Source organism: Oratosquilla oratoria, chromosome 38 (genome assembly GCF_046742065.1).
Source record: "Oratosquilla oratoria isolate Oo_2021 chromosome 38, ASM4674206v1, whole genome shotgun sequence".
Classification (NCBI taxonomy): Eukaryota; Metazoa; Arthropoda; class Malacostraca; order Stomatopoda; family Squillidae; genus Oratosquilla; species Oratosquilla oratoria.
In genome coordinates, this window is record NC_134814.1 from 39,286,096 (window position 1) to 39,347,240 (window position 61,145).

Genomic DNA, 61,145 nt, shown 5'->3' on the forward strand with positions numbered 1-61,145 from the left:
TTAGGAAAGGAGAGGGGTGTGTAGGTCAAATTCTTATTGTAAAATGGATAAGTGTGATTTTAGTAAAGGATAAGGAAGTCTTTTGGGGTTTTATGGATTTAGAGAAGCCACATGACAGGGTTGACAGGTGTTATAGGTTTTACAGATAGGGGATGGTCTGTTGACAGCAGTCAAAAGCTTTTATATGAGCATGGAATGGAAAGAGTGAGTAATCTGGAGTTTGCAAGTATGTGAGAGGAAGCTGAAAGTAAATGTTGGCAAAAGCAAGGTGAGGAGATGCACATGGGGAATAGAGAATTGGAAGCAAGTTTAAGGGGTGAATGGCTGGAGGAAATGCACAAATTCAACTACAGTACAGTTAAATCATATTACATGAGTTTTACTTACATGTTTTAATTCAACATAAGCTAAGATTAAAGGCTATTTATTTCAAATACAAGTTTATTAACTTAATGTGATTTAGGCTGGTGACATGTATATAGCAATGATTTCCACACCTGCATCATACTACAGTTAGTGAGCTGACCTTTACTGGCTGTTTAATGTGGCAACTGCTGACAGTTTTGGCAAATTAAACCCTAATTGAATGTACAATATTTCATTCCTTGGAACTTTATTGAAGTACGAAGACAAGGAATAGGAAATCTAAGTATATGCCTAAAAAGGAGCTGGGACAGGGCTGCTAACCGATGTATATGTATACGTGTGTGTGTATATATATACATATATATATATATATATGTATATATATATGTGTGTGTATTTACCTAATTGTATTTACCTAACTGTATTATATGGGAAGGGTAATAGGTGGTGTGTCTCTTCGCCCAGTGCAACGCTGCTTCTCCCACCATCCTTGAAACATAACCAGCATTGCACTGAGCGCACTGTAACTCCTGTATTTTCAGATTTCCTTCACAGAATGCCCTGCCTTAAACAGGACCACTATAGCAGTAATCTTTTCACTTTCAATTTCACGTCCACTACCCAAAGCCAGCAACACAGACGCCAAACCAGTGAGAATTTACGTAAAAGCGAAAGGAGAGCACAGAGCTCCAGAAAAGTAATCCTCCCCTGTCAAATCTCAAACAACACTGAGCTGGGAAACACTGCATACCCTGGTGGCAGTCAACTTTGGTCTCACTAGCAGGTATATGAAAAAATATCTCACTCGGGATATTGAGGGGAAGAAACTTCCAATTTCAGGCATACGTATTGACATCAGCATTATCGCATCCAAACTTATGGTGGCTATGGTGTATATATAAAAAAAAAGGATACTGAACATTTTTGTCTATTTAAATATAAATATAATTATAAATATATATATATATATATATATATATATATATATATATATATATATATAATTATATATATATATATATATATATATATATATATATATATATATATCATATAAGCAACTACTAAAACTTCCGCTTTCAAGTCTTCACTGTTACTAAATATAAAAGGTGAGTACCATCCTATGAATTGAACACCGAAATATAACATATATATATATATATATATATATATATATATATATATATATACATACATACATGTCAGTGAGAGAAGTATAATCTTTTCTGTGAGGAATGATGGAAAGTATACCTATTACAGAATTAGAATACTTCAATACATTATTTTGGTCAGTGAGAAAATTCTCATGTGATCCTTCATGTGGTAGCTGTGCTAATGCACAAAAATAGAGAAGTAGTGGTCACTGACCACATATGTAAAATAACAAGTTATATAGCTTACACATCAATAAACAACAAGACTTAAACCAACATTTATAAGAGATATATAATTCAACAGATAACAGCTGAAGCAACATCAGTGGTAATATATAATTCAAAAGACAACAATTATAAGATATATATGTAATTTAAGAGACAATATACAAATCCATTTGTGCTAAGCAAATGGTTACACAGAGGAATATAGGTCAACTCTGAACTATTCATTAAACCCTAAATCTCATGAAGAAAATTTAAGAATATATGAACAGTATGAACTGAAAATAAAATGGACTTAAACTTCATAATCAGACAATGAACAAAGAAGATCGTTCTAACCAAACTTAGAAGGTAACCAAAAAGCTAGAGCATGCATACAAATCTTGTATACATATGCACCAATTTACATAATACATGTATATAAATGTTTATACACACATGCATATATATGAGCTATAAATCCTACTGTCTGAGAAAAATACTGTAGAATGGTGATCCATATATTATGGCCATGGTCAGAGAAGGACCAGACTGTAGTTGTAATATACTGTAAAGATCACCATTTTACAGCCTTTTATTTCTCCGACACTGATTCAGAAAATTCATTATATGAATGTGTTGCAAAATATAATCTATTCTATATATATGTGTATATATATATATACATATATACCAAAGGTCAGTGGTCCCCAAACTGCTTAACTTGGATGGCTACAAAGAAATCTATCTCAAAAGCAGCCAGACTTGACCTCACCATCAGTCAACCTTTGCCCCAACCTCAACAAGTACATATAACCTGAGTCCCCCCTTTTCCCTGTCCTCCAAATGTACCCCTCTTAGCTATATTTATTCTCACACTCCACACTATGTATCATTCTGCTGAAGTGGACCACAGATAGTGGTCGAAATATACAGATCTTCTGTCCATCTTATCTCATTCTCCAACAATATGTGTGTGTGTATATTTATATATATATATATGCAAAATTGAAATGTGGTACAGCTAAGAACTTGAACCTGCGCTAGCATGTGACAAGTGATAGTGACTCAACTGATTGCGCCATGAAGATATTTGAGTCCTTATGTGTACCATGTTTCAGTTTCGGCATATATGCCTCCTCGAGGTTCTTGGTGTTGATGACTTAGAATTAAAGTGAATTGTGATTGATAAATATAAATCTGTTCACTGGGACCCATTCAGTGTTGCTGGTTGTAAGATCTCCTTATGTAAGAAGGTGAAGGATGTACAGTTGAAGGTGGATATATCTTGGGCCTAGTCAAGGGACAAAGTCCCAACCCCTTGGAGCTGCACCTCTAGCTGAAGGTGTGGGGATGAAGAGTTCTGAAAATGGGCAACGGGGAGACAATTCTCTCTGCCATCTATCTTGCAGGATCACCACTTGTAACCTGTCATTGGTTCCTTTCCCAAATATCCTACATAACCTGGGCTATAATCTCCTATGCTATTTCAAGATTTCAAAGATCTTTACTGAAAACTTTCTCAATATCCTTCAGACATGAGGTCTTCTTCAATTTGTTTCAATTATCCCAAGCCTTATTTATCATAATTAGATTTGAATACATGTATTGTTCCAGCTTGAGCTGTATCTACAGCAGTCCATATCTCTCCTACAATCTTAGTGACATGTCTACCAGGTCACAGATTATCTTTTATCAATATTCCCAAGAAATAGTTTTATCAATATTCCCAAGGAATAGTTTAATCAATATTCCCAAGAAATAGTTTAATCAATATTCCCAAGAAATAGTTCAAAGATGGTCTTTTACAGCTATTGACCATTATACTTTGCATTTTTTTATATTGAAATTCATTTTCCATTTTTGGCTTCATGCAAAGATAGTGTAGATTATTTTTTGCAACATCCTACAGTCCTCCTTGTTTCTCATTCTTCTCGTGATTTTTGCATCATCTGCAAACATGTTAGCACAGATTGACTTCTCATTATCGGACATTAATTAGCTGTGTTTACGGTGTTTTCACTGTGTTTTCAGTGTTTTTGGTGCTGTTGTTTAGTGCGTGCAATCACTATGCCACCAAAAAACCACTCCAAATCAATGGATTATTCACATCAACGGACACCGTTACCTCCCTTTTAGTCCGTTAATGAGAGGTAGTACTGCATAAATTGTACCTTCCATCGTATCATTCACACAGATAAGAAACACTATAGGTGCTAGCACATGCATGAACAGACACCACTCGGTGGCACAGTTGATAGAGTCCCCGACTGTTACTACGGCAGTCCAGGTTCGAATCCTGCCCAGGGCTGAAATAATTTCAGTATTGCTGCGCTTCGAGTCGTTACTCCAACTCTCGTGGGTGGGGAGTTAGGGGTATGTGTGCGTGTAAGGTCACAGCATTACCCATAGATCAGTCATATGAGCTCTCTTCCAGGAGGGAAATAGCTGTCAATCACGAGTCCAGCAAGTGATCCAAAGACCAAGGTGAATACACACTTCATCTCACACCCCTGAACACACACAGAGTTCATCTTCAAAACCCATCAACCTCATCTCTATCTGGAAGTGCAGCTTCTAGACTGGGTTCAACATCTCTTCTCAACTCTGATTACTTTCCCTCCACTTTTTCACATAAGGAGAACTGACACCTTGTGACTGGTCCCTTTTTCCTCTCCCTCCAACTAGCCAGTAACACACTAGTAGAACTCTGACACTACAGTTTTGTCCCACAAAAAGCTATGGAAAGGCAAGTTTTTAGTAAATGAAACTTGCTGCAACAACTGTCATATATACTTGGTTATTGCCTAGCATCTACTTTCTTGCCTATTTGCCTAGCATCTACTTTCTTGCCTATTTCCCCTTGTGCTCCCAACTTTTTTTTGCCACTTTACTTCAATTCCCATTATCTCATCTTTTTCAATTTGTCAAATTTCTTTACAACATTGTTTACTTCACTCTGCTACTCCATTCCACATTACTCTTTCCACCACTTTTTTTTTCTCTAGAGAGTGGTCTTAATTCCTTTCACCCAATCTCCTAAACATGAGTACCATTCTTTTAATGATAAGGGTGACCAACCTGTTCTTATTTGAGATAGGAAAATGAAGAATGCTTATTTTGGGAAATAAAGCCCGAATTGTTTCCCCTTTCTCATAAATTCATGGGAACAAGATAGCCACTTTATGTAATGGGGACACCACTGACCACAAATTTTTTATGCAGTCAGTATGTTAGGGATTTCAGTAATATCCCTAAGGAATAGAGTTATGCAGCATATTTTTCTGATTAGACCACTACTCAAATAAAGAATACTGATTAATTTTATTTCTAATATCCCTCCTTTCTCCTACCTTCCTTAAATTTTCCCCTTACCACATCTATGCGTTTACCTCAAGCATAATATTGTCTCCAAGGATAGAAGCACTGATGCTGGGCTTGTACTACCACCAAGTAATATATTGTACTTTTTTCTACCACAATTTACCTGCGCCACTATCTTTATGGACAATATTGCACCATCATCAAGAACTGTTCGAGTTCATGATAATAAGGTGTATGTATTTACCTATTTACCTAGTTGTATCTTACAGGCACGGGAGCTACACACGTGGTGTCCCGTCTCTGTATCTTGCCACATCTAATTTGCTCTTAAATTCTTGTATTGTTTTTGCACACACTAAATTTATTATTAGTGGCAAAGAAAGCTTTGACAAAATTGACTGATAGCAATGTTGAAAAAAAAGTTTCAGTGACACCTACTGTAATCTTTTGTAGTCAATTACTACATCAGCTAAATTGGATGGGGAGAAAGTGAGGATGCATATTGTTGGGCTGGTCTATAGTGCTAAGTACCATGGCATCAACACTTAAAAAGACAAATATATTCCCTCTTGAGTGTTAAGGTATGCAACCATCTGCTCAGTATCTGTATTGCTTTCTTGTATTGGTCAGGGTGGTAATACAGCTATATTAAATTGTTGCTTTGAGTTCCATTGACTGGAAACCCACAGCTGCTGGCAATTGTCCTTGGTGCTTCCCACTGATCTCTCTGGGAGGTAATGTTGGACTGGTGTCTGTATTGTGTTAGTGTGGGGATATTTCTATGTCATCAGCTTACAATAGTAAGAAAAGGGTGCGACTGCCAATTATCATCTCTGCTCATGTGAAAACAGGAGAAAATACAGTTGAAATGGATCGAGAGAGGCCATATGAGGGAGCTAAAACTGATCAGCGTTCTTCATTGAGTGGAGATTAGTCTCCAATTATATAAGAATGCTGCATAACTCTGCTCCTTACAAATGTCACTAAAATCCTTAAAATATCAACTCCATAAAGTTTATGCAGTTCCTAAAAAAGGTTATTTAGCTGAGGGAAGCCTCCCACTCTAAGGGTTTATATATTTTGATATTTTCTGGCTAAGATTCAACCAACATTACTTGAAATAGCCATGACTGAATATGTATATACATATATGTATCCATGTATTTGTGCACATAAATATACAAGAAATATGTATCCATATAATGATGGTACACATGCAAAGGTTTCCTGACATGTGTAATTTAACAACAAATATACAGAATTTGCAGTAAATCCACATTCAATAAAAAAAAGGCTGACAAATTACTGCTATTCTTTTTCCCATGGAAGGCTATTGCTATGCATAAACTACCTGCCTTGGTGGCAGTCACGCACTTCCACACAGAAACAAGAAAGCAGTAATAACAATCCTGTATCAAAGAAGACCAGCAGGTAATGTTCAACAGAGCTGGGCGCATTACCGCTAGACAGGTAGTGCATTACCATCAATGCGTTACTGAATAATCTGGGGTGCATTACCATTTTGATTTCCTTTTAGACTGATTTTGATGGGGAAAAAAAAGAAATGAAATGGAGAAATATTTACTTCTTACGAATATTCTCAATAAAATAATACCTAAACTATAACATTAATATTCCCTAATCTTAAACATAAAATAACCAGAGCTGGACACTAGCATTACTACGTCACTAACGCACTACCTGTCCGGCAGTAACACGTCCAGCTCTAATGTTTAATGTATACCTGGAGCTGGCATGCTGGTATCAAATGAAGCAAAATGGTGTTGTGGGTGAACATTGTAAATGAATAGCAGGTCAACTGCTATTCCTGTCTGGTAGGATGATCACTGTTGCTCCACTTGATAAATAACAGTTCCTGGACGGTACAAAGGAAAGACTGTGTGTATGCGTGCATGTATGCATATCCCTTTCACTTGACTTTCACAAGAAAGGTACTTGGTCATCCTCTGTTATGGGTCCCTAGTTGTTGTTGTTACATTTGTTCATGGCCTCACTGAGTTTTTTTCTGCTTGTTTATAGGACCAAACTTCAAAATATAGAACCCTTCTTATTTCCACTTCAAAAGCAATCATCCAACACATTTGTCTTTAATCTTAGAAATTCAAAATGAAAAGCAATACATTTCATACACACATAAAATCAGAAGGACCAACAATGAGTACCTGCATGCAGTGGTCCTACATGATTATCGGTGGAAAGAATTACCTCTCTCCTGCTCATCTACAAATCTTAGCAACACCCTTACCCTGGAGCATCAACCACAAGCAGCTGGCATTTGGCCTTCAGATCAGGCCCAACATATCACATGAATTTCAATTGTCTTCCATTTTTCACACAAGGAAAATAGACAATTGACAACAATCCCTTCCTCTTCCTTCAGCTGCTGACTACTGTGGCCTGCACATTTCCAGTAGAACTTGAGACAGCAATTACTACTATTGCCACAATAAAATCAGAATAATATATTTAGATATATGAAAATATTAACAGATTCTATGGCTAACACAAGACAATTTCACTCAAGAGAAAGGAAGCTCTCAGACTGAAATGTTAAATTAAATTACATCAGTTACACCCTTCAGTCTGATTTTGTTTATTTTTAAGTGCTAGGATTTTAGTCAGTTATGAGGGAACTTTCACAATGAAGTGGTTGCAGTTCACCTACAAATATGATGGAATGTAAGTTCACCAAAAAGTCTTGTGCACCAAGCCATCTCAAATATCTAGGCCACAAGATCCCATACTAATCTTTTCCATTAATGTGCCAAATCAGGCATAAGTATGTATCTGTAACTGTCAAACCAAATTTTGCAAAGTATATGTAAAAAGTAAATCTGAAAATTATATTAACCCTTTCATTGCTATTCCCAACATTATATTTGTTCTTCCACAAAATTCTCTTCAGGTAAAAGAAACTCGATATACAATGAATGGGTTGACAAAAGGATAAGCAATTTTAACATAAAGCTTATATGTCCTGTAACCTCTTCCCAGTGATATTTAATAGTATCTGCAGACCAGCTACAGACTAATTGTACTCAACTCAAGGATCAAATTGTTTTTACATGTATAACTACAATATCACAAGAAACAATAAAGAGTTTATGAACATTCCTAAATCCCTGCAACATAAGGAAAGATAAGAACTCCTACACCAGTATTTACTGTCACAAGTGACATGTTCACACTTCTATACAAACCCCAAATACAGGTGATTATCTTTAAAATTCAAACACTGTCAAGGGTATCCATTTTCAAAACCAATGTATAATCATTTGTGGTTTGTAACTAATGAAAGAACTTGTTAAACGATATGAAAGTTTTGCCTGCACAATAGGCACTTTCTGCCATCTAAATAAAAAGTGAATTCAATCATTCCTATCAGCACTGTTAACATCTATCAGTGAGAATCAACAGTACGGTAATTCACTTTCATGCAGGGCATTATCAATATGCTTTACTTTTCACAATAAAAAACTAAGGTGGTAATATATCTCTCTTGTGTAGCCTTATGACATTTTATGGTAACTATCAATCAATCTATTGCCCCAGAATTATCATGGTAACTATATGGTTGAATAGTTAAGATCTTCTGTATGAATACTATGGTAAATTTGAATATATCTTATGATCTATAATCAAGTTAAATAATATATCATGATACTAAAACTAACTTGCTCATGACCAACATTTACAAACATATTGAAATGCATATGAATATATACAAACTACATACAGTAGACATACTGTACATTAACACACCTTAACTTCTAAAATGCTGGTATTAGCCCTTGGGTGCTAATGCTAGATGGTTTCATACACTTCAGAGAAACCCCTCTGTACTTTTTTGTTAGTTAATACATAAGTTCATAAGTGTATAAAGTACACACACACACACACATCAAATGAATTATTTTTACATAATATTGGTGTTTTTAATGCATTATTTCTACATAATATTGGTGTTTTTTCTTTAATATATTAATGTAATAAGAATTGAAGACATGACTCAACTAGCATTGCTCTTTTCATGTATACTACAAATAAGTAAATAAATATCTATGTGAACATATTGATATAATGCATTCTTAAGTACATATACATATATAAATATATGTATATGTAAGGTGATGAGATGTACAAGGGGAGAATGTGGCAGCAAACTGGAAGTGAGTATTAGGGGAGAGAGACTGGAGAAAGTGGATAGCTTTAGATACTTGGATGTGAATGTGGCAGGAAAGGGAGAAGTTGGGGTGGAGGTGGAATGTAGATTGAGAGAAGCAAATAAATGCCTTGAGGGATTGAAAAGTGCAATGAGAAATAGACATTTGGGAATGGATACTAAAAGGAGATTGTATGAAGGGGTGAGTGTGCCTACAGCACTGTATGGGGCAGAAACATGGAACATAAGAGAAGAAGAGTTTAAATGCATTTGAGATGAAAAGCCCAAGAAGTGTGGTAGGGGTTACAAGGTTGGATAGAGTGAGAAATGAGGAGGTGAAGAGGAGAGCAGGGATAGAAAGGGAGTTGGGAGATATGTTTGACGAAAGAGTATTGGGATGGTTTAGACACATGGAAAGAATGATTAAAGAAAGATTAGTAAAAGATGTGTGGAAGGCGGAGGTGGAAGGCATAAACATGAGGGGACTACCAAGAATGAGACGGATAGATGGGGTAAAAGGGAAATTGGGAAAGAGTAATATTTGTTGAGGAAGAGAGAAGATGGAGGATAGGGGTGAGTGGAGAATGGTTGTGAATGGATGATGCTGTGATGCATGGGACTGGGTGGGGGTTGGGGAGGTGAGGGAGTATGTGTGAATGATATTTTGATGCAGCCCAATGGGATTTCTCCCCGTCTTCTCTTTTTCTGTATGAGGGGATGAAGAAGGGGGGTTGGGGGTTGGAGCACCTATTAAATAAAGTGGCCTTGCTGTGGATGTGCTGTGTCTTGCTACATTGCTTCTGACCCAGGGCAATGGGCAAGATGCTGGGATCACCTGTCATCCAGGAGGAGCCAAGATGAAAGGGAGGGAGGGGGGTAAATGGGAGTGGAGTATGTGGGGATGGAATGGATGGGAGTTTATTTATTGTCTGTTTTCGGCTACCTCCCTTGTAAGGGGGAAAAAAGCCATTGGTATATGTGTGTGTGTGTATATATATATATACTTGGTGACACAACAGCATAAGAACATTTTGCATCTGACTTCCCAGGCATTGACTTTGACCTTGTGCCAATCAAGGGCTTGGGTCATGACCTGTCTATGTACATAAAGATCAGACAAATGCTGAAGATCCAGAGTTCCTTGGAGCATCATGCATAGAGCCTGCTTTGCTATCTCCTTGCTTTTTTACCTCCTCCCCCCTCCCCCACAAGCAGACCAAGTTGGGACACAACTTGAAATGTACAGTCATCACCTCCTTCACCATCTCTTACCCTCCACCCCTTTTTCTCACACTTAGAGCAAGCCCTATCAAACCTAAATAAACAATTTCTCTCCATCAAAGTTTGCCTTCAAACCAGCCTAACAGAATGTCTGTTGAGCAGGGAAGGGAGAAGGCAGGAGATAGGGGTGTGTGGAGAATGACTGTGTATAGATGATACCATGATGCAAGGAAGGAAGGGAATGAGGCTCGGGGGGCAGGTTGTGGTTATGTATGATATTTTGATGCAGTCTGAAGGGATTTCTCCCTGTCCTCTCTTTTTCTGCATAAGGGGACTGAAAGGGGAGGTGTCACTGATTAAATGAAGCAGCCTTGCTGTGGATGTGCTGTGTCTTTCTGCATTGCTTCTGACCCAGGGCAGTGAGTGGGATACAGGGATGACCTATTATCCATGAGGAACTGAGACGAGTGGGAAAAGTGGCGGATGAGAAATGGGTCAGTGTGAGATGGGTGCAATTGGTTACTTGTCTTTTGACTTGGCTACCTCCCTCATAAAGGGGAAAAATCCCTTGGTATATAGAATAGATAGATAAGTAAGTAAAATTAGGCAAGGACACACACAAAACATGCTACACTACATATATAAACATACATGATGTCAAAATACAAGACTTCTGTTCCCATGTGTCAACTCATGGAATAGCCTGAAGTCAGTCCAGTCTAACATCATCAAGGTATAGCTCTTTTCCTGTCTATTACAACTAGGTATATAAACTAATCTGATGTCCCAGTTCTCTCATATAAGACACCTGCAGTCCCAAAGGAACCAGCCAAAAGCCACCAGTTCAGTGAGGAGATTTTATGCAATTGCCTGGGGGAGTGTAGGTCAGTGTAGTACAAGGTTTGGTGGTTGCATCTAGGGTAAATGTGTCTATTACCAGGCTGATTTCATCCAATGTAGGACGGTGACCTGAGCCTTGACATGTCAGTGTAATTCTTGCTCATCTTGCAACTGATTTCCCACTAGGTTGATTTGAGAAAGTTTGGTGAAATACAAAACTTGGAAGTCTGAAGTACTTGTTTTGTGATCAGAGTGTGCGTGTTCTTATATAGACACATTATGGAATGCTGGGGGTGGGTTAATGTAGAAGACTGAGCAGAATACTGTTGGGGCTGTTTTTATGTTGTACTTAATGGGATGTTTTAGTATAAAAGGATATGAAGGGTGGGTGGGTTTGAGGGCTCTTGCATAGAACTGTGTACTTATTAGGTAAAAGAGTGTCAACAAAGATGAATCTAAACTGTTCTATAGATTTCTGGACCAAATACTAAAATGAATAACAGAGAAGGAGTCTACAAGTTCAATGTAATTAAGAGAATGGGAGGAAGTGAAGGATAGAGTACAACTAGGAGTGGAGGAGGAATGGGGGAAAGGTAGTTGCAGTGGGAAGCACTAAGAAAATGACAGTGATGAGTGAGGAAAAAGGAGGCGAAATAAAAAAAAGATGAGGTGAATGCAGTTATCAAAGTGATGAAAGAAGGTAAGGCAGCTGGGTTAGATGGGTATCATGTGGAGCATCTAAAAAAGGGAGGTACAGTGATGGTGGACTGGCTGGTGAGGTTGTTTAGTGTTTGTCTAAAAGAGGGTAGTCCCAGAGGGCTGCATGTATAGTTTTGCTTTACAAGAGAAAAGGGGACAAGGTGAGTGGAGTAGTTTCAATGGGATCACTTTATTGTCTGTAGTTTGGAAGGCTTATGGGAGGGTTCTGATTGAGCAATTAGGAGAGGAACAGGGGGAGTAATTGGGGAGGAACAGTGTGGGTTTAGGACAGGTAGGGGTTGCATGGACCAGATTTTTGTGGTAAGACAGATATGTGAGAAAGCTTTTGAAAATGTTAAGGATGATTTTTGGGCCTTTATGGATTTGGAAAGGGCTTATGACAGGGTAAACAGAAGGGCACTGTGGGAGGTATTGCAGATATATGAAATAGGAGGGAAGCTGTTATGAGCAGTCAAGAGTTTTTACAAGAGTAGTAGAGCCTCTGTTAGAATTAGAAATGGAAAGAGTGAGTGGTTTGAAGTAAAGGTGGGGCTTCGCCAGGGATGTGTCACGTCACCATGTCTATTCAATTTATACATGGATGGGGTGGTGCAAGAGGTAAATGAAAGGGTAATGGGCCATGGATTGGAGATAGTTAAAGAAAAGGGAGAAAAATGGAAAAGAAGCCAGTTGTTGTTTGCTGATGACACTGCACTTGTAGCAGGACAAGAGAAGGGATTAAGGAAGTTGGTGACAGAGTTTGGAAGGGTGTGTGAAAGAAGGAAATTGAATATAAATGTGGGTAAAAGTAAGGTGATGTGATGTACAAGGGGAGAGGATGGCAGGGAATTGGGAGGGAGTATTAAGGGAGAAAGACTGGGGAAAATGGATAGCTTTAAATACTTGGCAAATGTGGCAGGAAAGGGAGGAGTGGTGGTAGAGGTAAAATGTAGATTGAGAAAAGCAAGGAAATACCTTGGGGAATTAAAAAGTGTAATGAGATATGGACATTTGGGAATGGATGCTAAGAGGAGATTGTATGAAGGGGTGATTGTGCCAACAGCACTGTATGGGGCAGAAACATGGAACATAAGAGAGGAAATGTTTAAATCTGTTTGAGAAGAAATGCCTGAGAAGTATGGTAGGGGTTACTAGGCTGAATAGAGTGAGAAATAAAGAGTTGAGGAGGGGAAAGGAAGAAAGACTCAGGGAAGTGGATAGCTTTAAATACTTGGTGGCAAATGTGGCAGGAAAAGGAGTGGAGGTGGAATGTACACTAAGAGAAGCAAATAAATGCCTTAGGGGATTAAAAAGTGGAATGAGAAAGACATTTGGGAATGGATGCTAAGAGGAGAGTGTATGAAGGGGTGATTGTGCCAACAGCACTGTATGGGGTAGAAACATGGAAAATAAGAGAGAAAGTGTTTAAATGTGTTTGAGATAACATACCTGAGAGGTATGGTAGGGGTTACTAGGCTGGATAGAGTGAGAAACGAGGAGGTGAGGAGGAGAAGGGATGGAAAGGGAGTTGGGAGATAGGGTTGATGAAAGAATATTGGGATGGTTTGGATACAGGGAAACAATGAGTGAAGAAAGATTAGTAAAAGATATGTGGAAGGCAGAGGTGGAGGAAATGAACATGAGGGGGTGACCAAGGATGAGATGGATGGATGGGGTAAAAGGGGTATTTGAAAAGAGGGGAATGTCAGTTGAGGAGGGAAGGGAGAAGACAGAAGATAAGGATGAGTGGAGAATGGTTGTGTATGCATGAGTTGTGATGCATGGAAGGGAGTGGGTTGGGGATGGGTCGCCAATTAAATGAAGCGACCTTGCTGTAGATATGCTGTCTTGCTACATTGCTTATGACCCAGGGCAGTGGGCAAGGTGCAGGGATGACCCATCATCCATGAGGAGCCAAGAAAAGAGGGAGGGATGGAGGGAAAGAGGGAGGGATGGAGGGATGGAGGGAGGGGAGGGAAGGAGGGAGGGAAGGAGGGAGGGAGGGAGGGAGGGAGGGAGGGAGGGATGGCGCATGGGAGTGGAGTATGTGAGGATGAAATAAGTGGGAGTGGATTTATGCCTATGACTTTGGCTACCTCCCTTGTAAGCGGGAAAAAGCCCTTGGTGTGTGTGTGTGTGTGTGTGTATATATATATATATATATATATACACAAGGGAGGTAGCCAAATTAAAAGGCAAGTAGCCACTCCTACCCATTCCACTCCCATTGACCACCCTTTCTTCCTTTTCATCTTAGCTCCTCATGGATGATGGGTCATCCCTATATCTTGCCCACTGCCCTGGGTCAGAAGCAATGCAGCAAGACACAGCTTAGGAGGATAGTGTATGATAAAACTAAAAGGCAAGAAACTTTTCAATCAGTATTCATCAAAGAAAGGACTTCAAGGAGGAGAAAGGAATAACTTGAGTTATATCTAACAATGTTAAAGTGGAAGTGTGAAAAGTACATAAGTTACTCAAGAACTTTCCGATGGTAAACTAAAAAAATGCCAAGAACAACTAGTTGGCAAAACACATAAAACTGCATGTTTTCTGGAAATAGGAAAAGTACCCCAAGACTAGAAAAGCGACATTTGGTCCCAATTTATACTGAGGTATGGAGGAACCTCCATAGCCTCATGTACTATCAAACCCATCCAAATGTCCCACTGGCATTAATCAATTTAACTAAACAGAAATGATATCCGAGAAAATACTGTGTTGATAACATGTAGTCAAGCCTTTATGCTACAATAAGGGTCTATGTCTATGGTGATGTCTGTGGCCTAAGCTACACTATAGTGAGATTCAAACAGCTCTGCATTTCAAATCCATGTCAACCAGCAAAAAAATTCCATCCTAACGCATTCCATCTTCAGGGAAAGGAGTGATATGATGCTTGCTTATCTAACATTCAGGCACTAGAAACTGAGTAGCTCACCATATCAACATTCAAATGAATATGATAATGGCAATCACTCCACATTCCCAAATCACTTATTACAAGTTAGTAGCATCACAATATTTTACTTATTTCTGTTCTTCCTGCTTTTGATATTTGTTAATATTTACAAACAAATGATGACTCATGCACTCATTTATTCAATAAAATTGTATCAAAAATTTTCTTTACAATATTTGATTGCTATCTATTAAAGACTAGAATAGATAAATGGCTATTTTCAACTGGAAAGGTAGAACCAGTATTGGAAAGGAATGTAGCAGATATCACTTCATACATGACGACAAATGCAATATTCCATTGCAAATTTATGATGTATGTGAAGTTTGTTTTGTCTTTTGTATGCCTGAAAATGTCTAAAAGTTGCAGCACTATATATCATAAATCTATCATATGAACAACTTTTTGCATCCTTGTTGTCATGCAAATATGAAAGAAATGTCAGTGATAGAAATGTAGTTACTATGAAAAATTAAAGCTAATCAGGTCATCAAAAACTTTGGTCACCTGTTTGGCTTCTATCCCCAACAGGTTTTCCCTATTTTCTGGTTTGTAACTAAGTTACTTATATGTGGCTACCTTCACTGCCACTCCTGCCTGCCACTGTACATCCTGTCAATGTTATCTCGCAGTAACTTGACTTGATCCTGTCGTAAGCTGGCAATTGTTACTTGCTTTCTCAAAAATTCTACACACATTTCTTTGCTCAGCCCAAATGCATGCATATTACAGGTGAAAGTTCTGTGGAGGAAAAAATACAGAACTACTTACTCAAACAATTGTAACTGCTTCATACTTCTAATAGTGAGGAAAGAAAAGAATATTGCAGGTTAATATCAACAGTATGCTAAACTTTACATAGGATATGTATACTAGAGCATGAAAAAAAAAATAGAAACAATTACAAGTACCCAAACTCTTGAGCTGAGCACTACAACATGGACCCACTAATACATACCCCAGCTGACCAAATGTAATATTCTCCTGATAATGCAGTTCGTCTGTCAAGGCCTGAAGCCTGTTGTTTTCTACTTCCTCACGTGTCACAACTGGCCGCATGGATCGTTCACACTGAAGAGCATCAAAGAAGGCAGCATTCCAGAAGCGCATTGATCTCCATATGGGCTGCTGCCGCAGGTAGATGTAAAGGAACTCCTTACCTCGTCTCTGTCCTTCAGGACTCAAGACTATTGAATGAATAGGAAAGAAAAAAACATATTTATTGGATCTAAGGGAGACAGAAATGAGAAATTTAAATAGGTCTGAGATGAAGTGCATCACTGAAAACTGCCCTGGGGTGGCACTTAGGCATGTAAGGGCTCTGTTGAGGAGTTAATACATAAAGCAGTGGGGGTAAACAATTATCTAGTGATGAACACAAAGATAAATGTACATACATATACCAAAGGCTTTTCCCCCCATACAAGAGAGGTAGCAAAAAAACAAAGGCATAAAAAAACACTCCCACCCATTCCATCCCCACATTCCACTCCCATCTACCCCCTTCCTTCCATCTTATCTTCGCTCTTCCTGGTTGATGGGCCACCCTTGCATCTCGCCCACTGCCCTGGGTCAGAAGCAGTATCGCAAGACCATTCACAGCAAGGTCACTTCATTAAATTGGCAAACCCCCCCCCACACACACACACACCCTCTCCATCCCCTTGTAAGAAAATGGAGAAGACAAGGAGAAATTCCTTCGGGCTGCATCAATTTATTTTTCACACATACTCTCACACCCCATCTTCCACCCACTCCCCTCATGCATCATAGCATCATCCATATACAATCATTCTCCACTCACCTTATCTTCTGTCTTCTCCTGTCCTTCTTCAACAGACATTCCCCTCTTTCCCAATGCCCCTTTTACCCCATCCATTCATCTCATCCTTGGTTGCCCCCTCATGTTCACTTCCTCCACCTCTGCCTTCCACATCTCTTTTACTAATCTTTCTTCACTCATTCTTTCCATGTGTCCAAACCATCCTAATACTCTTTTATCAACCCTATCTCCCAACTCTCTTTCCACCCCTGCTCTCCTCTTCACCTCTTGTTTCTCACTATCCAGCCTAGTAACCTCTACCATACTTCTCAGGCATCTCATTTCAAATACATTCAAACTCCTCTCTTCATCTCTTATGTTCCATGTTTCTGCCCTGTACAGTGCTGTCGGCACAATCACTCCTTTATACAATCTCCTCTTAGTATCCATTACCATATGTCTATTTCTCATTACAGTTTTTAATCCTCCAAGGCATTTACTTTCTTCTCTTAATCTACGTTCTACCTCCACCCCCACTCCCTTTCTCACCACATTTGCACCCAAGTATCTGAACCTATCCACATCCTCCAGTCTCTCTCCCTTAATCTCACCTCCAGTCTGCTGCCACTTTCTCCCCTTGTACATCTCATCACCTTACTTTTACCCACATTTATCTTCAACTTCCTTCTTTCACACACCTTCCCAAACTCTGTCACTATCTTTCTCAATCTCTCCTCTGATCCTGCTACAAGCGCAGTGTCGTCGGCAAACAACAAATGGCTTATCTCCCACTTTTCTCCATCTTCCTTTACCATCTCCCATCCCTGACCCATTACCCCTGCATTTACCTCTCACAGAGCCCCATCCACATATAAACTGAACGGCCATGGTGACATGACACATCCCTGACAAAGTCCTACCTTTACCTCAAACCACCCACTCTCTTCATTTCTGATTCTAACACAAGCTCTACTACTCTCGTAAAAACTCTTGACTGCTCTTAAAAGCCTTCCTCCTATTCCATATATCTGCAATACCTCCCACAATGCCTTCCTGTCAAAAGCCTTTTCCAAATCCATAAAAGTCCAAAAAAACATCTTTACCTTTTCCTAAAGCTTTCTCACATATCTGTCTTACCACAAAAATCTGACCAACAATCTTACCACAAAAAATTTGACCAACACAACCCCTACCTGTTCTAAACCCACAGTTCCTCACTCTGTTCCTCTCCTAATCCTCTCAATCAAAACCCTCCCATAAGCCTTCCCAACTACACTTACTACTACAATCACACTTGTCCCCATTTCCTTTATAAAGTGTAACTATACAGGCATTCCTCCAGTCCTTAAACATACATTGAATAACCTCACCAGCTAGTCCACCATCACTGTACCTACTTTTTTTTAGACATTCTGTATGACATCCATCCAACCCAGGTGCCTTAATTGCTCTCCTCATCTTAACAACTGCTTTCACCTCATCTTTTCTTATTTCTCCATTTTCCTCACTCATCACTGCCATTTTCTTAGCACTTCCCACTGCAACTACCTTTCCCTTCCTAGCCTCCTTCACATTTAATAATTCACTAAAATACTCTTCCCATCTTTCTCTTACTGCCTTCTCTTCCATTATCATTTCTCCATCTGCACCTTTTACCTTTTCCACTCTACTTGATTTGCCCCCTCTTCCTCTCTTAATTTCCTTCCAAAACATCTTTTTATTACTTTCAAAATTTTCTGTCATACTCTTACCCCATTTCACATCTGCTCTCCACTTTGCCTCCTTTATCTTATGCTTCACTTCTCTTTTCTTTGTACCTGTCATATGATTCTCTCATCCTATTTCGTAACCAATTTGTGAAAGCTCATTTCTTCTTTTCTACAACCTTCTTTGCTTCCTCATCCCACCATTCATTACCCTTCATTCTATTTCCTCCCATCCTCCTTGTTCCACACACAATCTTTGCACATCTTGTGACTCCCTCCTTGAACCATCCCCATTCCTCCTCCACTCCTAGTTCTACTCTATCCTTCACTCCCTCCCACTCCTCTCTCAGCTTCTTGTACTACTCCTTTGCTTTCTCATTTAAGCAGTTCACATTAAGCATCTCCCTACCTTCAGTCCTTTTCCTCTTTCTCCATCTATCCTCCACTCTCAACTTACCTTCCACCAAAAAATTATCTGATATTCCCCCACTCTCTCCCCTTAGAACATGTACATCATAAACTATTCCTATTATACTCCTGGTTACCACTACATAGTCCATTAATGCTCTACCACCCTTCCATCCACCATCCTCTCCCATGTATACTTATGCTTGACTTTCTTCCTAAACACTGTATTTGCTATGATCAACTCTCTAGACACATCTCCATCATCTCTCCACTATGATTTTTTCCCAGATAAATGTACAACTAATTAATTGTGCCCAATGGCACTATGGAGGAGAGATTTGGAATTTGGAGGCAAAAAGGAATAACCTAAATGTGTGTGGCTTGAAGTCTTCAAGAAGTATGGTAAGGGTTACAAGAATGGACAGAGAAATGTAGAGAGGCAGAGAGCAAAGGTGAAACAAGAGTTTACATATAGGGTTGAATAAATAATGGAGATGGTTTCAGCATATGGAAACAAATGAAGATTAGAAAAAAATGGAAAGATGGAAAGCAGAAGTGAATGGAAAGAATTTGTGGTAATGACCAAGTATGACATGGATGGACAGGGTAATGTGGGTCTTGGATGCAATAACATTGTCTTAAGCAAGGAAGAGGGAGTGCAAAAGATAGGGATGAATGAAGATTGGTTATAAATACATACATACATACATATACCAAGGCTTTTTCCCCCTTACAAGGGGGGTAGCCAAAAAGAAAAAGGCGTAAAATCATTCCCACCCATTCCATCCCTGAATACACTCCACACCCCTCCACCCTCCCTCTTATCTTAGCACCTCCTGAATGACGGGTCATCCCTGCACCTTGTCCACTGCCCTGGGTCAGAAGCAGTGTCGCAAGACACAGCAAGGCCGCTTCATTAAATCGGCGACCCCCCCCCCCTCTCTGTCCCCCCATTGCATAAAATGAGAGGACGGGGAGAAATCCCTTCGGGCTGCGTCAAATTTTGCTCACACATACTACCTCACCCCCCATCCACCCGCCCATTCCACCTCATGCAATCACATCATCATCCATATACAACCATTCTCCATTCACCCGTCTTCTGTCCTCTCCCATCCTTCCTCAACAGACATTCCCCTCTTCCCCAAAGCCCCCTTCACCCCATCCATCCACCTCATCCTAGGACGTCCCCTCATGTTCACTCCCTCCACATCTGCCTTCCACACCTCTTTTACTAGTCTTTCTTCATTCATTCTTTCCATGTGTCCAAACCATCCTAATATTCTTTCATCAACCCTATCTCCCAGCTCCTTTTCCACCCCTGTTCTCCTCCTCATTTCTCACTCTATCTAGCCTAGTAACCCCCATCATACTTCTCAGACACCTCATCTCAAACACATTCAAACTGCATAAGGAAATATTGTAGCCCAATTTTTTTTTTTTGTAGTCTGCTACATAAATTTCTTGAGTAGATGAGGGAGGCTACCATATAATTAACTGGAAGTAAACCAGCTCTGGCATTTTGTACCACTGCTTCTAATCCAAGTAGTGTGACAGAAAAGAGGGACCCTTCATCTATGAGAGCTAAGATGGGAAGGATTGAGAATGGGTTTTTCAATCGGTGCATGGGTCTAGTGTGGGTGTCATGCCCACCATCCTTATAAGGGGAAAAGGCTTTTATGTATATTCACATATATAAATAAAGATTACATCTAGGTCTATCTATGACACTTGCCAAGCACCATTTGTGAAGATGTTCAGGCCCAGGACATACACCCACTTCGGGAACTGATGGTGTTTTATGTCCTGAGCCAATTCCCAAAGTGGGTTTATGTCCTGGACCCAAATGTCCTCACAAGTGGCCTAGGTGTAACTCACACCAACCTTCATGATAAAATGTGAAGCACATGTTCATCAAGCTCTTAGCAGGAGAAAAGTCATCTGCCTCAGCACATTCAAAGAGCATAACAGAGAAGTGTTGGATGAGGGAGAAGAAAGTTGCTTCACTAACACATTTACAGCAACGTTTTGCATTTATGCAGCGAGCAAACCATAGACGACCTTGTTCTGTCTGAAAGGAGTGAAAATACAAAAGAATAATAAAATAGAAATATTGAAAACAAATACTAAATATCAACTGACAATCATACATACATATACCAAGGCTTTTTCCCCCTTACAAGGGGGGTAGCCAAAAAGAAAAAGGCATAAAATCATTCCCACCCATTCCATCCCTGAATACACTCCACACCCCTCCACCCTCCCTCTTATCTTAGCACCTCCTGAATGACGGTCATCCCTGCACCTTGTCCACTGCCCTGGGTCAGAAGCAGTGTCGCAACTGACATAATCAGCCACTGATAATTCATAATGAATACCATCCCCCTGACACACACACACACAAGATATTTCTTGATTTTCCTGTTCTTGTTTCCATTGATTTTTTATTTCAATGAGGTCTGTTTCTTTGACTGACTCTGCCACTTTTCCAGTAGTGACCAGAAAAGTGGCAGTCAATCAAAGAAACAGACCTCATTAAGATAAAAAATCAATGGAAACAAGAACAGGAAAATCAAGAAATATCTTTTAGAGAAATGTTAAAAAGGCAGATGGAGGAAAATACAAAAGAAACAATTATGAAAGTACATACATACATATACCAAGGCTTTTTCCCCCTTACAAGGGAGGTAACCAAAAAGGAAAAAGCATAAAATCATTCACACCCATTCCATCCCTGAATACACTCCAAAGCCCTCCACCCTCCCTCTCATCTTAGCACCTCCTGGATGATGGGTCATCGCTGCACCTTGTCCGCTGCCCTGGGTCAGAAGTAGTGTTGCAAGACACAGCACATCCACAGCAAGGTCGCTTCATTAAATCGGTGACCCCCCCCCTCTCCGTCCCCCCATGCATAAAAGGAGATGGGTAATTAAAGAAAAGGAAAATTGGGTGAGAGGTACAGTTGACAAAGGTAAGTGCATTGTGGTCCGTGGTATCCAGGAAAAGCATGATATGATATATATATATATATATATATATATATATATATATATATATATATATATTTATAGATACCAGAGAGAAAAGGAGGAGAAGGAATTAGCATAGGAAATTCTGAAAGAAATACAGGATGAAGGACAAAATCTCTATAAAGAAATCGACAGAATCCATAGAATAGGCAAATATTCAAAAGAAAAACAACATAGACCTCTGAAAATAAAACTAAGAATGCAAATGATAGCAGAGGAGGTATTATTAAAAGCGGTTAAACTGGCAAACAGCGAGAAATTCAAACATATAAGGATACAAAAGGAAATGAGTGATGAGGAAAAAGAGAAAGACAAAGCTCTCAGAATTGAAGCCAATGATCAAAATGAGAAGAAAACAGAGACAGAAAAAAAACGAGTTTTTTTGGAGAGTGCTGGACTTCAGACTGAAAAAATGGTACATCAAAAAAATGGAAACTTAAACCAAAAAAGAAAAGAAAATATGAAAATAAAAGTGGCATACACAAATATTGATGGTATGATCTCTGGAATCAATTCACTAAATGACTATCTAGAAACAGAAAAACCTGATATCATGGGAATAGTAGGGACAAAATTGAAAGGACCTCTATCAACAAGCATAGCAAAACATGGTCTATACAACCACTGGGTGAAAATAGAACAGACAAGAAAGGAGGAGGTGTCATAATATTGACCAAAAATGGTCTCAATGTGACAAAGATTATTGAAGGCCAAGGCAATGTAGAAGTAATTATGATTAAAATTGCAAACAAAGAGATGAAAAGCAGAAAATTTGTAGCAGTGTATGTACCACCAAAGACACATGCATGGTCGGACAGCATTCTAATTTACTGGAAGAAACAATGAATATGCTAAACGAGTTACTGAAAGAGGGTGGAAACATAGTAATCATGGGCAATTTCAATGCAAAAGACATAATCTGAGAAGAAATGATAGTTAAAGGGGAAGATGAACTTTGGAGCAATATTCTACTGGATATGACCATCAAATACACCCTAACACAATGGATTAAGGAAAATACAAATATAGAAACAATGAGGAACCATCGAAACTAGACTTAATATCAACTTTTGAACCAGATATTGTGAACAAAATGGTGTATAAAACACCAATTGGAAAGAGTGACCATATACTAATAGAGTTTGAATTAAAAGAACAGAACAATGTAGATAGGAATGATAAACATAGAGAAGGAAGATTTATGTACAACAAAACGGATTTTGTAAAACTAAGAAAAATTGTCCAAAACACAAATTGGGATAAATTCTCTAAAGAGGAAACAAAGATGGAAGACAAATGGAACATATTCAAAGAAAAGTACAAAGAAGGAATTAACAAATATGTACCAAAAAAGAAACAAAAAGAGATTTACATAAAATGTTGGTTTAACAAAAGGTGTAGTGAGGCTAGAGACAGGAGAGACAAAGCCTGGAAAAAATGGAAAAAAGATAGAAAAACATCCAAATGGCAAACATATATAAAACTTAGGAACGAATATGTGAATATACACAGGAAAGAAAAGAGAGATTATGAAAGGGATATTATAGACAAATGTAAGGATCAACCTAAACTCTTTTACAGATATATAAATGACAAACTAAAGGATAAGCATGAAATAGTGAAATTGCATGAAGGAGATAAAGAATATATAGATGACACAGAGATGGCAGTTACAGAAGAGACCTGAAAAAACAAAGCTTCCCACATAGAGTAATCGCTGTCAGGAACAAACTGAACAGAGAAAGAGTGAATACCAGAACTATACACGATTTTAAGAATAAACTGGATGTGGAGAGATACGAAAACAGGTCACTACGAGCATAGCTCTCGTGAGATATAAGAAAAACAAGAGGACACGAAAAGAAACTTTAAAAGGATAGTTATAGAAGAGATCTGAAAAAGAATAGTTTCTGACACAGAGTGGTGGATATCTGGAATAAATTGGATGAGGAAACAGTGAGCGCAAAAACTATACAAGAATTTAAGAACAAACTTGATGCTGAGAATTACCAAGATGGGTCACTACAAGCATACTCTCTTCCCGTAAAATATAACTAGGTAAATACACATACACACACACACACACACACAGAGAGAAGGAGAGAAGGAGAAGGGGGAGGAACAGGCAGAAGGACATGGAGAGGGACAGGGAGAGGAGGAGGGGGAGAGGAGGAGGGGAGAGAGAAATACATAGTAGACAAGAAAAGAATATCCCTTCAAGCTGTTTCATTCCCTCATCTATTAATACCTGTTCTCCATTCACTCGTACCTTTTGCACTTATTCTTCCTTACTTGACAGAAATTCCTCTTAATACCCCCTTTACCCTGTACATCATTTCATTCTTGATCTTTACCCAAAGTTCCTTACATCTATTATTTTTTCATTAGTTTTTCTTCACTAATTCTTTACATGTGACTAAACAATCCCAGTATTCTTTGATCAATCCTATGTGCCAGGTCCTTCCAACCCCACTCTCCACTTATTTTGAGAGAAATCTAAATACAGAACACACTTTCTATTGGCCTTACCTGAGCAAGCTCTCCAAATCGAGCTTTTCTGTCCACATCAATAAGAGGAGGATTTTTGAAAACATCATCCACAAATTTCCATGTGAATTCCCGAGTTTCATTGACTTCTTCTGCTTGACTGTCATAAGACAGGCTTGAGGCCCATGACTGAAGGGAATTTTGTGATCCTGCCAATTCACAAAAACAATGTATAAACCACTGTACATAGGCTGTTTACATTATACTATCAAGATGAATTTAACATATACTTCCTAACCTGCTTTTTCATTTTTTCTACCATTTTCAATGCAGTTATAGGCTAAATCTTACTATTTATATTTCACTTTTGGTACACTGCAACTACTCCAAACTATAAAAAAAAATATCTTTATCTTGTAGGGCCTATTCTCAACTGCTAATTCAATGATCCTTGTTCGAGTCCTGCCTGTGGTGAAAAAATTTCAGCATTGTTACACTACAAGCAGGCACTCCAACTCTGGTGGGGGAGATGTGTGTGTGTATGTATGTATTTACTGAACTGTTGTATTCTGGAATGGAGCAACACTTCTTGGGTCCTGTCTCCTATTCTCTAATTTTCTAACATACCTAGAATCAAATTCATGTATGGTTCCAACTCTATATCTTTGATTTCCAATTACCATTTCTAGATTTTAACTCGTGTATTACTTGAGCTTGGGTTATATCACCTAAGCTATTCCACATATTTATATGGAATTTACTTCCATAGCCTCTTAAAACCCTCCCATCTTTAATCAGTGCATTTGTGTGTGTATTTATCTAGTGTGTGTGTGTGTGTGTGTGCATTTACCTAGTTGTATCTTACAGGATGGGGAGCTATGCTCGTGGTGTCCCGTCTTTGCATCTCAGTGTCTAGTTTGCTCTTAAATTCATGTATAGTTTTTGCACACACTATTGTTTTGTCCAGTTTGTTCTAGATATCCACCACTCTGTGTGGAAAACTTTTTTTTCAGGTCTCTTCCATAAATGTCCTTTTTGAGTTTCTTTTCATGTCCCCTTGTATTTATCTTATCCCAATTTAGTAAGTCCTCTCTATTAAGGACTTCTGTGTCTTTCATGATTCTGTAGATGGGCAGCAGGTCACCTCTTTCTCTTCTTTGTTCCAAAGTTGGTAATTTCAATTTAGACAGTCTGTCCTTACATGACAGGTTTGAAAGTGCCGAGGCCATTTTTATGGTTACTCTCCGGATTCTTTCAATTTTCTTTATATTCTTTTTGGTACTGGGTGACCATAGTGTCACAGCATACTTCAGTCTTGGTCAAAGCCACCTTTATTGATCTTAACAAGTTGTAAGATTCTCCAACAATTTTGTTTATCTTTTTATCAGGGGACATGTCATTTGTGATAATTACTCCCAGGTCTTTTTCAGATCCCACTTTCTTTACTTCCTCTGTTCCAATTTTATATTGTCCTGATATATATATATATATATATATATATATATATATATGTATATATATATATATATATATATTTTCCAATTTTATATTGTCCTGATATATATATATATATATATATATATATATATATATATACATATATATATATATATATATATATATATATATATATATATATATATATTGTTTTTTTTTTTTTTTTTTTTTTTACTTTTTCTGAACTCCATTATGCTACATTTCTTAAGTCTACTTCCCACTTCTGACTCCATTTACAAACCTTGTTCAGGTTTCTCTGTAGTGGTTCACAATCCATTTCAGTATTCACTTTCCTCAGTAATTTAGCATCATCCTCAAAGAAGCTCATGTAACATCTCACATTTTCATCCAGGTCATTCACATAAATAGCAAACATTATTGGAGCCAATACAGATCCCTCTGGAACTCCACTAATCACCTCCTCCTAGGATGAACTCTTTTCTCTGAGCACTACTCTTTATTTTTCTGCCATACAAGAAATCCTCCATCCAGTTTAGTAATTCACCTTGTATCTCTATGTTTTCTAATATTTTTAAATAATTTTTTGTGTGGTACTTTATTGAAGGCTTTTTGTAAGTCTAGGAAAGCACAATCAGCCCATCCATCCCTTTCTTGTATCATATCTATTAGTTGAGTAGAAACAGATTAAGTTTGTGGCACATGATCTTCCCTGTCTGAATCCAAATTGTCTTGGCTTTATTATGTTTTCTTCCAGGTGTTTTATCCATTTACACTCAACCCTCGATTTAGTGGACCTTGAATTTGCGGACTTTCGATTTAGTGGACAAAAACTGTGTCCTTTAGCAACAGTGATACTACGGATGAAATCCGTAAAATAAAAATTTGTCCAATAGGCATCTGGTAGTAACAGTCAAATACCAGACAAATTCCGCAAAATGAAAATTTGTCTGATGGGTGTCCCGTAGTAATGGCCAAATAGTACCGGACAAAGTCCGTAAAATGAAAATTTGTCCGATAGGTGTCCAATGGAGATCCTGTACTGTACATATGTAAATAGCAGCAACTAGATTTAAGGTAAGAAATGGTTCAATTTCTTCTTTATATGTAATGTACATCATTATACATATGTACTGTAGCTTTTTATTACATATCTAATATGTATGCGCAAGCCAAAACCTAACGGATAATTTTCTATGTAACGGACTTATGTCTGGTATCCAGTATTGGTAACGGACGGACCTATTTTCAAATAACAAACTTTTGCAAATAACGGACAAGGGTCTGCACACATTTGTCCATTAAATCGAGGGTTAAGTGTATTTTTAATCAGTTTTTCACAAATTTTGGCTACAGTGCTTGTAAAGGAGACCAGTCTGTAATCTGTTGGTTCTTATTTCCTCCTTTATATATTTGTACAGTCCTACAGTATTTTTCCTTCTCTGAGTGAGCAACTTATGCTATATATTTTGTCCATTAATTCTTTAGATTCTTTTAGTATCCAATTTGCAATTACGTCTGGATCATGTGATTTCCTGACATCAAGGTTTGTTAATTGATCCATTATTTCTTTTTGTGTTATTGTTATTTCCCTCATGGGGGGGGGGGCTCGCACTTCATTTCCTTCGTCCCAATGCTGTACTTTTTCTCTAGTGAAAACAGACTTCAAATGATTTTTCATGACTTCAGCCATTTCTAAATCTTCTGTATATTCTATATTTCCATGGGGTAGCTACACCATTTCCTGTTTATTTTAAGTTTACCATTCACATATCTATAGAATAGTTTGAGTTGATTTTTACATTTCTATGATGTCTCTCATAGTTTCTTTTTTTCTCTCTGTGCATTTTTACATATTCATTTCTAGGGTTGATATATATTTGCCACTTTCCAGTTTTTTTTTGTTTTTTTTTTCATTTTTCCATCTTTTCCAAGCTTTATCTCTTCTGTCTTTTGCCTCACTGTATCTTCTGTTGAACTAGCACAACTAGCCATTTCTTTATCCAAGTAAAAGCCACCTTTATTGATCTTAGCCAGTTGTAGGTTTCTCCGACAATTTTGTTTATCTATCAGGGGACATGTCCTTTGTGATGATTACTCCCAGGTCTTTTTCAGATCCCACTTTCTTTGTTTCCTTTGCACCATTATGCTACATTTCTTAATGTTAAATTCCACTTCCAACTTCTGACTCCATTCCCAGACCCTGTTCAAAGCTCTCTGCAGCAAATCACAATCCGTTTCAGTACTCATTTTCTTCAATAGTTTTGCATCATCTACAAAGAAGCTCATGTAACATTCCACACCTTCATCCATGTCATTCACATAAATAACAAACATTATTGGAGCCAATACTGATCCTTGTGGAACTCCACTAATCGCCTCTTCTCAAGCAGAACTCTTATCTCTGAGCACTACTCTCATTTTTCTTCCATGCAAGAAGTTTTCTATCAATTTCAGTAGTTTACCTTATATTCATCCTAAGGTTTCCAGTTTTCTTATATCCTTCACTCTGTGTAAGGACCATACTACTGACATATTCCAGTCTTAGATGTATCACAGTTTTGATGAGTTTTTTTTGTCATGTCTTCATCTATATAGTGGTACACCATTTCAATCTTCTGCAGTAGTCCATATGTCTCTCCCACAACCCTGCTGATATGTCTGTCAGGTGACACACTGTCTTCTATTTTGTTTTTTGTCACATTTTTGCTTGATTATAAAAATAATACAATTTGTATAGATTTATGTGAATAAGATAAATTAACATTATAAACTAAATCTAAATACATAATTATAAGTAGTGTAGATACAAATGTACTGAATATAGAGAAGTAAGATTTGAAGTCTCGCATGCCCGCAAGTGTGATAGAAAAGTATGTTTTGTACATATGGCAAGAAAGCCCACGAGTCATATAGTGGAGATGTGACAGCGGAAAAAGCAGGAGTGACATTCTGAATGAACCTTGATTTGAATGTGTATCTACTTGATTGTAATATACAGGAAAGGAGCAACGCTTGCTGGGTCCCCTCTTCTATTCTCTAATTTTCTAACAAAGACTTAAATTCATGTACGGTTCCAACTTAGATATATCTTTGATTTCCAATTATCATATTTAGATTTGAACTCATGTATTGTTTGAGCTTGGGCTATATCACCTTCTAAGCTATTCCACATATTCATACATCTATATGGAAAACTGTATTTCTTCACATCTTTTTGACATGTGATCTTAATTTACTTCCATGACCTCTTAAAGCCCTCCCATCTTTAATCAGATCTCTTCTATCAATGCAATCTATCCCCTTTAGTGACCTGAATACTGTAATCATGTCACCTCTTTCTCTTTGATCTTTCAAAGTTGGCAGACCCAGTACCTTTAGTCCTTCCCCATATGGTATCTGCCAGGCTGGGGACCAGTTTGGTTACTGCCCTTTGTATTCTCTCAATCTTGCTTATATAAGCAAGGGAAGGGCTAGAACGACCCTAACATATTCCTTAATTGACATCATGCCCACACAAATATATAAGCACACCCTGAGGGGTACATGGTAGCTAAGAAGTTGAGGGGTTGAGAAAAGTGTAAAGATAGAAAGAGCAGAGGCCCCAATTACTTGGAGCCATACCTCCAGACAGAGGTGAGTTTGTTGACAGGTTTTGAAGATGAGCACAACGGAGATTATTCTGATTTTCATTTTGCATGAATGGGATGGAAGGTTGTCACTGTCTTATGTCGATTCCTTGTTGACCACCTATATCGGCTCTTAGCCAATCATGAACATGACAGAAAGTCCCATCACAATCTTTTGTCAATTCTTCTGCCAACCCTCTATATCAGCTCTTAGTCAATCGTGAATGTGATGGTAGGACACATCATGTCTTGAAGTTGGTTCATCATTGTCCTTACCCAACAATGCCCCAGCCTGAATCAAATCGTCAAACTTTTATATCATCTCTTAGCCAATTGTTCTACACTATTGTCAAAATACTCTTGGAAGTGATTGTTATACAAAATCACCATCATAACTAGGTAGTATACCTTCTCCAATATATATTTTTTTTTACAGATAATAACTTAAAGTGAAAATTGTAAAAGAAAATATGCAATAAACAAGTAAAGTGAATTATTATATGAAGTGTTAGTCTCTGTTGCTCACTTCCTACCTAGATAATAATGTGTTTTGTTTGTAAATGCTTTTTCATACTTAATTGTCCCATTTAAGAATAAGTAAGATTTTATAAAAAAAAAAAAAAAAAATGTAAAATGGTAGATGTTCAGTATATTTTCTTCTCCCATCTGATTTGAAAAACCTATTGTTTACTTTACCACAACACTCATTAATTAGGGCAAACTTTACTAAGGTAATTAAGCTTAAGAGTGTCATGACACTATAACAAGTTCACTTCCCAAGGAATAGTTTAAGGATGACCTTTTGCCTTTTGTCACTATTGCCCATTTCCTGTACTTTGCATTTTTTTATATTGAACTTCATTTCCCATTCTTGGCTCCATGCAAAAATAATGTCTAGATCTTTTTGCAAGTCTACCACCCCCCATGTTTTTAACTTTTCACATGATTTTTGTGTCATCTGCAAACATGTTGGTATAGCTTGCTGTTCCTTCCATCATGTCATTGGCATAGATGAGAAATATTATTGGTGCAAGCACTGAACCTTGTGAAACTCCACTCATTACTGTTCTCCATCTTGACATCTTATCCTTTACTACTGTCTCCACATATCCTTCCTTCAAAAAGTCTTTCATCCATTAAAGTAGTTTGTCACTCAGTCCTCCAATGTGGTCAAGTTTCCACACAAGTTGATTGTGAGGTACTTTACCAAATACCTTCTCTAGACTGAGGTACATACTGTCCACCAACCCCTCTCTTGCAGTGCATCAATCGCTCTCAAGTAAAAGCTTAACCTCTTCACTCTGGGGCACACTGCACGTCTGGCAGCATTAGCTACCCGACGTGCGATGTTGCATCATAATAATCACATTATAAAAAATTAAGTCAGGGCTCAATCATTCGTTCTCTTTCACCCGTGAGTTTGGATAACCATAGAAAATATGATGAAGCCAGTTTAGAGAGACTGGAGGTTACGTAGGTACGACTACAATAAATATAATCAAGACGCCAATGTCGGCATCATAGTGTACCCACTTGCTCCTCATGACGCCTATGTAGGCGTCACCGTATGGAAGTGGTTAAAAGGATCGACACACATGACCCTCTAAATCTGAAACCAAACTGACTGTTTGTCAGAATGTTCATCTCTTTAAACACATGGTCCATAGATCTTTCACAATCCTTTCACATGAATTCACTATTGTGCTGGTTTGTGATACTGGCTTATAAAGAGTTTTGGATGTCCATGTTCCTTGGAGAGATAGTGGGGGAATATCATATAATTCTTTGGTGAAGGGTAAGTTGAGGATGGAGAAAGAGGAAAAGGAGAGAAGGTAAGATGCTTAGAATAAAATGTTGAAATGAGAAATGGAGCAAAAAGTACAAGAAGCTGAGAGAAGTGTGGGAGATGGTGAAGGATTGAGTAGGAATTGAGGAATGGAGATGTTTCAAAGAGGGAGTAACAAGATGTGCAAAGACAGTGTGTGGAACAAGGAGGATGGGAGGGAATAAAAGGAAGGGTATTGGGTGGTGGGATGATGAAGTGAAGAAGATTGTTGAAGAAAAGAAACAAGCATTCACAGACTGGTTGCAAAGTAGGATTAGAGAAACATATGAGAGGTACAAAGAAAAAAGAAGACAAGCAAAACATAAGAAAAAGGAGGCAAAAAGGAGGGAAGAGGTAAAATGGGGGATGAGTATGACAAGTTTTTGAAAGTAATAAAAAGATGTTTTGGTAGGAGGTTGAGAGAGGAAGGGGAGGTGAATCAAGTAGATAAGAAAAGGTAAAAGGTGCAGATGGAGAGATGACAATGGAAGACAAGGCAGTGAGGGGAAGATGGGCAGAATATTTTAGGGAGCTGCTAATAAGGGTCATAACCCACATTAGCAGCTCCCACATTAGCACCAGGAGGTGCCAAGATAGAAGGGAGGGAGGAGGGTGGAGGGGAGTGGAATATATGGGAAATGAAATGGGTGGGATTGATTTCTTTGCCTTTTTCTTTTTGGCTACCCCCCCCTGTGTAAGGGGGAAAAAGCCTTTGGTATATGTATGTATGCTAATGTGGAGGATAGGGAGTGGTGATAGCAGTGGGAGGCACTAAGAAAATGACAGTGACGGGTGAGGAAAATGGAGGAGAAATAAGAAAAGACGAGGTCTAAGTAGTTATCAAAATGATGAGAGCAGGTTAGGCACCTGGGTTAGATGGGTGTCATGTGGGGTGTCAGAAGAAGGGAGGTAAAGTAATATTGGACTGGCTAGTGAAGTTGCTTAATGTGTGTCTAAGGGACAAATGTGAGAATAGTAGTTTCAAAGGGATGAGTTTGTTGAGTGTAGTTGGGAAGGCTTATGGGAGGGTTTTAATTGAGTGGATTAGGAAAGGAACAGAGGGAGTAATTGGTGAGGAACAGTGTGGGCTTAGGACAGGTAGGTGCTGTATGGATAAGAGTTTTGTGGTAAGACAGATATGTAAGCAAGCTTTAGGAAAAGGTAAGGATATTTTCTGGGCCTTTATGAATTTGGAAAAGGCTTATGATAGGGTGGACAGAAAGGCACTGTGGAAAGTTTTGCATATAGATGGCAATTAGGGGAAAGATGTTAAAGGCAGTCAAGAGTTTTTACAAAAGTATTAGAGCTTGTGTTGGAATAGGAAATGGAGAGAGCAAGTGGTGTGAGGTCAAGGTGGGACTGCATCAGGGATGTGTCATGTTGCCATGGCTGTTCAATGTGCACATAGATAGGGTGATGCAAGAGGTAAATATGAGGGTAATGGGCAGGGGGTTAGAGATGATTAAAGAAAATGGAGAAAAGTGGGAGGTGAGCCAGTTGTTGTTTGCTGACAACAATGCACTTGTGGCAGGGCTAGGGGGGATTAACCACTTCGGTATGATAACACCTATGTAGGCATCATGAGGTGCAAGTGGGTACACGAGGATGTCAGCATCGGTGTCTTGAGTGTGTGTGTGTATAAATATATGTGTATATATATATATATATATATATATATATACATATATATATTATATATATATATATATATATATATATATATATATATATATACACACACACACACATAGATATATATATATATATATATATATATATTTTTTTTTTTGTACACGAGTTACCCCTGGATTCTGTGAACTGGTTTGATCACGTTTTCTGTGTTTATTATTAATCACAATAAAAGAGAATGAGTAATACAGCAGTGAGTTTATATGTTATAATACAAGTAGTGTAATACAGTGTACATATAGCAGCTGATACTGCACGCAAGAATTTGACCTATACTGATGTGGTTAAGGGAGTTTGTGCTGGAGTTTTGTAAGGGTATGCAATAGAAGAGAGTTAAAAGTAAATGTGGGTAAAAGATGAGATGTACAAAGGGAGAGGATGGCAATAATTTGGTGGTAAGTCTCAAAGGAAAGAGACTGGAGGAAGTGGATAGCTTTAGGTATTTGGGGTCATATGGCAGGAAATTGGACTGCTGTCAGTGCTGCATCGGTGTGGGACTGTTTCTATATCTCCAGCTCATGGTAGCATGGTGTGGGGAGCAGTCACTAATTGTCAACTTTCATGTGACAGGGTGAAGGAAATACAGCTGATACTGACACAGAGATCTTGGGCCTAGTCTGGAGACAGAGTGTCAATTACTTGGGGTCACATCTCCAGACAGAAGTGAGGACGTGTATGTTAAAGACAGATTGAAAATTTTTAGAAGCTCTGCCATGGGATTCAAACCCTGACCCGTGCATCCATAATCATGAAGTCAAGACGCTAGCAACCAAGCTACGTGTCCTTTTGAACCCTCACACGTAGCTCGGTTGCTAGCTTCTTGACTTCATGATTATGGACGCACGGGTCAGGGTTCGAATCCCATGGCAGAGCTTCTAAAAATGTTCAGAAGTGAGGATGTTGACTGGTTTTGAAGATGAACACCAAAGAGATTATTCCGATTTTCATTTTGCAGGACCACTACTTGCAGGTACCAGTCTCTGGTCCCAGGCAAAGCTGAACAGTGTAGTAAATATTATTGAGACCCCATCTCTGAAACACTGAAAACTAAAAACCAGTGTCTCCCTAATAATTAAGAGCTGGTTTCTATACCAAACTAAAGTGATTGATGATGATGATTTAGTTTAATGTCACGAGCTCCCCTATCAGAAAGCTAGGATGATGCCTCATACAGAGGACTTTGTAGGATGGACTTTAATAAACCATGGCTTTACTTAAATTTGCTCCAAACAGGGTTTGATGGTCCACCATCATCATCACAACCTTAGCTGCAAGTAACAACGCCCTAACCCACTAAGCCAGCGAGCATTCATAAGTGTCAAACTAAAGTATGAAGAACAAATCTAATGCAGTCCCATAAGTAACAATTCTGAACAATATCAAGCATGTGACAAGGCATAAGTTATTGAATTTGACATATGTAATAAGAAATCAAAGATGTCACTGATACCAGTTAATTTCATTACAAATGGTAAGTGACAATCAGTGAAGCCATGAAAAAAACAAGCTAGGGAGCAAGTCTTTTATCAGGAAGTAATAATTCTTTTCATTCTATGCATACCAACATCTTGAAATATGTTCAGTTGTTTTGTACAGAAAAGTAATGCAGAATCAAACTCTAAAATCTTTCTAAAGAAAACATGAAAATCTCATAATATTAAAGAGAAAATAATGCATATAGGAAAACATGTTTTTTACGTTACAATCCAGAGAAAAAAAGTCCTTGTGTGATGTGACATGACAGAACATAATGGAAAGAAGGCAGTGGTTATTCAGGCACACATCATGTAAGGAATACTGATGTCATAATTCCCAGTATTTCATGAATACAGAAATGTTGAACCTCAATGGACCACTCAGTCACCACCAAGAAAAAATGGGCAAGACATAACAAACTGAGTCAGAGTGTAGGAGGGCTATCTAGTTATATAAAAGACAAGGGAAGAGGTATAGATAATTCTTGCCACTAGCCTATGTTGGTCTAGGGCCTAAGGCCTATGACTAGGGCAAGGCTAGCTTTGCTCCAGCCTAAGTCCAGGGGCTAGGCAAAGCTTTTTCAAGATAAAAACTTGGAGGAAAACTTGTCTAACCTGCATTAGGTCAATGCATCTTACCTGTAAGTCCTTCTATTGTTGGGAAAAATAAAAACATCCAATACAATGCTCCTTAAAAGCTAATCTAATCCTATAATATATTTTCTCTCCCGTCAACCATATCACTCATGTGAAACAATAATACTACACTATAATCATTTTTTTACACTAAAATTCATCAACTTCCATAACATGAGATACATCCTTCTAATAACATAGAATCTTGAGTAGTAATAAAAATGAAGCAAATACACTAAGTTTCATAAATGCACATTCATTAACATGAAACACTAACAAGAATAACATTATTGCTCACACTCAAAGGCTATACCTGATCTGATCCAGAGCTTCTTGTGAGGATCTGAATCACTAGAGTCCAGACTAGTGCTGTGGCCAAGACCATCCCCATCACTCGGAGACCCGCTACTTGTTGCCTCTGGACCAAAATGAGAGTTCAGGATTACTCTTGTTAATCTTTTCTACATTCATTAGCAGCAATATAACAAAGAAAAGATCTCCTACTTTTAAAGAAACTTGTCTTGCCACTAGTAATACTCTTAAAGTATTATATTATTGCAGAACTACATAACCATATGGGATGTCTGTCAATCAAAAACAAGAGAGTGCAAAAGATAGGAATGAATGCAAGCAGATTGTGAATAGATAAGGGATAGCACAGCATGAGGGGGTGTTATTCTCATCTGTATCTTAAAATTTTGAGTCACTGAGGAGGGGAGTCACAATGCAATGATGATCAATCAATCTATCTGTGTCTCCAGGTTTTTCTTGTAAGAGACTCTTGACTCCCAGGTAGCCAGTAATGACTACTGGGCAGGCCCATAAGTCACTCAGGGAAGAAATAACATCATGTTGCCTGGAAATTTCAGTGTGAGGCAGTGTAGTATAAGGCTCAGTATCTTCTGTGTGTTGGTTGCATCTAGGACAGTCTGATTCTGTAGCCAGGCCTGTTCTTTGTTGGTACTGCTTTAAAGTTGGGTGATGGCCTGAACCTAGTTATGCTAGTGTCAGTCTTGCTTGATGTAGGACTGATGTATGAGAAAATATGATGTAGGGAATTTGGTGGATTGTCTTGGAGTACCTTTCTGTAGCTTACCAGGGACAGGTGTGTAGGACAGAACAATGTTTGGCGGGAGCCCATGACCTGCTGCAAGAAGGTGCATGAGTGTACTTTTGCTTTTGCCAGAGGAAGAACAAGTTTCCTTTGTGGAGACATTCTCCTGCCTCCAGGCCATGATATGAGCCTTTTCTTCATTCAGAAATGAAGAACCAACTAGATCAACACTTTGAGAGAGAGAAAAAAAAAAATAATAATAAATAAATAAATAAAATAAATGAATAAAAAATATTAATAACAATAATGAGTCTCAACAAAACAACATGCACTTTTATGCACTTGAGGTCGGAGCAACACCATTTAGTGTCATTCTTGATGTATTTACCTACAATTAAGTAAATACATCAAGAATGACACTGAATGGTTTACCTACAACAACAGTGATGGAAAGATCCCACCAAGAGGAACAAAATGTGCTGGTGCGAGATAATTTCTGGGCCCCCTTTCCAACACTAGTCATATCTAGATGATTGTGTTGCACCATATTATATGTTCTGAGATTAGAAATCGTGTATGTTGGCTGTCGCTAAAATATTTGGCATGTGGAAATCCCTATCAGATTCAAAGCAACAATAAAAATTCATGCATAATTGCCAATTTCAATTTTCAATTTTGATATTCATGGGCCACTAGACTCTTATGGGCCATGGTGCAGTGCACCGGCTGCACCCCCCTCTTGAAGGGCCTGGATGCCAGACAAGTTGCCAGATGCAAATGGCTAGAAAAATCTTACCACATAGAGGGAGATATGCAAAATAACCTGGTACACTTTTTCCATGCTAATAACTTGGCTAGGTCCCAAGAATTTTTGTGGTGGCTGTATATGAACATACTTATGGGCGGACACATGTGGATGAATTGATCAAGTGTATTAAAGTTTGTGAGAATGTATGAACACACTTTATTGTAAATGCTGGTACACTGTATTCATTTTAATAAATGACAAAAGTAGTTGGCAAGGGAGGAACTAGGCACACCCCAGCAGTGCAGTTCCTAACACTATCCCAGTTGCAGCTGTGGGCAATAAAATGAACCTCCTTCATTGAGTCTGGTGTTTACGTTTCTCCTACAATATATATATGTAAGCTGTCTCACACAAAAAATAAAAGTATTTTACTCACCCACTGTCAGACATCCTTCTTTCCTTCACATTGGTGTGGCCACTCATACTCCTATCAAGTATCTCCTACATTACCTACGCCCAAAACGCCTCATCTCACATATTCTGTACATCCATCCATCACATTCACACCACACCCCACCCTTGATCCCAAGATCATCCTATTCTTCATCTCCCCTATCTCCCATGTCATAGTCCTTTAACCTCTTCACTCCGGGGCACATCGCACGTCTGGCAGCATTAGCTGCCCGACGTGCGATGTTGCGTCATAATAATCGCATTATAAAAAATAAAGTCAGTGCTCAATCGTTCGTTCTCTTTCACCTGTGAATTTTGATAACCATAGAAAATATGATGAAGCCAGTTTAGAGAGAATGGAGGTTACGTAGGTACGACTACAATAAATATAATCAAGACGCCGATGTCGGCATCATCGCGTACCCACTTGCTCCTCATGACGCCTACGTAAGCGTCACCGTATGGAAGTGGTTAACCATCCTGGAAGACATCTGTTTTGCTGCTGTTGCCTTAGCATCACATCTTCTACTGCTATGTTAACGCTCTTTGTATTGCTTTCTCTGCCATCAACTACCCGATGTAGGTCCAAGATATGCAGCAGCAGCAGCATTCCATTTACAGAAACATTGCTCTGTGAATTCACGTCTGTACAACACAATGGAGTTAAAAGTGAGAGGTGAACTTTAACATCAAGAAATGTAGTATAGTGGAGTTTGGAAAAAGTAAAACTAGAATATCAAGGAAATACAAAATTGGTGAAGAAGTCAAAAAAGTGAGCTTAGAAAGGGACCTAGGAGTAATTATCAGCAAAGACATGTCACCAGACAAGCATATCAACAAAATAGTCAGAGAAACCTTCCATTTACTAAGGTCCATGAAAGTGGCTTTTGACTATTTGGATGAGGAAATGGTAAAGAAATATTAGCTACACTGGTAAGACCAAGATTGGAGTTTGCTGCAACACTATGGACACCCAGTACTAAAAAGAAATATAAAGAATTTAGAAAGAATACAAAGAGCAATGACAAAGATGGCACCAACACCCTCCAAATTGATATAAAAACAAAGATTGTCCAAACTGGAACTACCCAACCCTGGAATAAAGAAGAGAAAGAGGATATCTACTATTTACAGAATTATGAAAGGAATGGAAGCTCTAGATAGAGATGATTTATCAAAGTGGGACAAGTGAAAAACAAGAGGACATGAAAAGAAACTCAAAAAGGATAGTTATAGACCTGAAAAAGAATAGCTTCCCACAGAGTGGAGGATATATGGAATAAATTAGATGAGGCAACAGTGTGTGCAAATACTATTCAAGAATTTAAGAACAAACTTGATGCTGAAGAATACAAAGACTGGTCATAGCTCCCTCCCCGTATAATACAACTAGGTAAATACACACACACATACACACATTATATATATATATACACATACATGTACAGTACATCCACAGCATGGTCACTTCATTTACACACTGACTCTTCTCATCCCCTCATGTAGAAAATAGAGAAGATGGAAAAATCCTTTCAGACTACATCAAATAATCAAACACAACCATTCTCCACTCACACCTATCCTCTGCCTTTTCCCTTCCCTGTCGAATAGACATTACCCTATTGCTCAAAGCTCCATCTATATATCTCATTCTCAGTCCCATCAAGTTCACCCCTTCCTCCTTTGCTTTCCACACTCTTTTTGTTAATTTTTCTTCCCACATGCCCAAACCATCCCAATGATCTTTCATCAGTCCCATCTGCCAGCTCCCTTTCTACTTCCACTCTCATTCTCATCTCTTCATTTCTCACTGAATTCATCTCGGACACATTTAAACTTCTCCTTTCTGCCTCTCTTAAATTCCAAGTCACTGCCTCTTACAGTATCATAGGCACAATCACCCATTCATATACAAATAGTCTTCTCTTTGCATCTATTCCTAGATGCCTATCCCTCATGACATTTTTCAATCTTCCAAGACATTTACTTGCTTCCTCACTTAACAGTTCATCTCAACTCCCACTCCTTTTCCTGCCACGTGCAACTCCAAACACTTAAAACTATCCACTTCCCCCCTCTTCTCTACTCTAAGACTCCCAACTCTCTCCCATCCTCTTCCTTTGTGCACCTCATCACTGTTTTTATCCACATTCACTTTTGACTTACTAGCACCCTTCCCTTTCAACTTAATTTCCCTTATTGCTAACACATCTATCTTGATTCTCACAAACATACTGGCTATCTCTTTCCTTTTATTCCCATCTGTACCACCAAATGAAAGAGGACAATGATACATTTGCACTTAATAAATTAATATTCTATGTATATGGTGGCTTTAAAATCTCTACCTCTTCCATCACATCAGGTAATAAGACATTATCGAAGTGCCAGACATGTAATCATGCAATTTGAATAATATGAACGTTATTCATAAGTGTGAACTTGAATATTCATGGCTGATACTACAACATGTGTTCATGCACATGCATGAATGGCTGCTGAGGTGGATGAGAATGGATGAGGTTTTGTCCATGAATTATTAAAATTGTCCTATTGTACCGATTATCAGAACTTAACATAAACCTTTAATAAACTGGAAACCTATATGAACCAGCATGCTTCAAGAACTAAGAATGTTGGATAATCAAATGTGGACCTGTACTTGTATGTTTGACATGCTACATCGTGCTATCATCAGCTCTAAAAACATGCAATTATTTGGTACATTCCCATTTCACTGACCTGTTTTGTACCTCAATTTATCATATGGATCAGGCCCTGTGGCCTGAAGGGAGAAGAGAGACTGGTTCGACCTGCTCGAGACACAAACACTTCCTCGGTCCACAACATCCTTAGCCTCTGGGTCTTCTGTTGTCCCTATTACATTATTGTTTACCCTTTAGCTTAATCTGTTAATAGAGCTTAATTATTTCAACATAAACTTTAACACACATGAATTATGTCTCCAATTCAGTAGCTTTTTCTTTATCTTTAGATATTTAATTCTGGTTCTTATCTTTTGTAGTAGTCATGAATGTTAATCATGCATTATCATTCACATGCAGAGCTCTTGTTTTCAATTTATACAGTGTGTGATGGGAGTAGAAAGGGTGAGGCTCTCTCCCATGTCTAGCCACCTATCTTACAGCTAAAAGCATTAAGTTGGAAAAAGTGTGTCAACCTAATTATGATTTACAGGAACAAGTCCACTAATGCCTAGCAAAATTACTTTCCTTTTTCTTGTTCCAACATATCCTCAAATCCTAAATGTTCTAGGTCCTCTTTAAAATAGATTATACACAAGTACCCTTTGTGTATTTATCTAATATACATGAAAAGATTCCTGTATTTACTTAATTGTAGTATACAGGAAAGGAGCTGCTCCTGTAAATTTCTATCTGTTATTACTCAATCAGCATACCTCTTTTCAAATTCATGAATGAATCTAGCTTGGGCTCTTTCGTCTTCTAGTACAGCAGTTCTCAAACTGTTTTCACACAAGAAGTTTTTGGCAAAAGGTATGGTTAACTCTGCAGATTTTATGGATTTAGAGAAAGCATATGACAAGGTTGACAGAAAGACATTATGGGATGTGTTGTGAATGTATGGGAAAGGGGGAAGTGTTTCTACTAGACATATAGCAGGTGCAAGGGTAGGGAATAGAAATAGTGGATAATTTGAGGTGAAGATACAGCTGCACCAGGGTTGTGTAATGTCACCATGGTTGCTCAAAGTGCAAATGGCTGGAATGCTGCAGGAAGTAAACATATAGGTGATGGACACAGGCTTGAAGTTGGTGAGAGTGGGAGGAAGTGAGAGGTAAAACAGTTATTGTTTGTACATGATACTGAGCTTCAGGCAGTGTTGAAGGAGGGACTGAAATCTAGTGACAGAGCTTGGGAGGGCATGTGAAAAGAAAAATAAATCAATCTCTTGCCCTAGGTGTCTCTTGCATGAGATTCAAAGACTCTCAGGTAACCACCAACAGCCATTGGGCAAGCCCATAGGTTATTCAAGTAAGAAATATTGTGTTGTTGGCTAGGGACTGTTGGTATAGAGTTGTGTAGGGTGAGGTGCTTAGTGTCTTACATATTGGTTGTATCTATGGCAGTTTGATTTTGTGGCCAGGTCTATTCCTATGTTGGTAATTTCTGAGCAAGATGATATCCTAAATGCAAGTGGACTATTATGGTTCTTCATTCTTTTGAGATGAATTTTCCTGTGGGGGTTGATGTCTAGGGGTGCTGGTTTAGCATTAAGTTTGGTGATCTGTCTTGTAGAGCTTGTTTAATGATTGTAATATACAGGAAAGGAGCAACACTCATGTCCTGTCTCCTATTCTCCATTTTTTTCTATCATATCTAGCCTCAAATTCATGTTCAGTTCCAACTTAATCTCTCCTTCCTTTCTAATATATTTAGATTTGGACTTGTGTAATACTCTAGCTTGGGCTATATCACCTTCTAAGCTATTTCACGTATTTATGCATCTCTATGGAAAATTGTATTTCTTCACATCCTTTAGACATGTGGTCTTTCTTATTTTGCTCCCATAACCTATCAAAGCCCTCCCATCTTTAATCAAGACATCTCTTCTTTGGAAGCTCACTGGCTGAGCGGGTTAGGGCATCGTTACTTGCGGCGATGGTCGAGGGGACGACGATTCGAACCCCACCATGGGCGAAGTTGAACCAAGGGCATGGTTCATTAAATTCCAAGCTACAAAGCCCTCTGTAAGGGGCACCGTCCTAGCCTCCCGATAGGGGGGAGTTTGTGACGTTAAACCATATCATCATCATCATCTCTTCTGCCAATGCAATCTATCCCCTTTTGTGACCTGAATACTGTAATCATATCACTCTCTCTTTGGATGGTTTCTGCCAGGCTGGGGAACAGTTAGGTTGCTGCCCTTTGTATTCTCTCGATCTTGCTTATAGCTTTCACTCTGTGTGGGGACCATGCTACTGATGCACATTCCAGTCTTAGTCGTATCAGGGTTTCAATGAGTCTTTTCATCATCTCTTTATACATTTAGTGAAACGCCACTTTAATCTTCTGCAGTAGTCTACATGTCTCTCCCACAATTCTGCTGATATGTCTGTCAGGTGACAGGTTGTCTTTTATCAACACTCCTAAATCTTCCTCCTCTTTTGCTTTTGTAAATGGTTCACTTCCCAAGGAATAGGTCTTTTGCCAATATTGCCCATTTCCAGTGCATTGCATTTTCTAGCATTAAGCTTAATTTCCCATTATTGGCTTTATGAAAAAATATTGTTTAGATCTTTTTGCAATGGTCTACCATCCTCCTCATTTTCCCTCTTATAATCATCTGCAAACATGTTGGCATAACTTGTAGCTCCTTCCTTCCATCATCTCATTGACATAGATAAGAAACATTATTGGAGCAAGTACTGAACATTGTGGAACCCCACTTGTTACTTGTCTCCATCTTGACATCTTATCTTTCACTATTGTTCTACTTGTTGTTGTTTGCGGACGACACTGCGCTTGTGGCAGGGTCGGAGGAGGGATTGAGGAAGCTGGTGGCAGAGTTTGGGAGAGTATGTGACAGAAGAAAGCTAAAGATAAATGTGGGTAAAAGTAAGGTGATGAAATGTACAAGGGGTGAAAGTGGCAGTAGACTGGAAGTGAACATTAAGGGAGAGTGACTGGAGGTAGAATGTAGATTGAGAGAAGCGAGTAAATGCCTTGGTGGATTAAAGAGTGTAATGAGGAGTAGACATTTGGGAATGGATGCGAAGAGGAGACTGTATGAAGGAGTGCTTGTGCCAACAGCACTGTATGGGGCGGAAACGTGGAACATAAGAGAAGAAGAGAGGAGGAGTTTGAATGTGTTTGAGATGAGGTGTCTGAGAAGTATGATGGGGGTTACTAGGCTAGATAGAGTGAGAAATGAGGAGGTGAGGAGGAGAACAGGGGTGAAAAAGGAGCTGGAGATAGGGTTGATGAAAGAATATTAGGATGGTTTGGACACATGGAAAGAATGAGTGAAGAAAGACTAGTAAAAGAGGTATGGAAGGTAGATGTGGAGGGAGTGAACATGAGGGGACGTCCTAGGATGAGGTGGATGGATGGGGTGAAGGGGGCTTTGGGGAGGAGGGGAATGTCTGTCGAGGAAGGAAGGGAGAGGATGGAAGACAGAGGTGAGTGGAGAATGGTTGTATATGGATGATGTTGTGATTGCATGAGGAGGAGTGGGCAGGGGGGTGGGGGTGGGGTAGTATGTGAGTAAATTTTTGACGCAGCCCGAAGGGATTTCTCCCCGTCCTCTCCTTATATGCAAGGGGGGACGGAGAGGGGGGGTCGCCGATTGAATGAAGCGGCCTTGCTGTGGATGTGCTGTGTCTTGCTACACTGCTTCTGACCCAGGGTGGTGGGCAAGGTGCAGGGATGACCCGTCATCCGGGAGGTGCTCAGATGAGAGGGAGGGTGGGAGGGGTGTGGAGTGTATTTAGGGATGAAATGGGTGGGAGTGTTTTTATGCCTTTCCCTTTTTGGCTACCTCCCTTGAAAGGGGGAAAAAGCCTTGGTATATGATGATGATGATTGTTCTACTTGTGAAAGTGTCTTCATGTGGATATATTGTGTGGTACAGGTGGTAAGTTGTTGTACATGCTTGAGTAGTAAGCTGGTGTTCTGATTTTTGTTACATTCAGGTGGTTGTTTATCTATACATTTATCTATCAATATACCATCCACTGCCAAGGGTGGTGGATGAGAGTGGAATGGGTGAGAGTGGGTGCATTCCTCGACTGGCTACCTCCCTTATGAGAGGGAAGAAACCCTTCATATACAGATAGACAACCAGCTGAATGCAACAAAAATCACACCAGCTTACTACTGGTGTGCTTTTTTGATGTAATGAAATGCATGGAACTGGAGACCAGAAGGTAGCAGATCTAGAGGTAGACCGAAGAAAAGATGGAAAGATGGAGTTGAAGAAATCCTAGAGGCAAATGGATTAGGAAAAATAGAGGATTTGAGGGAAGAAGGAAGCTTTGAGAGGACAAACTGGAGAAGAGTGCTGGCCCAACTGACAGGATGAAAGCCTACCTGGGAGCAGAAGTAAGAAGTAAGATGCATGAGTGAAGAAAGTTGAAAGTAAATGTGGGCAAAAATAAGGTAGTGCGTTAAAGAGGAGAGAGGAAAGAGGAAATGAAGAGCTTCAAGTATTTATGGTCATATGTAGCAGGGAATGGAGGAGTGGTGGTGGAATTAAACTATCGATTAAGTGAAGAAAGTAAACGTCTTGGGGAATGAAAAATGTAATAAAAACAAGTATCTGGAGATGAAGACAAACATGACTGTATGAAGGGGGTGATTAAGCTTGCAACACTGTATAGTGCACAGACTTTGAATTCTAAGGAGGGCACACAGATAAAACCTAAATATGTTTGAGATGAAGTGTTTAAGAAGTAAGGTGGGGATTACAAATATGAAAAGAGTGAGAAATGAGGTGAGGCACAGAGTGGGAATGGAAAGAGCTGGCAGTTAGGGTTGATAAAAAAAAATATTGTAATGGTTTGGGTATATGGAAAGAATGAGTATAGAAAGACTAGCCGAAAGAGTGTGGAGGGCAGAAGTGGATGAAGTAAACTTGAGATGACCAAAAATGAGGTGGATGAATGGAGTGAAAAGGGCACTGGAAGCTAGTGGAATATCTGTCAAGCAGAGAAAGGAAAAGGAAAGAAATGGGGAACAAATATGAAAGTAGTAGCTTTAGAGGGATGAGTCTGTTAAATGTAATTGGGAAAGCATGTGGGTGAGTGTTAATTAAGAGGATTGGAAGAGATACAGAGGCTGTTGGATGAATGTAGGATAGGTGAAGGGTGTGTGTATGCCTTGACTAGGCTACTTCTTATATGGGGGAAAGGGCATTCTGATATTTGTACCACATGTAAGTACCCATCACTGGCCCCTTCCATAAACAAAAGCCTACATAATAATGTTCTATGGAAAAAAGTACACTGACAATGGCAAATACAACAAGGAGATGAAAGGACTATAGGCAATTCATTCAAAGAATCTCAGTTGATCACGCATTTTCAGTTGGCAGCTCTGCTCACCCTTCCCCCACTGAGCTGGCTGAAACCTCAAGCTTCTTTAAAATATAATTATATCTCTTCACTTAGCTCAGTGACTATATGAGATACACGAATTTCATGTACATCTAGGGATGAAGCAGTCCTTGTTCACCTTTTTCAAAGTTTTCCATCTTGATAGTGCAAAGAAAGTAATTATAGCGAGTATAAGAAAAGGAATATAATTTTAATGTTTATACAGCATTTTACTTATTATCGCTGTGTCCAGTCATTATGAGGCTGGTTATAAAATTCAACATGTTTTCTGTGATATAAAATAGTCATGAATATGACTGTGCTTTCACATATCCCATAAAGTGACACATAAAAGAGAAAATGAAAAGTTTATATGATTATCTTTTGATATTGGATGGGTGGCAGGAAGCACAGCATCTTGCTCCCTCCCTCCACCCCAGTCAATCTTACAAGTCAAAAGTGAACATGAATTGAATATATACCGCCCATGGTTTTTCGCATCTCCATTAGTTTACAGCTTTCATCATCTCATATTCATTATCTTCTTGAGTCTTTGAATACAGTTGTACCAACGTATATGGTTGGATGAGTGACACTCGGATTGGAAATTGAAATATTTAGATATGAAAAAGTACGATCTACCTCCACATGGTGCATCCTGGAAACGTCATAATAATTGACTGCTGAATGGATCATGATTTTACCAACCGTAGCATTTCAATTGCTCTACAGTAGAAGCCCAATTTAACAAATTAATTCAGCCAAGGTCCAGTCCGCTAAAGTGAATTTTCCGCTAAATTGGAGGTCGTTTTCGACCCCCTATTTAGCGGAATTTTCCGCTAGCTTGAGCTTATTTCTCTGTATTTGACTCCCTACGTAGCAGAATTTTCTGCTATATTGAGCTTCTTTTGCTAAATCCTCTCGGTCATTTTCTCATATACTATAGTAGTCTGGATGGCTTATTCAAATGAAGACAATAAAGTACTAAATACTATTAATAATCCATGTGTTATGCTTACCCTATACAGTATTAATAATAGCATAAAGAAAAAGATAAAAAAAATATATAGTAAAGTACAGTAGAGTTAATAATACAGTATGCTCACCTCCATTTGTAGGGGTTCTGCTGCTGCATTATCTGGCACAGGTAACCACACATGATGTTCGGTGTGGCCCCCCAAAACCTGTGCCATTATAGTACGTATATTTATATATATATATATTTATATACCTCCAAAATACTAAATTATAAATTTTTCCTCGACTCCACCACCACAATCTGGTAACATCTGGTAACATTGGACTCTGAGACACGCATGTGGCCAGTTGACGGAAAATGCTCAACTTAGCGGACCGTTCCCGCTAAATTGAGCTATTTCTGTAGACGGGCATCTGGCCAGCTAGCGGAAAATGGTCAACTTAGCAGACCATTTCTGCTAAGTTGAGCATTTTCGTTATTGCTATTTGCAGTTCGCTAATTTGAGCTTCCGCTAAATTGATATCCGTTAAATCGGGCTTCTACTGTGTATTGCAAGAGTAGGGGGAAGGGAGGATATAGATCTTATATATGCACTGTGGTGACAAGATACCCCTCATGAATTTCTTTTATGGTGCCTCGTGAGTTGCATCGCAGCGAACTTTTTCATATCTAAATCAATCGTCCCCATTGCCATGGCATCACCGTTCTCTGCTAATCAGTCATCTCAGTTGCTGTGACATCACCATTCTCTCAGCCAATCATGGGCTGGAGGGGACATGTCCCCTTGAGGGATTTCTAGTTTCCAGTCTGATTTAGATTGATATAAACAGGAATTTTATTTATTAGTATATAGACAACTGTCTGGTGTTAACAATATTACTGTTGATTTCTGGGGTGAGGCTCCCATTCTGTCATTTACATGAATGGGGTGGCACAGGGGTTAAATGTAAGGGTGATGGGTAGGGCTGGTTTGGAGATGGTTAGCAAGAATCTAGGGAACAGGGAGGCGAGCCACTTGTTTGCTGATGACACTGCACTTGTGGCTGGGTCAGAGGAGAACCCAAGGTAGCTAGTTGCAGAGCTTGGGAGGATATGTGATAGGAGAAAATTAAAGGTAAATGTAAGCAAAAGTAAGGTGATAAGATGTAGATGGGGTGAGGATGGCAGTAAGTTAGTAATTTGAAGGCAAGTCTTAAAGGAGAGAGGCTAGAGGAGATGGAGAGTTTTAAGTATCTAGGGTCACATGTAGCAGAGAATGGAGGAGTAGGGGTGGAGGCAATCTGTACATCAAGGGAAGTAAGTATATGTCTCGGAAAAATGAAAAGTGTCATAAGACATAAGAAATAGGTATCTTGGGATGAACACAATGACAAGATTGTATGAAGGGGTGATTGTGCCTACAACACTGCATGGGACAGACTTAGAATTTAAGGGAGGCAGAGAGAAATCTAAATGTATTTGAGATGAAGTACTTAAGAAATAAGGTGGGAGTTCTAGGGATGGATGAAGTGAAAAATGAGAGGAGGTGGAGAGTAGAGATGGAAAGGGAGCTAGCAGATAAGGTTGATAAAAAAAAAAAATTGGAATGGTTTTGGCATATGGAAAGAACGAAAAAAAAAAAAAAAAAAACTAGAAAAAAATGTGTGGAGGGTAGAGGTGGATGGAGTGAACTTGAGGGAAAGACTGAGAATGAGATGTATAGATGGGGTGAGGAGGGCTTTGGGTAAAAAGGTGATGTCTGTTGAGCAAGGACACGAGAGGGAAAGAAATTGGTGTCAGTGGAGAGTGATTGTGAATGAATGATGAATTGATGTGTTCCAAAGGAATTTTTTTCTAGTCTTCTCTAATTACTCATGAGGGGAAAGGTTGCCATGTAATGAGGCAGTGGAAGTAAACCCATTTGTTTCCATTTTATTTAGTTCCTCGTGGATGAGGGCTCATTCCTGTCTCCTGCCCACTTCCCAGGTCACAAGCAATGTAGCAAAACACAGCATAGCCACAGCAGGGCCCCACTACTCCTTTTACCTCTCCATCCCCTCATGCAAAAATAGAAAAGACAAGAACAAATCCATTTAGACACTGTCAATCTATTGTGCATTCACAATTATTCTCCACACACATCTATCTCTTGATCAACAGACGTTTCCCTTTTTATTTAAGGTCCCCTTCTCCCAAATCCATCCACTTCATTCTTGGTTTTCCCCTCAGTTCACTCCATCCATCTTTGCCTTGCACAATATTTTTTCTAGCCTTTCCTCAATCATTTTCTCCATATGCCCAAATCATCCCAGTATTCTTTTGTCAGCACTATCTGCCAACTCCTTTTCTACCCTCACTCTCCCTCAACTCCTCATTTCTCATTCTATCCATCCTAGTTACTAACACTATACTTCTCAAACATGTTTAAATTTCTCCCTTCTGCCTCCCTTAAATTCAAAGTTTCTGCCCCATACAGTGTTATAGGCACAGTCACCTCTTCATATAACCTTCTCTTTACATCTATCCCAAGATACTTATTTTTCATGACACTTTTCATTCCCCAACTCCAGTTTCCCTCCACCCAACTCCTCTATTCCAAGCTACCTGTGCTGCCTCTATATACTTAAAACAATTCACTTCCACCTCTCATCTTTAAAACTTATCTCTTAACTTTCTGCCATCCTCACCCCTTTTAACATCTAATCACCTTGCTTTTACCTACATCATATCACAAATCTACTTCCAAACTACCTGACTTTCAATAACATGAGCATGCTTCTAGCAGTAAATGCAAAAAAAAAAAAAAAAAAAAATATTACAGCTCTACCACAAAAACTAAATGTCATTATAGTCACATGGGTTACATTGCCTACCATTCTCCTTGTCGTCGGAATTGGATTCCACTAATTCGACCTTGATAGCACAGGGTTGTTTGGTTCCACTGTTTGCTGCACTGTCACTGCCACCTCCACCTTCACCACTCCATGTACGGATGGCCATTGCCTTGTGGGAGACGCATGAAAACATTGAGTTGCTACATATTAAACACATACACATATATCCATAAACCAAAGGCCCTTTCCATCATATATGTAGCCATGTCAAAGCATACACCCACTTCATACACAGAACCCATTACTGAGTTGAGAAGCACCTTGTAGTTTTCAAGCTTCTTTGGAAGAGCTTGATTTAAGTTGCTCAATTTAAAGTTGCCTAGCTTGAATCCCTTGGGTGACTCAGGTGTATTTGTAGGCAGAGTAGAAGGCTCCTCTGAGGATTCAGACAGAATCAGATCCTCCAGAGTGGGCCGAAACTCCTTGAGATTCTCCAGCTTGAATGTCTCCTTTGAAGAAATTTTTTTTTATATAATATATACATCAAATAAACTGAAAACAGGCACAAACAAGACTACACTTCAGATTGAAAATAACTAAGTCATAATGGAAGAGAAAGTATGTACCATTCTCAAAAGATGCACTCAATAAAGTTGTTTTACCTTCTTGATCAAATCTTTATGGAACAGTCATCTCCATTTTTTCCACTTAGACATATAGACAGACAGACACATTGAGTGCTGTCCTTCATTGACTCACTCTCAAATCAAATCTTTAAGGAACAGTCATCTCCATTTTTTCCACTTAGACATATAGACAGACAGACACATTGAGTGCTGTCCTTCATTGACTCACTCTCAAATCAAATCTTTAAGGAACAGTCATCTCCATTTTTTCCACTTAGACATATAGACAGACAGACACATTGAGTGCTGTCCTTCACGGACTCACTCCAAATAGCAACAAAGAATCTCTTTAATGACTTATGGAATAAAATGGTGGTCATGGGCTTTTTCCTGGGGGCCATGAGGCTTGTACGAGAGATTTAGAGCAACCAACTGCTAAATTGATCTGCAAATATTTTCTGCTAATCTTAGATAAGCAACATGAATGAGAAGAAAATGAATATGTTAGCTATATCCTTGCAATTTTTGAAGAAAATTGTAAGGTTTGTAATCCAAAACAAGTCACCTGTTTCACAAAAACCTAGTCAAACAAGCTTCATTTTTTTACATTCTCATTCACTGCATTACCTGATAAGAATTCTACCTACCAACATCAGTAAATTCTAACAGCAATGTCTGAACTAAATAATAATAATTATTACCTCAAATCTCGCTAATGGAAAACCTGCAGTACTATATTAGCTAGCAATGGTCCAACCCCTTCCACAGATCTCTGGAAAGGAACTTTGGACACCTGTCTGTGCTGTACTGGTGTGAAATGTAGGAGGGCAGTTACATGCTGTCAGCTGCTCTCCATGTGTGAAACGGTGTAAGAAGTAAGAAATACAATTGAAGTTCGGAGAGATTTTGGGACCATTCTATAGACTCAACCCCCCTGAGCTGCACCTCATGGTGGAAGTTGGGAGTAGACAGGTTATGAAAATGGGGAACAGCACTGTCCACCTTGCAGGACTACAATAATCAGGTACCCTATCATTGATCCCATCTGACTTGAATATTCACCTTAATCATTTCTTTCACAGTGGGAGATTTGTTGCTATCCTCAGGACTAGGTGGTAACTGAAGGGGTGGAGTTCTTGGAGGTTCCTCTTCTTGAACTGGAGGTGCTGGGTCAGATGACATGGAGAATACTGAGAAACGTGACGAGATTCCTGAGAGTAAGTCATTGGATGTGTGTACCACAGACCGAAGCCTGGTCTTGAAAAATCCTCTGGAGTCATTTGCAGCAGTTGCCATTATGCCTGAAACATAAAAAAGAATGATTAAGCCTTGACTTGTCTCACTGCATTGCTTCTGACCCGGGGTGGTCACAGGGATGACCCTTCATTCACAAGGAGCTGGGATGAGAGTGGAATGAGAGTGGAATGGAATGGGTGAGAGTGGTTGGGTGCATTTTGACTTGGCTACCTCTCTCATAACGAGGAAAAAGTCCTTGCTATATAAACTATTATTCCATAAACTCTCAAAACAAGCAATTTAATACAAGCTTAAGTTAAGGGCTCCAAATCAGCATAGAAATATATATATATATTTAGGGATGGAATGGGTGGGAATGGTTTTATGCCTTTTTCTTTTTGGCTACCTCCCTTGTAAGAGGGAAAAAGCCTTGGCATATATATGTATGTATGTGTATGTATATATATGTATGTGTGTGTGTGTATGTATGTATGTATGTATGTATATATATATATATATTCTTTAAGGCATATTGAATTGTATGCAACAGCAAATTGAGCTCTGATGAAGATTTTCAAGTCTTCTGAAGATCTCTCTAGCATGGAGAGGCAAAGAAAACACTGGGTTGCTGATAGAAGCCATCTAATGGGTGGAACAGGATACATGACGTTTCGCTAATCACAGTTACCATTTTCAATTGTAACAAGAACAGAGAAATAGGTGATTATAAAGTCAGAAAGTAAACACTGGGAAAGATCACAGAGAGGTTTACCATTACTCTGGTCTAAAACTGGGAAAGGACACGTTTGAATACTGGGGAAGGATACATGGAAGGGGAACTATGACCACTGGGAAAGGACACTTTAGATGACCGTTACTGTGGCCTGGGCGTCCATCACGGCAGGAGTGACTGCTCATGAGAGGGCTGATTTGTGTCATAGCTGGGGTGTCTGGTTTGACAGTTGACATATAACCTTAACAATGGAGGCCCTAAGCGGCACCTCCAGGAGACCCATAACATCCCAATCACCAGATCCATCTTAGTGGACAATACCATTATTTTAGACCAGGAAAGTGACAAGTGCCGCCTTGCCCTCCTTGAGGCCCTCCACACCAAATACAGCCAGCCTACATTGAATACCCAGCAGGAAGCCCCCACCATCCTTCCCAGCCTCAAACCGTTCAGAAACAGCCAAACCAGACACGCCAGCTACAACACAAATCAACCCTCTCATGAGCAATCACTCCGGCCGCGACAGACGCCCAGGCCACAGTAACGATCATCTAAAGCAGGGGTTCTTAACCTTTTTTCTCCAATTCCCCACTTTTTAGTGAGCCAACTCTCCATTTCCCACCACAGCATCGGTCTTTGACAAATTCGATTTTAACCCATGCAGTGTTTAGTACGTAAATATACGCTTTGCTTTTTTGTGCCATTTTACGGCCCTTAATTTTTGTTTTCCCCACTTGGCAACTCCGCCATTCCCCACCAGTGGGGAATTCCTCACAGGTTAAGAACCACTGAATTCTAAAATGTCCTATCCCAGTGGTCACACTTCCTCCTCCCACGTATCCTCCCCCAGTATTCAAACGTGTCCTTTCCCAGTTTTAGACCAGAGTAACGGTCAACCTCTTTGTGATCTTTCCCAGTGTTTACTTTCCGACTTTTTAATCACCCATTTCTCTGTTCTTGTTACAATTGAAAATGGTAACTGTGATGAGCGAAACGTCTTGTATCCTGTTCCACCCATTAGATGGCTTCTATTGGCAACTTAGTGTTTTCTTTGCCTCTCCATGCTAGAGAGATCTTTAGAAGACTTGAAAATCTTCATCAGAAACTCATCAGAGCTCATTTGGCTGTTGCATACAATTCAATATGCCTTAAAGAAAATATCTTGCCGCATTACTCCAATATATATACACACACACACACACACACACACACTGGCCTGCCACTACGGAGGTCCGGGTTCGACTCTCGCCCGGGGCTGAAATAATATCAGTATCGCAGCGCTGAGGGGTGTTACTCCAACTCTCGTGGGCGGGGAGTTGGGGGTGTGTGTGTGTGCAAGGTCATAGCATTACCCATAGATCGGACTTACGAGCTCTGAGCTCTCTTCCAGGAGGGAAGCTATCGATCACGAGTCCAACACGTGATCCAAAGACCAAGTGAATACATATATATATATATATGTATATATATATATACATACATAAACTGTATATATATATATATATATATATATATATATATATATATATACATATATATGTGTATATATATATATATATATATATATATATACATATATATATATATATATATATATATATATATATACATATATATATATAATCTTTATAATCTAGATTTACAAAATATAACCATTGTACTGGGCTGAACATATTGTAAATATAGAACTTGGAAAAAGCCCCATATGTAGAAAGCCAACATAGTTTCCCAGAACTGAAAAACATGGCATTGAAATATTATCTCAAAGTACACTGGAACCAAATGCAATATGCATATCTAAGCAACCTTGAAAACACTGGGTTTTCCAACTCACAGGCACAGTAAGGCCACATCCACCTTCAATCTTCCTTCCAATCATTCTGCTAAGACATAAAAATCATAACATGATATCACGTATGAATCCACATGAAATTTTACCACACATAATATTACATAATTGATTTAAATTTAACCATGAAAAATGACCCGTCATCCAGGAGGTGCCAAGATAGGAGGGAGGGAGGAGGGTGGAGTATATGGGAAATGAAATGGGTGGGAGTGATGCCTTTTCTTTTTGGCTACCCCCTGTGTAAGGGGGAAAAAGCCTTTGGTATATGTATGAGCTTCCATGGCAAGGGTTTAATACTGCAGGCATTCAGAGCCACTTATGGTGGAATTTCATTACTCAACATTTTATAAAGGGAAAATACTCTCCTCCATGACAAGATAAAATGATTGAGCCACCTCAAATCTGTTAAGTTGAGTGAGTTCTCTCTGGCAGGAGATTCAAAACCCTGAAAAACTTAAGAGAAACACAACCTAACAGAATAAGAAAAAGAACATCTAAAAAAATTAAACGAAACATCACAATTGAAATTAACAACAAAGAGAAAGAAAATTCACAAAAACTAACCTACAAAGTAGATGAAAAATCTGATTATGACAAAATGTAAAGTGGTAAAAAGCATCAAAAAGAAAACCCACCAGAAAGAATGGTTATGGCAGCTATAGACAAAACATGACATCAGATGCATGATTCTGTAAATGGCCAGCAGGTCGCCCCTTTCTCTTCTTTGTTTCAAAGTCGGTAATCTCAATTTAACCAGTCTCTCCTTGTATGACAGGTTTGAAAGTGTTGGGGCCATTTTCATGGCTGCTTTCTGGATTCATTCAATTTTCTTTTTGGTACTGGGTAACCAAAGTGTCACAGCATACTCCAGTCTAGGCCTTATTAGTGTGACTAGTATTTTTTTTAACCATACCTTCATTTAAATAAGTAAAAGCCACCTTTATTGATCTTAGCAATTCTGACAATCCTGTTTATCTGTTTATCAGGGGACATGTCATTTCAGATAATTATTCCCAAGTCTTTTTCATATCCCACTTTCTTTACTTCCTTTGTTCTGATTTTATATTGTCCTGATATTCTGTTTTTACTTTTTCCAAACTCCATTATGCTACATTTCTTAATGTTGAAGTCTATTTCCCACTTTTGGTTCCATTTCCAAACCTTGGTTAGGTCCTTCTGTAACGTTCACGATCCATTTCAGTATTCACTTTCCTCAGCAATTTAGCAAACATTATTGGAGTCAATACTAATCCCTGTGGAACTACACTAATCATCTCCTCCCAAGCTGAATTCTTTTCTCTGAGCACTACCCTCTTTTCTACCATGCAAGAACTCCTCCATCCAGTTTAGTAATTTACCTTGTATTCCTATGTTTTCAATTTTTTTTAACAATTCTTTGTCTGGTACTTTGTCGAAGGCTTTTTGTAAGTCTATGAAAGAACAATCAGCCAATCCATCCCTTTCTTGTATTATATCTATTAGTCTTGAGTAGAAACAGATTAAGTTTGTGGCACATGATCTTCCCCAACTAATGATGTATGTCTCTTCTTCAAGACTTTATATGTGGAAGACCTTTATATGACCCCGCAGCCGATTAAAGACATATGTCTCATCTTCAAGACTTCACGAGTACATGGCAATTCTTCTCCAAATTGACTTAAGAGAATCGATTGACTCTAAAATAAGAGAGTGTGTATCTTTGCAATCCTCGGCAATCAGTGTAGTAAATATTCAGGTGAAGTGTTATGCCTCCCGTTTCTCACACTTCCTTAAGTGACATGATTCTTGAAATATTAAAATAGGTTTCAGATAATTAATATAATTTTAATGCATGAATAAAATTTTAATACAATATTTTTGTAAATGGAAAATGTTCATTGTATATATTCTCCTTCCCTCTGATTTGAAAAGAACATGTTTTTAATTTCATTAATACACTCTCTTTAATTTGGGCAAACATTACTAAGGTAATTAACCCCAAAGAGTGTGTCATGATACAGGAAAGTGCAATAAAGATATCTCAATCCAGACTGGCATAGCATTGCACAGTATTCAGAGATGGACAAAGAATTATATGGCTGCAGGAGGTGATGATCCGTCAGTCCAAGTCAAGAAGACTGGGCTGGCTAGAAGTGGAAGAAGGTATTGTAAGATGACGAGACTACATTTAACGTTACTGGGAACCAAGGAGATAAGGTGAGGTTACAACCAGGTACGGATCCATACCACCACCAAGTACACGCAAAGGATGGTCAAGTACCCTGATAGTGTCATGGTATGGGGTGCTTTATGGTACCATGGCTAGAATAAGTTAGTAGTGTTGCCTAATAACATCACAGTGAGCGAAGAAAGCTACTTGGAACTGTTGTGCAACCATTTGGAGGATTATTTTGCTGCATGTGTCCATGCAGGACTGTGCCCCTGCACACACAGCAAAATTATTCAATATTTTTTTGAGTTTGTGGGAGTGGACTACATGAAGGAATGGCCTGGTAACAGTCCAGACTTAAACCCCATTGAAAACATCTGAGGACTTATTTAGCGATGGCTATGAGGCTGCAGCACCATAACTGCGCCAAAGCTCATAAAGAAGGTTCAGGATATCTGGGACAACTTGGAACCCCACATACTCTAAAGACTTTCTGAATCCATTCCTTGATACGTGGAGAGCTGTCTGAAAAGGAGAGGCCTCCCCACAAAGTACTAGAGGCTGGTAAGTACTCTCAAATATTTTTGTTAATTATTTTTTTGAGTGTTGCTGGAGGAAAAGTCATGGCACCAATACCATTGATGCCAATTGTGTGTGTATGTATATACACACACACACACATATATATATATATATATATATATATATATATATATATATATATATATATATATATATATATATATATATATATATATATATATATATGACATAAGCGAAGTAGGAAACACAGGAGTCTTAGTCAGGAATAAACTGAAGACTAAGACTCCTGTGTTCCCTACTCCACTTATGTCAACCTGTCAGAATGTCTCAGCATATATATAATATATATATATATATATATATATATATATATATATATATATATATAATGGGTGAGTGATAGGTAGAGGTGGGTGCATGCCTTGGCTGGTTAACTCCTTTAATCTCTTAAATACGAATCAAATACTCCCACCCACATCAGGTTGCCTGATGTGTGATGATGCATCACAATGCATGCATTATAAAATATTAAGTTACTGTTGTTATACTTGTTCTCTTTCAACCTGAATAAATATAACATCACAGAAAGCATGATCAAGCCTGTTCACAGGATACAGGGAACAGCTACAACTACAAGATAAATATAATCAAGAACCTGACTCCAGCATCCTCATATACCCCACTCACGACTCATGATGGATATATTGGCATCATCATATTCAAGGGGAAAGAAGCTTTTGGTATACGGATAATTCTATATATGAGAAGTACAGTATTATTTCTATAACATTGCCCATTATGAAACTATTCAAGAATAAATTTGGATAATGACTCCTGCCTTTTATCTTCCTGCTCTAACGATTTCCAAGTTATGTTATTTCTATCAGGTTTAAGAGAAAAATAGAAATAAATTAATTTATAACTTTATTAGTATTACTTTCATTTCTTGAGAATGATTACATAATTAAAAGAGATTATGGTCCCATTTTTTACTTTTTTTTTGTTTAATAGATCTATTTTATCTATGGAATGATTACATTAGATTATGTTCGATTAGGTTAGATTAGCCTTTAGGAACTACTGGATAATGTAAGTACCAAGTTACCCATGCTTGTGTGCTTCTGAAATTTTACCCATTATTTACCTATGCTCTTCAGAGGTCGCATTCACATGTCATATGCAAATGACCCTCTCCCTTATGTTTCAATCTTATGAGGGATATTCAGTAAGAATTTTGGGCACCACAACAGAAACTCATACTTTACAAATGCATAGATTTTATGTGACATTAGCAGTGACTGAAGTTTTCTTGCCCTATAAGTAGTAGCTATGCAGCTATACATACATGAAAATTACATAACAATCAATGGCAACAGACTTTATCATACCAATATACTACTGAAGTACTATGCAAACCCAAATACTATCTTGACATTTCAACATATTCTCTGGTGAGAATGACAGCTTATATATTCTACGTACATGCTAGCTTAACATAATCCCGAAAATTCGCTTTACATTCCCAAGACTCCGAGACCGAGAGCTCGGTCTGCAAAATACTGCAAAGAAGTGTTCACGTTGTTACTTACTGAAAGATGTTCCGGCACTGTTTAGAATATAACCCGTCAGACTCAAAACCTTCAACTACACTTGAACAATTATGAATGGGAAAGGCCCTGTCAAGGTATATGCTGCGGGAAATACGTCTGATAACCTCTCGTGAAGCGTCACCGGAAACACGTATCATATATCACTCACCTGGATCTAAGAAGAATATGCAGCGTGTCTACTTCCCATAATCTTTACAGTGTGTATGCAGCCATCACACCCGCCCTCCGTAAGTCCAATGACAATTAAGATAACGTTCCTGGGCTTTACTCTTCCATCGACTCTTGACTTAATCAGCTGACTTGCCAAACATCTTTCATACCAACTGTGCGGCTGCGTCAAAACATAGTTTTTAAGTATATAACGATAATTTGCTAGTTTTATAAATCATGTCCATAATGTATCTATTCATGAATGTTTTACAATATATATACTTTTTGAAACATATGCTGTTGCATATTTTATAAGAATATTGGCAATGAAGAATGTTTGGTGCTTATTAGCTATTTTTGTTATCATAAAATATTTCGTCGTATCTGGCAAAACTAATATTGTAGTTGTCACTTTCATAAGCATGTGTCGGCTGAACTAACACGAAATGCATCAAGAATATTTAGACAATTTTCTGAAACAAGGAAACGGTAGTAAACTATAACATGACAAAACGAGAAAGATTTGTACTATCAGACATTGTTCACTTACACGTGTGTTACGTCAGATGAGGTGAAAGAGGACGGAACCGGAAGTGTGGGGGGTTAGGAAAAGGGGGGGGATCAATATCAAAAGAAACCTTTAAAACTATTTTTGTATTCTAATGTGTGTTCCAGTATTCACATCTATCAAATTTATTCAAAAGAAATAATGCATGAAACAGGCAGGGCACCTGTACTAGGTGGGAGTTACCTGATGTAAATATGTAGGACGAAGACCTATTACTGTGGCCCAGATGACATAATGAATGCGGCGTTGGTGGGAAAAGTCAAGGACGCTGGTTGGGACTGAGGGCGGGAAATTTGTGGTTATGGGATTTTCTTGGAAAGACAGACTCCAATTTGTTGGTACTAGATATAGTAAACGGAGGTGATTTATATGGTAATAGGAAAGGTTGACTTGCAGTTCACATTGATCCAAAGACGGGGAATCGGTATACAATTCTACATGGTATGCTGGTAAATAATAGACCCAGAAGTTCATGTGTACACTTTGTATGAAACTCTTGAAATTGTACGATATAAACATTTATAGAGCATACGTTTACAATTTTTCGATTTCACCCCTATAGTGCACTGAATCATCCCCGTAGCATAAGAGATGTTACGGAAATTGATCGAATGCAGGTGTGTCAGGAATTAGCCGTGGTAAGAAGGGTAGCATCAGGGTTGTGTGATAAATCCATTGCTGTTCAGTGTGTATATAAATGGAGTGGTAAGAAAAGTAAATGCATACGAACAAGTCAGAAGTTTTGGGCGTATACGGAAAAAGCAAAAAGAACCTACGAGTATACGGGAAGTGCATATATATATATATATTTATATATACATATATATATATATGCACACACACATATATATATATACACACACACACACACATATATATATATATATATATATATATATATATATATATATATATATATGAGTGGGAAGGGTGGTAAACGGCAAAAAACCGTAGGAGTTTTATTACTAACGTTTCGTCCTTAAAGGACTTCTTCATACTCTGAGGAAGTCCTTTAAGGACGAAACGTTAGTAATAAAACTCCTACGGTTTTTTTTGGCGTTTACCTCATCACCCTTCCCACTCATTCTGTCATACATATTTCATATATATATATATATATATATATATATATATATATATATACATATATATATATATATTGTTACGAATCTCGCTCACACTTCTGACTCGTAACACATAGTAAGAGTGAATGAATGAATGAGTTCCCAAGACCTCACGTCTTTGGGATTTCTTAAAGAAAAATTATAAGGCCGCCATTCCCGTTATGTTTTAACATGACAAATGGGAACAAAAACACGATTGGAAAGTTGAAACTATTCATTAAAGTTACTAGGATTACAAGAGTGATTACAATTACTGACAATTGAGTAAATAAGTTGCAAAACAGAAGATTACCGCTCGTAAGACTTTTAATGGAGCTGAAAGATAAATTAATTACCAGCGAAAACACTGTCTAGGCTTCCCGCGTCACAACCATAGACGTCACATAACGCCTAAATGACATTCTAGCTGAGTTAATTAACTTTCGAATAGTACAGGGGGAGAACAGAGGACTTACATCAGCCGACAATCTTCCCGAGGCGACACAACCTCTATATGGCACTTAGTATCCTAGAACGAATCTTTGACACGCCCTAAGGTGCCTAGTTCCTTCTACAAAAATCCTCTGATTGGCCCATAGGATTAGCGTCTATGGAAATTGAACCTGATTGGCCAAGTCAGCCGAAACGTTCTGTGCCGCTCTAGGCTGGCGGGAAGTGTTACGCAAAACGAGGAACAAACGCCTGATTGTATGGTAACCTCTCTTCCTAAGCGTTCTCTGTGATCGGACACCCACGTAATCGCAAATGACGCCGTTATCCAAAGTAGTAATTCTATTCCAACCTTACATATATGGGAATATATGTGACACCTTGGAGGTGTCACATACTTCAGAGAGAATACACTTACAATCTCGATAGGCAATCGGCTGTCACATTGTCTTTCCCTCATACATGGCGAACGTCTATATGATACTCCTTCAAAAACAAACTCCACCTGGTTAAGCGGAGATTCTTATCTTTAAACTTGTTAAAGTATTTCATGGGATGGTGATATGTGAAAACCGTTACCTGGGCACCAACATGAACATGCACAACAAAATACTTAATTGTTAAGACGATTGGTGGCAATTCTAACTAAAGCAACTCACGGAGTGTTCACCTTGTTATCATTTTTTTTTTTTTTTTTTTTTTTTTTTTTTTTTTTTTTTTTTGTAACGAAGCTGATTCACTCCAATGTTAATCGCATCACAGCACAAATGAAATGGCTCAGAAAATCTGGGACTTGCAACACAGGGACAATACACCAAAACACTCTTAGCTTGAACAAAAACGGAGTTATAAGTCTGAGTCCACTAGAACTTTTCTTCCTTCCTCTACGATAGCCGCTCGGTGCGGGTTTGCACGATACGGGGCTTGCTTGATGGGCGTCGCATTTTCCT

At 38.6% G+C, this 61,145-nt stretch overlaps 1 protein-coding gene across 5 annotated transcripts; it reads right to left on the reverse strand.

The window, feature by feature from the left end:
• Window positions 1-8,973: 8,973 nt before the first annotated feature.
• LOC143020052 (uncharacterized protein KIAA0513) lies at window positions 8,974-58,262 on the reverse strand. 5 transcript variants are annotated; one of them, XM_076176221.1, is made up of 10 exons: window positions 58,073-58,262; window positions 50,867-51,105; window positions 49,499-49,684; window positions 49,218-49,347; window positions 40,052-40,186; window positions 35,368-35,472; window positions 24,388-24,554; window positions 20,714-20,900; window positions 15,912-16,140; window positions 8,974-15,694 (listed from the first exon to the last, which is right to left on the reverse strand). In XM_076176221.1, exons 2-10 carry the CDS (start codon window positions 51,098-51,100, stop codon window positions 15,535-15,537), a joined length of 1,533 nt encoding a protein of 510 aa, XP_076032336.1. In that variant the 5' UTR covers window positions 51,101-51,105; window positions 58,073-58,262; the 3' UTR covers window positions 8,974-15,534. The 5 variants fall into 5 exon arrangements, with proteins under 5 accessions (XP_076032336.1, XP_076032334.1, XP_076032335.1 ...); XM_076176219.1 differs by having other exon boundaries at window positions 49,499-49,687; window positions 58,073-58,261; XM_076176220.1 differs by lacking the exon at window positions 58,073-58,262 and adding an exon at window positions 57,904-58,005 and having other exon boundaries at window positions 49,499-49,687.
• Window positions 58,263-61,145: the final 2,883 nt, after the last annotated feature.

Excerpts from the sequence above, each read along its gene's own strand:
- LOC143020052 (XM_076176219.1), bottom strand. The coding sequence starts at position 51,100 with ATGGCAACTGCTGCAAATGACTCCAGAGGATTTTTCAAGACCAGGCTT. Across the intron at positions 40,187-49,217 it reads TTCCGACGACAAGGAGAATG|GGACAACAGAAGACCCAGAG; the intron begins GTAGGCAATGTA and ends ATAATGTAATAG. Across the intron at positions 20,901-24,387 it reads GATTTGGAGAGCTTGCTCAG|ACAGAACAAGGTCGTCTATG; the intron begins GTAAGGCCAATA and ends CACTCCTTTCAG.